This window comes from Sipha flava, unplaced genomic scaffold, assembly GCF_003268045.1.
Source record: "Sipha flava isolate LNK unplaced genomic scaffold, YSA_version1 86_pilon_pilon, whole genome shotgun sequence".
Lineage (NCBI taxonomy): Eukaryota > Metazoa > Arthropoda > Insecta > Hemiptera > Aphididae > Sipha > Sipha flava.
The window spans coordinates 214,005-286,093 of NW_020273628.1; the positions used below are offsets into that span (position 1 = coordinate 214,005).

A 72,089-nucleotide genomic window follows, 5' to 3' on the forward strand; every position below is an offset into this window, starting at 1 on the left:
AATATGTTTACACGACCATAGAGGTTAGTATTTACGTTCACAGTTAAATTTTCTTTTATAGACGCTCCATATTTGTTTACTATTTTTACTGTTAAGTTATTGGATGAGGTTAGCTTAATGTTAGTCATGGTTCCACTACCTTGATCTAATAATACTCCTTTAATTAAAAATTGAACTGATTAAAATACACAATTCTAACTCTTTAATTAATTTGATATTATATTTATTTTCAGTGACTTACCCATAGTTGAATGGTCATTTTTATTTTTTTGATAGTATTCAAAATTATGTTCATTATTAAAATTATTGCATTTAATAGTAAATGAAGTTTTCCACGCTAAACCTGACTTAGGTTCTATAGTACAGTTTCCAGGCTTTGGTTTTGAAATAGTTGTTATAGAAATATTATTTTTCAATTCAAATTCTGGATCTATAATTTTTATATCAATAAAAATGTATTAATTTTATACTTGAACGACATTTAAAAAAAAAAAACTAATTTGAGTGATTTAATCATTTGACATAGAAATTTTAGACTGTATGCTAGTCTTAAAATATATTAGCAAATAATAAAAGCAATAAGTAAAAACTAATAAGTTATAACTGATAACAATATATTAAAAACATTTATGAGTCAATAAGCCATATACGAGTATTACCACTGCTGTAAAATTTAACGAAATGTACAGGTTTCCTTGTGATAAATTAAAACTTACACATTATAATAAAATTATAAGTTGTTCCATAATTTAACATATTTTTTTTCACTATAAGCATATGAATTGGTACATCTGTCAATGTAATATTAACTACTGGATACATATTTGTATCGTCAAATGTTTGGTAATACCATTCAAATTTATTGCCTATTAAATTCATATTTGTCTCCAAATGTATGTCATTTGATGGATTTGATAACGGCTTACAGTTTTTAATGCATCTAAAATCAAGTTATTTTATTATTTTTATAGAAAATATGCTTAAAATCTATTTAGAAAAAAGTTTATGCTGATTTTACATACCTAAAATATTAATGAGTTACAGTATAGAAATATACTGACAAACAATACATTTTCTTTAAAATATAGTTTTCTAAATTTATGATTTTTATTTAAACATCTCATATTATTTAATAAAAATAATTAATTATTTTAATATAATTAATTTAAAAAAAATATATTTTTTTTCAAGAACACATTTTTGTATATTATGTAATAAGTATAGAACTATAATTTAAGAAGAAGACAGTAAGAAATTTTTTTTTTTTTTTTTTCATGCTAGATCAATGTTTATATATGTATTTTGATTTAAAAGAATTTGGTATTTAATGTACCTAGGTAACTAAATCATAAATGTATTTTTCTGAATTAATAAATTACAAGTATTATGATAGGATTTAGGGACGGCACATGTACTTTGAAAGTGGGTGGATGTTTTTAACATGCAAGAATACCCGAATGTTGATCAAGTCAAAATGAATACAAAATTGTCATCTATGAGTATTAAAATGGTATAGATTTACAAAACTTAGTATGTAACTACATTTTATGAATAAAGAGTAAATTAAAGTGAAAATCTATAAAATACGATGTTATGTAAATTTTAACTGTATAACCGTCAGATCAGGAGCGTATTTTAGGGGGGTAGGCGATCGCCCCCCCCCCCTCGAATCCGTATTTAAGGAATTGATCATATGTGAGATAAACATTTCAAATTTTTTTAATGTGAATAATTTTATAACAATACTTAGTGTCCATACCAGGGCACCAAAGCGTTTTTATAACGTTAAACTATTCAAAAAGCGATTGAAATCGATAATAGATAACGAAACAGAAACGAAAAACGATTAAAATTAATATTAAATAACATAACACAAAACGATTAACGATTGAAACATAAAAGAAATTGCCATCGAAAAATATTTCTATCAGTTAAATAGATTTGGAACATAGTTATTTTTGTAAAATTGACTTAAATTACTATGTAATCTAAAAAAAATATAAAAAAGGATGTTTAAAATAGCAATAAATTGATCAACTAATAATATATAAGCATTACCGATTATAATTTATTAATATGCTTTCTAAAAATACGAAAAATACCTCAGATATTGTCGGCGCGGAACCCATACGGCCTGCCTGATCAAAAATAATTTCGGTGAACACCGATGAAACAATAGTAATAATACACCATACATAAGTTATAAACTAACAATAAATATATATTTTACATGGTATATGCATTTTATTGTTGTTATACAACAAATATGATTGCTTTATTTATAAGTTATGAGTTATGAGAATTACAAAAAGAAAATATCGTTAAAGGCAGGGGTGTATTGTACGTATACGCGGGTATACGGCGTATACACATCAGCAGATTTTCAATTTTCGGCGTATACCTAATGTAAAATATTATCCTACGAGTATACGTTTCTAAAATAACTCGAAAACAAAAAAAAACTAATAATAATTTAATAGTTCATTGGAAAAAAAAATTGTTATGAACTATGAAAATGATTGAAATATTTAGCTGTTAAATATTACAGTGATCGCTGTGTTCAATGTATTTGTTAACTGTAGTGAATAACATTGAATAAAATAGTATGGGTTGTAAACATTCAGCCCATTGTTTTTAAATCTGCATCATGCGATTTATAACGCGCTGCAAATGTATATTTTGTGGTGTTATATTTAAGTCTCAATAAAAGTTATAAACATGTAATGACAAAAGATTAATTAAATTTTTGCAAACGTAGCGAGAGAAAACAATTGTCGAGCGAAGCAAGAAGATTTATTTTAGGATTAATATCCACATATTTTTAGTGCGTATACCCACAAATATATTTACCAATATACCACTGGTTAAAGGTAATATATATATAATATAATATTTAAAATATGTAATGTTATTTTACATAGTATTAATTGCTAAATACTATATTTGAAAACGTTTCAAATTTTACACTAATTTAAATAACGTAAAACGCTAAATTGTTCATTACGTTTTAATTGTCAATAACGGTAAATGGAAATTTTTTAAACGTTTAATCGCTTAAATTGAATAACGTTTAAATTATTTATAGCGTTAAACGTTCAATTGCTTATTACGTTTAAATGTCCCATAACGGTAAATAATATATATTATTTTGATTTAAGCCCTGGTCCATGCTTAGTGAAAAATCAGACAAAATACAAGCGAAACTTTCAAAACACAGATAGATGTTAAAAAATAAGACCACTCTAAGTGGATCCGGCATTAGATTAAAAAAAAAAGAAAACCACAAATATTAGGAATTCACCTGATTTAAATATTACCAACAATTTTAGTAGTAAATGTTGAACCTGAATTAAAGGAAAAAATTTGAGTCGCCCCCTCCTTAGGAGAAAGTCTAAATACGCCCCTGCGTCAGGATAATATAGATTATAGAATGACTGACAACGGAGACTGACGAACAGACGTGGACCAAAAGTTGAATCCAATCTAAAAAAGACTTTTATGTATGTATGTCATATTATATAGTTTTTTTTAAAGGTTTGAACTAATTTAATAAATTTTTTATAAACTATGATCATCGTCAATATCGTATCTGTAAATTATAATACATTATAGTGAATATTTTTAACGGTAATTTTGAACCAGATTTCAAATTTTACCCTAACATCTACCTATTATTGTAAAAACCTACAACAGAATCTCACATTTATTATATTTGTCATATTCGTATTTGTATACGTCAGTGATATTTTTATTTATGATTCATTCAAATATTACTTATTAAAATGTAATTTATAATAAGTATATTATTACTCGATACTTATTTCTTTCTCCACGTTCAGTTCTGTTGAATGTGTTGCTTGTGTTATAATAGGAGATGTTTGCGTTGGTTTTAATGATGTCTGTGTTGGTATTAGTGTAGATGTTAGAGTTGTTGATGTTGTCGTTGTAAATTTCGGCTCGACAACAACTTTCGCTATTCCTTCTTTCGGAATTCCAATTTTTGTAGAATAATCATTGTCAACACTTAGTGTTAATGTAAATATATACCAATCCGATTTCTTTGAATTGAAGTTCAATGTCGCATTTGATTCTGCAATTATTATAACACAATACGTAATGTAAGTAGTGGTGTTTGTTAAACGTTAAAATACAACGTAATTTACACTTTTATCAAATATAAGTACGAAAAAAATTTAACATTATTGCATTATAACATGTTTTAGTAGCCGCTTCACAGCATCACGCTGCAAAGTTTTTCTCAGCACTGGACGTCTTGTCACTGCCTAAATCGAGCTGGTACTTCCGAGGCTGGGTTACGGTTAAGAGATGCAAATCACAGGATAGTGCATCGTTTAATATGAAATCCATCAGCGCTCTCGGATTTCTCATTTAATTCAGATGTGTAATTGATCACGCCAAGATTATTATTTGTAACAACAATTCGAACACAACAATTTCTAATTGGTTTTTAGTGTTGTAATTAATTAAACCAATATTTTTACAATTTTAACAGTTAATTATTCAATTATATAGCGAAATATGTTTAGCCACACAACTTAAGTTTTGTCAGAAGAAGAAGTGTACCATAAAACAATATAGATCTTAGCAGCCATTATTTTAATTTTATTTATTTAAATTATTAATTTACATTTTCTAATAATATTTATGTTATTCAATTTATTGATTATTTATTTATAATTTTATAAAATATTAACAAGCATGTTAAAGTTACCTTTTGTTGAAAACTTTTTACAAATATCATCTGCCTCAATATCACATTCCCAGGTAAACACCAAATTTTTTTTGCTTTCACCTTCGTTTTCATTCGGATTGTACGATTCTGATGCAACCAATGTTAGAAAATGATTTTCTAAAACGATTCTCGGCGGTCCAGTGATTTTTGCCACTAGTGGAAGTAACTCGACCTCTACATAACGCTATTTACACTTAAATGTTTTGTATATAAGTATTTAAAAATAATTTTAAAGTACAACTGCAGATACTAACTAAATAAAAGTTCGATGACTTAGAGCCTGTGTTTAAGTCTTTTATCATTACTTGGTAGTACATTATATAAAAACCTTTTGGTAATTTAAATTTTAAATATTCAGGATTATCTTGGTGTACTTTTAAAAATCCTTCGTCATCTTGATAATAAAATAATCAGGTGATATTATTATTACACATTGATAGTGACTCATACTATTTTATTTTATGGGTTCAGAAGTAGCAAATACCACCTACGTCTCTATTTTGAAGCGATCTATGTGATAATTATTATACTAGTTGAAAGTAGTAATATTTAAATAGACAGTTCAAATTGGATATTAATTTTTGTGTCTACTCTATTTTTTAAAATGTACCTAAATGATTCTATGATATAAAACGTTTAGGTAACATTTAATATAAGATTACAGACTTTACACCCTGGTAATGAGGCGAGGGGTTACACTGCCATATTAAAAAAAACACCTATTCGGGGTAGGTAGTAGTAGTCACTAGTTTGAGTTTGCTAGCCCTATTCAAATTTCAGTAAGCATCACTCTACCTTGATAGATTTGAATAATTACTTATATAGTTTTGGACAATTTTGTTGTAGTCAAATATTTTCCACTCCGACTGTTCTTCGATATTATAATTAGGTTTAGTACATATATTTTCTTGTTTTATATCGATTTTAACAAACCATTTTTCACTATTTCTTTTTATTTGTTCTACAATATTATGATCATCTAAAATGGCATCACTACAATTTTATAAAATAATATATGATTACGATAGTTAAAATTTCTAATGATAGTAAATGTTGTTATTTTAGGTATTTTAGGGTAATAACTAGGGCTCAGAAGTTGATGACCTAAAAAATATTAAAAATGACCCAAAAAAATATGCCAATATGATATAAAAATATAAAAAAATGTTCTTAAAAAATAACCTAAAAAATTACAAATATTTATTTTAAATATTTTACTCTATTTTACTACAACATTTTATATACATTTATTAAGACTTACAAATGTCCTTAAAATATGAAATTCATAAATGACAAATATTTGTTTTATAAATTTATCAAAGCTTACAAATTACTCAAAAATCAAAATAATTGCATTATTCAATTATAGAGTATTTGATGTTATCAAAAATAAATGAATGACGATTATCTTTTTATAAATATTTACATTTGGAAAAATTTCTTTCCACGTCCACTGAAGTGACTGGGACACACAGACGAGCACTAACCGACATTTTAATTTTTGTCATTTCACAAATATTACAAAAAAAAAATAATAAAATTTAGATATAATAGGGTATTATTCACAATAACATGACAATGACACGATGACTGTAATCGATGAGATAAAATCGGATACTAATCGAATATTAGGAAATAATAATCAAATGTAGTTATAATAATATTCACTACAATACGACTACCATGAATATAATCGACGAAATAAAATGGGACAAGTCTTAAGCTATTGGCATAATGGTCGACAAGAAACGATAAGAAGTGAAATAATGTGAAATCAGGAAAAAATTATTAAAAGTGTCAAAAAATGACTTAAAAATAATAAACACCAAAAAATGCAAAATAAAAATTAGTTATTCAGATTCACATGCTAATTAAACACATTTGTGGCCAGGAGAGCATTATCTAAAAAGCAGTGACTGTAACCTTACCTAAAAGAACTGATTTTGGAAACGAACCGGAACTAGAATCTTACAACTCATCAAGGTTTCGGTCCCTGCTAAAAAGTTTCAAAAAAATAAATGCAAAGTGCATAAACTTCCGAGCCCTAGTAATAACTGATACGATTTAATAACTGTTAGTATTTTAAAACTTACCTTTAAATATAATATTTTTTATAGAATTAACTATTAAATAAACAAGTAATTTATTAAAATCTAATAAATATTTGTATTGATATTATTAGAAATATTTAATAATTAATTATTCATATATTTAATTAATAATACAATATTATTTTATTATTTTTAAGAGTATTGACCACAAAATAATTTAATTTTAATTTTAATTTATGAGAATTTACTTATATTAGCCTTTCGACATTGTAAACAGGCTGTTTAGAACGAAAAAATAATATTATCCAAAGAATTAGTATTTGAAGGAGCATCAGGATAGACCATGTTTAAAAATAATAATCTTCTCATTGCATTAGAATAAAGATCGTTTCCGTAATGTGTTATCAGTTTTTTATCTTTTTAATTTAATTTCAATATTCGTATTTCAATTAATTATGATATAATATCTTACCAAATAATAAATATTTAGATTTAGATTTTTAAGAAAGTCCCACGCATAGGTTCATAAGATGAATAAAATGAACGAATCACGATTTTTTTTTTTAGAATTGATCATTTAAGACTAGTGCAAATATTGTATTCTATATAGTAGATTTTCAATGATTCAAAACAAAATAAATTTTCCCAAAAGTTGCTATAATGTTTTATAAATGGTTTTCATCATACGACAACTTACTAATCACGCGAATGTTCAATAAACGGTAAGCATTTGTATAGTTCATCTTCAACTACGAATTGAACGAATGATATATGGTGAATCATGAAACTATGGGTTTGAGATATAATTTGTATTGATAGTACATATTTACTACCCATTTGTTTTGTAATCCCGTTATTTTTACGGTCGAAAAACTCCTCGCTTCTTCCAAGCAGAGATTTTGAAAGAAAATAAGGGCCAACTAGTGCAGTATCTACTTCATTATCATTACCTTCAAATTGTATTGGTAAAGGTTTTATAGGTATAGGTTCATGATATTTTGCATGCATTTAATTTTATTACCGTATGTTCTTGGGATAAAATTGCACATATTTTGACAATCATCATTATCGGGACCGTTGCAATTATTTGTTTTAAATGATTCTGAATCTAGTTTATTTAAACATAATTTAACAGCATCCGAAACTTTCATTCTATTTCTATGGTTATTCAATTTAAAGCGAAAGGTTGTTAATACTCCTTTTATATGCACATCATATGTATCGTTACCAAATGTATCAGAAACGATCAACATATATAATACTTGTCCTTGTTTGGATTTTATTCGATAGTATATTGACGGTCTAGTCATTACTTCGAACGGGTAATCTTAAAAAATAATTAATGTTATTATGTTAATGAACATTCATAAAAATATTTGGATATGGATACTATAGTAATATAACATAATATTTAAAAATTAAAATTAAGTTTTTCTTTTGTACGGCTACATGCAGTATATTATTAGGCAGTTACAATGAATAAAAGGGTTTATTTTTCAGAAAACATAGAGAAGCATTATTTTTATGACTTAATGACAAAGAAATAATAAATCATATTATTCAATAACGATAATTGCCTGTTTTTTATTAACATAGTAACAGTATTCTAACTAAACCAATACAAAAAAATATAGACATTTTGAAGTTGTAATTAATAGTATTAAATAATTGTTAAATGGTAATTAAAATAATATCTATGTGACTATTGGTAGAAATTGATTTCAGTGGAAACTATACGTCATTTCATGTGTTAGTTGATTCTAAGTATTTTAGAGCGACCATATTTTAACTAAAAAAATACAGCATCTTTTTTAATATGGTTTTTATAAATTCAAACAACAAAATAAATTTATAAATTTGTTTAATATTTTATATCAAAAACAACTTTATAATAATAATTATATCTATATTAATGCTAAAATGATCAAACAACTCAAAAATAATATTGTAAATTAGAGATGTTATAGTGTAATATGTTATGCAATAACAGTAATGAAAAATAGTGGTTAATAAGGGTTGAACTTGAAAAAACGGGACAAAATACGTTTCATCTAACTTTTGTTGGAACAACATGATTTAAAGTTGGAAGCACCCTTACCCTACACGCAACATGGTAATTTTATAAAATATCACCTAACCTTCACATATATATATATATATATATATATAAATAAAGTAAAAAAAATAATTAGAGTACATGAACTAGAGTAATTTATTGTTAACCATTCATTTTTGTGTTCTGAATTAAAATATTCTATATAATAATAGCTATTTTCTAATAACTTCAATTTTTATTTTTATTTTTTGAGATGTTTTAATTCATTTTAGATATTATTTACTGGATTTGATTTTGAAAGAATTCTGTAGCTAATCGCTGGTTTGCTTACTAATTTGTATATGTTAATTTTAATTTCCAAATTAATTTTTGGACTTACTTGGATTCATATCTATATGGCAATTAATACCAAAGTTGTTATTTCGACATGTGCAAATTTTATGACCAATGCCAGACTGACACGTTCCATTGAACCCACATGGTACTTCTCCTTTACATTGTTCATTATAAACACCGCAGTATTTTCCATGCATTATGTTATTAGTGAAACTGCATTCACAATTTTGACTAATGTTATTAGACTGAATGTAATTGCAGCCACCATCGTGACATATGTTTAATCCTGTGTCATCGGTTGCACAAAAACCAACTGACATTGGCATCAAATAGAATAAACCAAACAATATAGTAATGATAACCATTTAAATAATTTTACGTATAATTTGAAATCAGACATAGAATTAGATAATATTGGGTTAAAAATCTAAATTGTCTTAGTTTTACATCAGTAAATTGTATTAATGCTCTTGAATATTTTTCAATAAAATTTTCTATAAATTCTAAGAAACCTATTGTAAACATTATGTTACTAAGGAATATTATCAAAAGCAAGTTTGTTTTTATTATTATTAAAAAAAAACAACCAAAACTTTTGTAACATTTTCTTCTTTTAAATTTTTTTGTGATTTATTTATTTGTTTAAGTAAGTCTGGTTTTGAAATAGAGAGTTGATATGCTCTATGGTCCATATTACTAAAAGTCAATTTAAATTTAATTAATATATTTATTTGCATAAAATATTTGTATTACAGCAGAATACAACAACAAAAAAATATAAAATAGATTGAGTGATAATATCACAGATTATAAAATACACATTCAATTCAGGCCATGTAATTTTAATAAATATAAATAAACCTAAACCAACCCTCAGACCAAAGTTACAAACTTAACCAATAGTAAATAAAAAAGTATTTTTGAGAATTTCTATATTTTTGTATCTTTTTCCTATTTTTTTTTTTTTTTTTTTTATTTGGTCCACGAGGAGTATTGAGCAAAAATAACTTAAATTTTATCTAGATAAAGATAAAATAATAAATATGTATCTAGATAAAACAAAAAGATGAAAATTGTTTTAATTTATTTTTCATAATTAGCTATACATACATGTACATTGTACATCATAAACAAGTATATTTAAATGCAATTACTAACACTGAAGTTAACAATGCTTGGTTTTTAGAAGCTGATGATGATGAAAATAAAAATTATCACAATTAAGTAGGTACATTTAATAGTCATGTTTTTATCGATATAAGTTATATTTAATATAGAAATAAAATGTTATATCAATTAAACTAAAAGTATATTTAATTTAATTACTAGAAAAAATATTATAATAAATATCTAATGACTTATTTAATAATGTGTAAATCACAGTTTTATACACAAACAAATAAATAAATAATTCGCACTGACTAGGTGCCTTGTTAATTATCCGTGGATATTTAAAATTTAGTTTGAAATAAACGAATAAATTTTGTATTATTTATCATTATTCATCCAGGTTCAGGAGTTGCTTGTAAAACGTTTAGTTTGTAATTTGGTTTTTGACTTTTAATACGAGTTTAGCTGACTTTTCACGTAATATTTTTCCAAATATTGTTATTTTATCAGTAGAAAGTATGCATCATGTCCAAATTCCCTGGTATATTCGTCAAAATTAAAAGTGAAACTATTACCATTGATTTCATTTGTTGTTACTACAACAGTTAAGTTTTGCTTTCAGCGCTATAAAGTTGTTATTGCCGATTCATTGATTATTGCTATGGGTCTGAGACTCTTTCGTTTTCTGAATTTTCATAACTCACATTATAGTATTTAGCAATTTTCTAGAATTATTTAATAAGTCAGTTAAAATTTGACCAAATTACAGAGTAAGATCTATTTACACACAGCAGTGACGTGTCAGTGCTGTGACCGTTCCAAAATTTCCCTAACCGTAATTTCTATTCGCATTTGGCTAGTGTTTCATTCATAATTTATTAGGTCTACAGATTGTAGCCAAAATGACTGTGTTTTCAAAAAACGAATTATTAACGGTTAATCTGATTTTGGATGATGAAGAACAAAAATTAAAGAGTTAAAAAACGATTGTAGATTCATAAATTTTGAATAGGCCAATAGAAGGAAAATTTTCTAATTTGTATAATTATATTAAATATTTATTCGAGAACCTATTAATTTTCTTATTAACTTATTAATTTTATATTAATATTCAATACTTTAATATTATGTTGATTAAATTGAAAATTAAATAAAAAAGTTGAATATCTTATATAATATGTTATTAATATTATACTTATAGTTAAATATATTATATTATAAAAGTTATGCGTGTTTCTTTTTGGAAGTGATTTGGTGTGTGGGTGGTATTTTTCCATTTTATATGTTACCTCTATTTATCTTTGAGCGTGTGTCATTGAACGGTCACACATCGGACGAATGTATATACAATCAACTCGCGGTATAACGAATTTCGATACAACGAAAACCTCGATGAAACGTATAAAACTGTCGGACCCTTGAAAATCTCGTGATATAACCAAAAATTAAATGTATTTTGGTACCCTCGATATAGGGAAGATTTTTTGGCCTAAATTCACGCAATGTAACGAATTTTTACAATTTTGGAGATTGATACTCCATGTTTTACGAGTTTGTTTCGGCTATTATTATGCGATAAGATAATGTTCATGTATTGTTTATATGATACACGTCTGTTAAATGTAATTCGTATTAAATATAAATATAAATTTGTTGCTATCGACAAATATTTGGATATCTGTGGAGTTCTCAATGATGATGAGATTTTGAATAAAACTGATGACAAAGAACCTGCGTAAGTCTGAATGTAGCAAAATTAGGTCGCTGAGCCGTCTTAAATTTTTTACTAAGACATGATATTGACGACAGTGTATTTTGTAATATTCTAAATTTGGACAATACTATTAATTGCGTAAGCGCAAGTGGATTCACAAAAAAAAAAAAAAATAACCGATTTTTTTAAAAAAAAAAAAAAGAAGTATGTATGTAATAAACAAAAATGTATGAATGTATCAAATAAAACATTTAATAATTATCTAATATTGTAGGTAAGTATGTAATTATAAAAATCTAATAAACTCTAAATTTTCTTTTAAATATCGTTTAAACAAATTTTGTTGATTTATGCTTTTTATATAATGAATTTCGATGTAACAAACTTCCGATATAATGTACTATTTGCTCGATCCCTTGAAATTTGTCATATCGCGAGTTTACTGTATATATTTTCTTGTTTTCCTTCACCTTTCTCCCAACTATTTGGGATCGGCCACCTTAGTCCTAAGCCTCCACTCATCTTAATTTTCTACATTTCCTTCGCACACACCATCGACCCTGATTTCATTCTCGATCGTATCCAACCATTTCTTTACTTACTCTTCTCTTATTCTTCCTCTTCAACGTTCATTTTCATAACAACTCTTACACCATTTGTGTCCTCTCGTCTCATAACATGACTAAACTATCTCAGTCTACTTTTTCTTATATTGTCCACTATAGTCGTGGTTTTATTGATTTATGTATATACCTGACGATAAATTTTTATTTGAAACCAGTCGTAATTTTCAAATTTAGTACTAATCCTGGTTAAGCATTTATTTTTGCAAAAAAAACTATTTATTTATTTATATATTAATTTTTGTATGTCACTAATTTAATAATTTTTAATTTTTATTTAATGTTTTATTATTTAACAACCATATAGGCTCTGTATTAATTCATTCGGGAATCCCGAATCAGTTACTGATGTGTGTAAATAGACCTTTAAACGTAATTTATGTGTATGTTTATAACTGAAATATGGTGGAATTAAAACTTACATTATAATATATATATTTATATATATATTTGTAGGTTTTTACATAGTAAAAGAGTTGACATTTTAAAATACTAGACAAGTAGTATTCATCTTTTTGCTTTTATACCGTGCTTCAATCTGAGACTTAACATTGTAATTAAAATTGCAACAACTATCCAAGTTAATATCGATATAAATCCTTGCCAAACTACTGGATGAGATATTTCCCAATTTCTCGCATTTAACGATCTAATTGCTTCAATAGACTTGGTCAATGGTAAATACATAGTAACTTTTTTCAGATACGGATTCATGCCTTCTATTGGCCACATGATACCTTAATAAAATTAATAATTAAATATAAATTTTCATTATAATACAGAATTTTATGTATAAACACTTACCGCTTAAAAACACTTGTGATAAAACCATGCAAATTCCAAAGAAAGTAGTAGTTTTTTCGTCGTCAAAAATAATGCTTGTTGCAAGACCTATAACAGAGATAATGATAGTAGATATAATGTAGCATAAAATACTCTAATAATTTAATGATAAATTAGAAAGAAAAATAACGGGCATACGTAAACTTCGACAAAATGACCTTTTTTTTTTTAATACAGCGCCTTAATTTTTATTTGTTGAAAAGGTACAATGTAATTTGTCATCCTCAATTTTTTATTCATGTTAATTAGGTATAACTTAAGCTGTATTCCGTTTGTAAAATATATAAAACTTTAAACTTATTAAGACTTTACAAAATTGAATTAATAAATATAATAGAGGTTAAACTCCAATTTATGAATATGTATCAAAAATATGTTATTATATATCCTAAGTATTATATTTTTTAAAATTATATAAATTTTTTAATTTTTAATATTATTCAATTAACAATCATATTAAATGACTGTAACTAATTAATTATAAATTAAAAATTGTAATTTTATAATTTTGTTTAGTTTTGTAAAAATATAGTTATTTTTTAAATTTTACCTGGGTGCAGTTTACATGTAACCTTATTACACTAGATAAAAACTCGGGTGCAATTTGTTTGTCACCTTTTTTCATTTGATAATAACTCGGGCGTAGTTTTATATATACGATTTTGTCTTTACCTGTGCACTGGGCTCAGATTACAATTGCCGAAAATAACATATGTATTATTTAAATACTTTAATAATTTAATTCATCCTTCCATGATATAGTCAAAGAGAATTTACTAACCAATAAATGAACCGCACAGGCCTTGTAAGATTGCTAATGAAAATGGCCAAATCCAAAAACTTAAAAAAGAATGTTTAAATATGGCAAATTGAAATATAAATGTGGTAGTTGCTTGAACCACTAACATTATCATTTGTACTACCAACTGCGAAATTATAACTTCAAAAACAGTGAGTCCTATTTGAACATAAATTCAATTGATTACGTAATGAAAATATCATGAAAATATTTAATTGAATTGGTTTTAATATTTAATTACCTGATACAAGACTCCTTTCAATCAAACCGCTATTTTTTTCCATATTGATAGATAATGCTGTAAACATAAACGTCAGATACAATTCCACTCTAAAACATAAAATAGGAAACAGTTAATGTTGATATACTAAAAAGCTTATGCCATGTATACAAAACATGGAAATTCCATTGATTTAGAAAAATGATGGCAAATATGCTGTAATTCGTTATAATTCTTTCAAATCGTTATAATTTATTGGTTTATATACTATTTTTGTGGTTGTGAAATGTGTTATATATCCTTTAAAACTTTCTATTTTATAAATACCATTCGAAGGTTACATGTAATACATGGTTGCTGGTATAAAATGAAAAAAAGATGCAACAAGTGATTATGTTAGACCATTTTATTCGATATCTCAATACCATTAATACGTATTAGTAATAATAAGTCGAATACCTATATGGCTGAATAAATATTTTTAATCAATAAAGACAATAAAAAATATCAACAATATTAAGTATTAGGTATATTATATTATTATGTTATAATAGCTACTTGTCTATTTATATAATACCTATAAATATAATAAAATATATTTTTTAGATATGCTATATTTTACGAATTAAAAATAATATTGAATTTCTATATTTTATAGTTCATTAATTATTAATAAGATATTTAAATAAATTCAGTATCAAGAATAGATAATACTTTTATTTCCGTCTTCGATCAGTTAACCCAGTAATATATCAACTATATGTTCCCATGGTTAATGAATTATGAGTAATAAATAATAATATAAATGTACATACATTGATATTACTGCAGCAGCTCCATAATTAGCTACATTAACTTCAAATGTCCCGTGTACAGGTTCCATCATCTAAATAATATATATTTTTGATACAATTGTTTAATATTATAATACTAATAATATAGAACAATAAATACGATTGATTCTAAGTATTAAATTTTAAATATTTAGCTACACAAATTGTTAAACCTTTAAAGGAATTGAATTCACTGTTGTCACTGTAGTTGTATTACATCTTTTAAAAGCACTACTGAGATCTTTATAACTTTGAATTATTCTTCCTTGAATTAATTTGCTGACCACATAGTCTGAAACAAAAGACGCAGTTATTGTAAAAAAATATATTTCATTGATTTAATAAAAACTCAATAAATTACTCGACATGTCCAATGATGCTTTCACCACAGATTCATTCAAATCTTCTGAAGTCATAGCACTCGGATTCTCGTACCTTAGTTGGGTCATATCGGTGTAATTGTTTTCAAATTTTAGATAACCCCAAATAGAACCATCCATTGTATCTTCTTTTGCTATTTGTATTTCATCATAGTGTTTCTGTCAATATAAAATGTATTTAATATTTATTTAAATCTCGTAAAAATATTATCAGAGTAGGAATAATGTTGCAATTATTGTGCTATACACTTAGTGTTAGTAATTTATCAAAGAATAATTTATTATCAGTTTAGGTTGTTTGTATTTTAATATAATGTATTAATTACCAAAGATATATGTTTTTCCATCTCATTTATGTACTTGCAACTTAGAGGAATTTGATTATCACATAAATCAAATGATCGATGTGGACAATGTGTAGAGTTTTCTCTGTTGATTATTCCTAAATGAATAGGTTTTGGCATTTGCCCAATGGTTAAATTAAACGTTACAATGACTATAAGCGGCAAAAAATAAATGAACATGATTATTCTGAAAATAAACATGTACAATATGTTAGGAATTATTTGTTTATCAAGTAATTTAAACATCTGAATTATTTATATCTTGAAAATTTTTTTATTTTGGAACACTCAATTATATGTTGGGTAAAGGATCATGTCTCAAACATCGTTAATTAGTGGATGGTTATCCAATTGGTCATTTGAGTATTAGTTATCAGTAATGTAGCTTGAACAAAGCTCGCCGACTAACGATGGATTATCTACTTTGCTGCATAATATCTGTCACGGATCTCACTGATTATAATTCTAATATTGATTTGGTACTTCTTTCAAATTTATAATTTTATTTAAAAAAATTAAAGTTATTGGTTAAGTAAAATTGATAAGTTATATGGTAGAAGAAAATATTATTATTTTTTTTTTTTAAACTATTTTACTGTTTCAACATAATCTTTGTTTTGACAAGTGTTTTTTTTTATTATATATTATTCAATAAAATATATAATTAGGTAGGCATAATAGAGTAATAAAATAATTTATAATTTGTTTAAATTAGCAAAATGTGCTGAATTTATGAGTTGTTTCAATAGGTCAATGTTCTAATGATACCGATGCTGAAGATGTTGATGATTCTGGAGGTAACAAGGAAGTATAAATATGTTCAACTATAATTTAGTTAAAATTAAGTGACTTAAGTTAAAAAAAAAAATTACTATAAAAGTTATTATTGTTTAAAAAAAACATGTATCGTTTTACTCAGAATCAAAAAAAAAAAAATTATGGTTTTGCTACATTATAGGAAATTAATAGCTAACTGCAATATAATATTGATTTTCTTCGAGCATATTACTCATGTATTTACTTTATCAGTGTGGGAACTGAGATGATCAATTGAAAAGTGTTTATAATGAGTGTATATAATATTTATAATAATATAATAGGTACTTACGGCCAATTTCTGATACTCCAGTACCAATTTTTCAATAGCTGAGCTTTAAAACGTTTAAATGAAAAAAACGACGTATTTTTTAACGATGTTGTTCCTGGTTGTGTAGACATTGTTTTAATTTCTTCCTAAAGAATAATTTTAAAACATAAGTATATATTCGATGAGACGGAAATTAATGATCTATTACTAATTCCTTATTACCGTCTTTACTGCATTAGATTGCATTTGACTGAGTATTAAAAACGCACTTTCAAGTGTATCTGCATTACAAGATGCCATGATTTCTAGGGGGCTAGCTTCAGATAGTAAAATTCCTTTTCTCATTAAACCTATCTGAATTAAAATCGTAAATATTTTTTGAAATTTTCAATTGATCATTGATGTAAGAAAATTACAAAAGCATTTAAATATAAAATTACTTTATTTGAAAGTCTTGCTTCTTCAATATAATGCGTTGTAATAATTATTGTTTTTCCACAATTCGACAAATCTTTTAAATATTCCCATATACTGAAAATAATACAAATTCACTTATGAAGTGTAGAATATAAATTATTAATTTAAAGTTTATGATTAGATAATAGACAAAAAAAAATAAATATTTATTAATATTATAATATTTTAATAATTATTACATTCGCTTATAGAATATAAATAATATGTAAGTAGTAAATTATTAAAATATTCACACATTTTTCCACTTGTAAATTATTTTATTTATTTTAAATGTATTAATAATTCATACAGATTAGCCAAGTTTATATCTTACCTAGCACTAATAATGGGATCAAGTCCAACAGTTGGTTCATCTAATATTAATAAGTTGGGATCGTGCAGAAGAGCAGTACATAGCGAAAACCTTCTTTGTTGTCCACCACTGTAAGTTATTTTTCATTTCAAAATTAATGAAAAATTAAAAGTAAATAATTTTTTCTAATCTTAAATTTACCTCATCAAACCAAATTGAGTTTTAGCTGGGGGCAATTCCATTATACTAATAAGTTTCTCTCCTTTATTTTTGATATCTTCAAAAGACATCTCGTACAATGAGCCAAAATAGTGCAACGTTTCTAGTATGTTAAATTCGTTGTATAGTGCTAATTCCTAAATTAAAAAAAAAAGAATAATAGTTATATTATTATTTAATCAGAATAGTTTTTACTAGAGTTTTCTAAAACTAATACTATAGCTCAATAATTATTTAAGTATTCAGCAAATTAAAAAATTTGAATTTTTTTGCATTATTTTATTAAAAAAGATAATAATATTATGAGTTATATTTTACTTAATAAAATTGTTTTAAAACCTTTCCAAATCAAATTTTAAGACATATTATATAGAAAGGCATGAAATATTATACAATTATAATCAGTGTGGTATGGGAGAGTATACGGGGGTATACGGCGTATACCCAATACGCTATTTTTATCCATGGCGTATAGTTTATGAGAAATTGATGATACGCGGGTATACGTCCGTATTAGCGTATATCTTGTAATTAGACAAATAACTACATAATACCTTGACTAACATAACTTGCGGTCATATTTATGACGTGATTCGGTATCGAATATATTATTATTATTTTTTTCTTTTTTTTTTAATGAAAAATTCAAATTTATTATCATTTAATAACAAGTTTTTGTTATCAGTCATAATTAAGAATGTATAGTTCATGAGTGAGTTTTTTTGGTTCCTTTCATATGATAGTTACTACATGAAATAAGACGTATATCCATGATTTATTTTAGCAATACATCACTGAATAAAATCGAATTTTATTTGTTCATATATTGAATAATGTATATTTTTGAATTGTACCCGCTAAGCTAATTTTTAACTCTGTTATTTAATTTAACTTACACCTATACTAATAATAATACTCATAATAAGTTTATAAAATTATAGCGTTTTGATAAAATAAAAAAGTAAAAAACAATATAAAGTTAATCTGAGAACGAGTTGGTTTTTATATTTATGTTGGTTAAAAGAACAAGTTTTGGTTATAATTCGCCTGGATGACGTCAATCTGAATGATTTTAATTCTATACAATAGGTAGTGAGTTGTGACTTCGGCTTATAATGTGTACCAACTGCCCGTACATCATATGTAATCTGTTATCATACTCTATGTTTAGATGCGTTATTCGCATACTAATATTATTATGATTCTGATTAAGTGTTGCTATCAATTACCTGAGGCATGTAACCAATCTCTTTTTTATGTTTCACAGAGAGTTGAATGTGTCCGGCGTCTAATCTAGCTCGGCCAACAATACAAGATAGTAACGTAGTTTTGCCACATCCACTTGGTCCCAACAAGCCATAACTATTGTACACAAGGATAAAATTACATTTTCCACCACGATCAAAAATATAAAATAGTAAATAGTTTTACACGTAGGTAATAAAAAAAACGTAAATAAAAGCAAGTAGTAATTACATTGTCCCTTCCTCCACGTTCATATTGAACCCATTTAATATTACTGTGGTCGGATTGTATGCTTTAAAAGCATTAGTTATCTTAACTGATAAATTCACTTTATTTATGTTTGAATTTCCGTCGTCGAGATTAACGTCCTGCATCCTTAGTGAATTTCAGCTATCTGAAACAAATTTTAAATTTTAAATTTTTTATTAGGTTACCATAAATACTAGTTTTGTCTTGTGTGTTTATTTAATTATGTATACGACAACTAAGTAATCAGTACTATCGTGTAAACACGTAATTTTAGATAAGATTCAAGATTTAGATTTCATTATTTTATTAATGTGAAAACTTAAAGTATAAGTTCAACCTTGAATAAAATTATTTAATTTGAAAATGTATATTAAAAAAAAAAAAAAAAAAAACACCAAGGTACTATATTTAAAATAATTAACTTTATTATCAGTCATTACTGAAAAAATCTCTGAACACATTATGAAAATATATTTATATGATAAGTTAAAAAAATAAATACGATTTAGACATGAATATTTAAAATTTTTAATCATGAAAATTTAAATAATAAAATTATTATTTTGTTATAGATATATACTGTGTTAATCAAAAATAGTTTCTATAAGTCTCACATAAATGGGTATGTTAGACATTGTTTTCGTTATGATTCGCTTCTTACAAATAACAATTAACTATCCTTTATTTCAGTTTTAATTACTTATTATCACACTCAGTTCTGAAATAATCGTGTTATAAGTAATTATATCTATGCAACTGCATCTATTTGTTGTTACATATGTTTCTATAAATATGTCATTGGACTTGTCATGTTTTCGAATAGAAAATAAAATAAGATTAAATATTTTATTTTGGATTTTCGTTTTTCATCAGCCGAAAGCAAACCGCGATGATTAACGGTGACTAAAAAAAATATTGAGCTAACGAAAACATTGAGGAAGCCGAACGATAATAATCGTAAGGTACCGGTTAGGTTTTGTACGTACAATTTTTTTTTTTTTTTATATCACAGTAGATGAGCGTACGAGTAAAAAGTATTTCTTAACGGTTCCGCATGACTAAATTATTTAATCTCTCGTTCAGGACAGGTTTCGGCACCAGTAAAATATTGATATGCGTCATTGTAATTTTTTATGTTCAGTCGGACCATCATTAGACGGTAAACTGATGTAACGTGCACGCGGTGTAAAACCCGATTCCTACCGGTACGACTAAGCGTGGCACGACACGACACGAACAAATATCGTAACACGTATTCCTACGTCGATATTCGCACTGACACGACCGACACCGCACCAGCACCGCTGACCGACCGATCGTTTTCGAGCGGAATATTTTGTCGGTCCGACGGCGACTGCACCGGTTCAATGTGAATAGGACAAATGGGACAAACGTCCCATTGCCGTTTCTCGTTGGAATTCTGTTGAACCGTTTTGTTTGCTGAATCAAACATTTTTTCTATGCAACTAGAATATGAACTACGAGTAAAATATATATTCGGTAATATTACGCGGTGCCGGTACACTTCGTTTACGTTTAAACCGCAACGTTTATCCTTTATTTACTAATTTATTTTTTCATTCGCTTTACGTGTCTATGTTCGCGCATAACGCGGAATAATAAAGGAGACGATTCGGTGACATAAGTTTTCTTGGACATCGCAATCGTACTGTTCGCATTTTCGAATCGTTCGATTGTGCGTGTCCGTCGGTCGTATGTGAATTGCATACGTCCGACAGACGATTTTCGACGTCGCGTCGCGTCGCACCGGTGTGAAACGAGCCTTAACCCGTTCAAGGCAAAAACGGACGGGTACTCTACCGGGTACTAACCGGTATTCCGGTGCAGACGGTATCTCCGCACGACGAACCGGATACGCTGCCCGTGGTGGAGGAATAACGTTTCGCCAACTCTGGTCCGTTAACCCGACCGAGAGCAGCAGCAGCAGCAGCAGCAGCAGCAGCAGCGCACGATCACGTTTTTATTTCACGGATGTATTTTCGTGTTACCGCTGCAGCTGCTGCTGCTATTTATTGGTTCTACAATGATTCCCTGCTGTGCTTGTTCGCATTATATTTCGCGAGCACAATACGGAGGGCCGTACTTAACGGTATACCTATAAAATGACCTTTGCGCAAATCCACCGCGGTTCACGTCGGTTGCGTTTTCGTCGTGCGGTCCGCGTCCGTTAATCAAAATTTAATGTCCTTAACAACATCGTTGCCGTCTTGAAGCGCACCACCACCGCTATACCGACTAGTAAAATGAAAAATTAGCTTAATTAGCGACATTTCGGCACTGAGCAACATGGTTTACACTACAAGGCAAACCGACGTTCGAAGCATTCCATTTGTAACGGGATATTTAATTTTTGTTTATCGGTAAAAGTGATATTGACTAATAGAACTGTTTTAAAGGTAAGCGCCATATTTAGGGTGAATGCGACACTATCAAATATTGTGTTCGCCAAGCGACTAACACATAGCCCTAGATACCAATTTTTATCTTTTATCATAATTTATAATCATGCTAATTTAATATTAATTTTACGTCCGAAATAATTACCATTAGTATTATTTTCGTTAATATTTACTTGAGTTTTGGTTTATAATGAAATCTTATTTTTGTTATACATTTTAACCATAATTATTTTTACTTGAAAATATTTGAAATTAATCGAACTAACTAATATTAACGCAAATGAAACGTTGTATTGAGTTTTTTAGGAATATTTTTAAAAATTATTATTTTACTATATATAATGTTATATATTATATTATATTATATTTATGTTATATATTTTATATTTTTTTCACATATTTTAGTATTTTTATTTTATATTTAAGCGCTCATTTGAATATTTTTTAAATCATATTATAGCGCTTATAACAATTTTTTTTATAGTTTTCAGTTAATAGTTTAAGTTTATAGCCCTGGTTATAAAATTACAATTTATAGAATAAAAACCTTTGTTGAGAATATTACAAATAAAAGAATAAAAACCTTTGTTGAGAATATTACAAATAAAAAATACAAATTTAAGTTAAATGTATTTACCATTATTTCTTATTTTTCTACTTCCATAAATATTTCTGAAAACTTTTTAATACGAATCAAATTTTATCGTTGCGATGATTATAAATAATACTAAGACTACAAGTTTATTAATATTTTAAAATATGGTCTGTTTTATTTTAAATGTTTATCTGTTTCTTTTACACAGATATTATTATTATTATTATAAATTATATAATATTGCAACAACAGTTCTAAAATATAATTATTGATTTAAGGCTATTGATAGAAATATTTAATTTTAAATAATATGCACATATGCTAAAATTTAAACTGTAATTTTTATTATTATTAGATACTGATGTTATGAATTCGTAATACTGTACTGGTTATCTATTATTAATGGTTTAAGTGTTTGTCAGTATAATATTAAAACACTGTAATTGAAATATAATTGTGCATTTGCGAACTGGTTTTTTCAAATCGTGACTAAAGTTTTTCAAACTAACCAACAATATTTCCTCACTATATCAGACAGAAATGTAATAAAATTACCGTCATTATGCGTTCATTATAGCTCAACTATATTTTAGTGTAGCATTACTATTACTTCTTAATTATATATATATATATATATATAATCACGTTTTATGAATTTCTAAAGTAAGCTCATAGAATCATTTTTAATTTAAATGATCTCTTAACGATTTTCCAGTGCCTACCCATCTAAGCTAAGTAGATTCATAATGTTTTTGGTATAAATGTGACATTGGAGGATTTATAAAAACCAGCAAAAATGCTAAACATCTAACTTGTTTTACTAAAGAGTGTCTGTTGATAAAAAAAAAAAAAAAAAAACTGTGTTACAAAGACCAGGAAAATATTTATTATTAACTAATTATATTATACCAACCTATAGTCTTTCAGCAACAGATTTTTACGACGGAATGTAGTTTTAGATGACTGGATATCATTGAATGGTGTTCTTAAATGGTGATACTGGATTTTTAAAATAATGTTTAGTTTTGCGAAATCTTAACGATTATTTTTATTTAACAGTGGATGTCAGTTATGAAAAATACTCAGATTAGATACCAAATCCGACACGACATTTACGTTTATCACATTTATTTATTCTATGGCATTTTTACACAATCATATTTACATTGATATGTTATTTTTTTGTAATATATGCTAAAATGGTGCTCTCGGTTGCAAAAATATGTTAAAACGATTAACTTTGTTAAAACTAAAGTAACTGCTTTAGGTATTTGTTGATTACTTTTCCTATGATTATTTATTACTACTATATCTTTATAAAATTTTAAATAAAACTAATTTTCAATAAAATCATAAAATACATTGTGAATTATATAAATAAAGTTATGTAATTCTGTGCGTTAAAGTCTCTTATTAATGTGTTAATTAATAGTTAAAATTTAGGATAAATTATTTGGAGGATTTAAAATTTAAATTATTTGATGCGAAGCTAATTTTAAGTATAAAATCATTAAATTATATTTAAGATGTTTATATCATAATTATATGCAAATTCGAAGTTAGTTATAAAATAAATGTTTTGAATAAATATAAGAAAAAATACTTATAAATTTATAAGTTCTTCTTGCGATTTCAAATGTTTCCTACTGTCACCGCATATAAATTTCAAAGTAGTGAAAATCATGAAAATCAAAATCTATAAAAAGGACCTATTGATAATCTTTTTCGGTCTTTTGTGTAATAAAAGTGGTCATCAATATTACAGAAAATAGTTGTTTTAATAGACGCTGTTTCCAACGTAGTCACCCCTACGATAATTAAGAATTATAAATTTTTATTTTCATACTCAAATGAATTTCTTATAAGTACTTCAGTTTTGTACATATACCTAGAGCTATTTAAAAACTATGTTTGAAAAATTAAAAGAAATTAATAAGTTATTTTATTTTTATTATATAAAATAATGCTTATAATAAAAAATAATACAATATTATAACTTTTTTATATAGTACGTAAAATAGCAATTATAGTGAACGCCGCTTACAAGACTCACGGATACAAGGTTCAGTCGCTTAATAGACTCAAAGTCGTCTGGAACGGTCCAGGCATATCCAAATATATTATAAAAAATTCAGTTATAAGACTCACCACTTTGTGTATAAGATTCAAATTTTGTAAAAATAATAGTAGAAAATAAAAATTTTTATATTATATATTGTATTTAGCACTATATATAATAAAGTATTCTTATAAAATAAATTCCAGTCATCTCGATTTTTTGGCCAACTCCTCTATCACTTCATTAACAGTAATTTCAACTTCCCTGTGAATGTTTAACAGCCAATTCTGCAAATATGTAAGAATTTTAGTTTATTATTTATTTTTTGGAGAGGTTCTGGGGAGGGGGTCCAGTACCCCTGGATCTCCCGTAAATACGCCACTGTTTATACTATTAAATTATTTATATTTATATTTACAATTGTTTGAGAATAATATTTCTAGTTTGGCCTATTAAATTATTGAACTGAAATATTTTGAATGATTTGTATTGATTCTAACAATGCAATGTCTTACTATTTAAAACGAGTAATAGCCACAGGAAGACATTCAAAGTTTTATTTTAAAAAAGTAAAATTACCTTAATCTGTAGGACTTTAAATTTTTTTTGAGATTGAAAGTACTTCATATTTATTAAAACTTTCAATGAATTTGGGTAGGTACAGATTACAAATTTGTAGGTATCAGAATAATAATGATTATTATTGGATAGTAATTTATACTCATTAATACTACTCTATGTATATATTTTATATACTATATTATAGTCGTAATGCTTTCAAAAATGAGTGAATGATTCTCCACATGTAACTATGAAATATACACAAATTATGTACATTTCTATTGCAATCAAAATCATTTTAACAAAAACATTCTTCAATAACGTGTCAAGTTGACCGATAAAATTACGAGTATATATTTTACTAAAATATTGAAAAAAAGCATTACAACAAAACGTTCATGAAAATATGCTTTTATATGCAATATTTTCTAAATATTTGAGATCAGATTTCTTATTTAATTTATAAGTTGCGTAAAATAAATGTTGGTGGAACTCATTTTCTTATAAAAAGTAGCAAAAAAAACATGCAATTGCATTGCATTCATAACCTTGGTTAGTATTAATTTAATATTTATATTATTAAGTGAATTCGTTAAGTGATAACAAATTAATTAATAATTTATCCTCTTTTGTTGTATGTAAAAATAATTCTATTACATTGGTGCAATAATAAAATTTTTAACAATAGTTTTACTATTAAATGTGTAAATGTGATAAACAATAATTCACAAACGTTTATCGTGGGTCGCATTTCCTGTATAACCGGTTTGGAGATTTTAAAAACATAGTGAATATTTTGTATCTTAAATCTATTATGTGAGAATAATTTAAATATATTTTACGTATATGACTGTACATACCTTAGTACAAAATTGTTTTAGAATTGTTTAGTTTTTAAGTTATTTTCAAACGTATTAGGAAAAACTAATTGATTGGAAATAGGATTTTTATTTTTACAGTCGTTTGAACTGTCGAATATTTTTTTTAGTATAAATTTCCAAGGATTTCCTGAAGGACTATTTTAATATGTACCACCCGAATTATAATTTCTTTGTTAAGCCCCTAATTTGCGACTAAACTATTTAAAAAGATCAAACTAAGCAATTAAACTAATTAATTTAATTTACATTAGATTTCTCATCCTTGATATATATTTTCGCTCAGTATATACTGTAATATTATACTTCTCAAACTTGTATAATTATGAAGATGGTTAGACACTACGCGTTTTAGTATTTAGGGAACGCGATTTTATAAACACGTACGGTTCCACGATAATACGCGTAATCACTATAGAAGGGACACCTGCAAACCATACAGTTTTAATTTTCAGCGTTGTTAAAACGCGTACACTAGCACTTAAGACTCGTAGTGTATAATCAGCTTAACTTGGATGATTCAATTAAAATATAATAATACAGACGTAAAAGTTAATTAATATCTGTATATTATATTATATGGATGCATGATGAAAATTTGACAATTTGTTTTGTGTAGCTTCTCATGCTGATAAGATTGAAATAAACTTTGAAATGTACTTTATACTTTTCATAGAAATGCTACATTTTTTATTTACTAAGTTTATATTTTATGCTAGTGCAAAAAAACTTCAAAATCTACTTCATTAGTTAAAAAAGGTTGCCGTATTAATATTTTTCGATAAAATAAGTATTGGAAGTATTTTAAGGCTTGAAAGTGTAACACTTTATTATGATATAACAAATGTCACCTTTGATAAAAAAATATAATCAGTTATTTTAATTATAAACGTTTTGATTAAAATTGTGATATAAATGGTTGCTAAGACAATTTTTGAAAATACATTTTTATCTTAAAAGTATAGTTAAATCCAATTCAAATTCTAATTCAATGATGATCTACATTATCATAACATCACAATTTTTAATTTAAAATTATTTTGTTTATGTTTTTTTTTTCTTATAAGATACTATTTAATTTAATATTTAAGACTGATTAAACAAAAAATGTTTCATTTTGAGTAAGAATTATAAAATAAAATATGAGATAATTATATAAATATATCATATAATTATATCAGTCCGACCTTCAAGTTCGCTTAAAATTCATTTTCGAATGCAATGACTAATATTGTTCATAATTTCAAACAAATACTCGTATGTATATACAAAATAACCACTTAAGGTGTTATTATAAAGTTAAAATTATGGGATTTTCCTAGAAAACTGGAAATCACTGTAAATCAGATCAGAGTCATACTATTTATTGTATTTATTTTTATTTGAATACAAAAACATATTTATTTAGCTAAAATTATTATAATTATGCTTTTATTTTATAGACATGTTCAGATTTGTTAAGTTTCTGTTGGTATATTTACACTTTAAATTTTAGTTAAAAATTATTTTTATCTTATAGAACAAGTCATTTTTATAAAAAAAAAAAAAAAAGAAATGATATAATAAAATTAAAATAAGAGTAAGTATACTTAACAGATAATAATATTGTTATTCTTAATTTAATTTGAGAAAAAATACACTTTGTAAAATGTATATGACAAGCATTTAAGATTAAGTACAAAAAAAAAAAACCACTAATATATTGAGAAATATCTCATAGATAAAGTTAAAAGCAAACACAAATAATATTTTTGAAAAGAAATACTTACGTTTTCATAGTTGGAATTTTTTCTGGATATCAATGCATTTATATTTATTTTGTTAACATTTGGTTATAATTAAAATACACTTTTATATTTAAGCTATTCATAATCAGATCTAGAGAAATTTAGATCTTATAATAAAATAATTAATATTTGAATTGTTACCCCTTTTATATTGTTTGTTTTGTTTTATATAGCTTTATTTTTGCAGACTATTTTCTAAGTTTATAAAAATATTGTATAAATTTAAATTAATTATTAATGTTTCACATTTTTAGTATGAAATAATTTATTAAAAAATTATAAATATACAAAATTAATTTTAAAGATTTATAGTTAATAATACGAATACAATTTTCATATGCATATTTATAACGATCTCATTACTCACAATATCCTTCACAATTTTATGCATTACTGTTATCAAAGTATTTATACAATCAATTTATCATGCATTTTTTAAAAACAGATAAACTTCAATGAAATTTAAATGTTTTGTATAATTAATTTAAAAAATAAAAACTTCAGTTATACCTTAATAATGTACAAAATCTAAAATACTCGAAGTCTATTGGATCAATTTAAAAAGAATTTAAATAAAAATATTTGTTTTTAAATTACAAACATAACTATTATTAAAGTTTCAAAAAAAATAAACTCAAGCATTGCTTAAATAAATCGCATTTATTTTGAGAAAATAAATAGTAACAAAATAAATGCGTAAAAAAAAAAAACGATTCGTTTTTTTAAACTTTTAGTTCATTAGCAAATTGGTTAAAAAAAAAAAAAAAAAAAATTAATAATTTATGTAATGTTTTCTATTTTTAAATGAATTTTAATATTAAATTAAATATCTTAAAATATTTTTATTAACTATAGCTGTAATCGAATTTATAAATATATGCATAGGTTTATTTTTTGCAAAACCTACGACGTATAATAAAATAAAATAAATTTCCTTACCTTATATTAATAATGAAGATAATGGAATGAATTTACCATTCGGTATCAGTGTTAATTCAAAGTAGATTGAACTTATGTTTCGCCTTTCAACGTTAACCACTTACTAATAATATTCGGCACGCGGTGGTGGTTATCGGTATACTGATCTCGGAGCTCTGTTGTTTCGCGGTTTAGTTCAAGGATCAAATTATTACTGATACGATTTGTTTAATAATTTTTAACAAAGGAATACTTAAGGATAGCGCGTTTGGTTTTGTGAAGTCTAGCTATTATGAAGCCAATCTAATTTTTATTTGATAAAATTTTGTTATTTGTATAGAGTACTAATCTAATTATAATTAAAATCTTATTAAATCAAATTTTATGTACATGGAAAATTTCATTTTAGAAAATATAACTTTAATTTTAATTCTTCTTATCAAATTATTCTGATTTGATAAATTCAAATTTATTTTATGAATTAATATGTATTGAAGCTATAGTATATAAATAAATTATCTAGATAGAGAATTGGCAATAGTCTTAAAATATGACTTTATAATCAACTCCTAAATACAGTTTTGTAAAAACTAAAAACAAATTTAAATTTAACCTAAACGTTTTTGGATCATAAGATTTTAAAATAACTAGAGGGATTTTGCCTTACTCTCTAAAACTCTAAAATGACCATGTTGTAGAGATAGAAGTTGAGTAAGAATGAGATTGATGCTTTGATATGAATTTTAATTAAATTTTTTTGTTTATGAGTGGAGTGACGAGGAATTTATTGTTTTACTATAGTTGATTAGTTGATAATTTATGTAGCACATATAATTAATTTAGAAATTGGTAGATATGTATTTCATATAATATGATATACCTTTATGATTATTAAATATTATTGTATTGAAATCTATTAAAATTTAATTCCATTATATTCTATAAAATGTTATAATAATGGAGTAAAACAGACTAGTAAGTCATGTGTTATTTGTTTTTGTAACATCACTATTATAAATTTATACAAAATTAAATTTTTTATAAGAAATTGTTTTTTATTAACAATTTCAAAAACTAAAAATTAACTATTTAGTCTACAAATGAGTTTAATTAGCACTACTTTTCTCAGAGTAAGATTGTATTTTTATTATTATTTATTATTTAAAATTTTATTAACAATAATTATGATATTTTAAAATTAATTTTGGGTAGAAATTAAAAAAATACAACTTTAATTTTATCAATTATTTAATTTTTTTAATAATTATCTCGAATGATTGGAATTTTGATGATCCTTAAATAGTTTCAAGTAGAAATCTATCAAGTTCTCTACATGATTCCCTTTTCTTCCTAAAATATTGAAAATAAAATTAAATGTCCTCTTCTCTACTAATCACCATAATATACATATATATACACATACATCATCATTGGTAAAGATTTAAAATGCAATGAAAGCGATTAACGAATTTTAAAATTCTAAGCTTGGTTAAATTTATTTAAACAGATAATTGAATAGTAAATATATGTGTATTTGTGTGTGTGTGTGTGTTATGTTCTTCGTATATTTAGCAAAATCAGAGATCAATTATTATATATATATATTAATGTCTGTGGTAAAACGTTAAAAATTCTTACCTTAAAAACGTAATGTACTATAAGGTCTATTGCAAAAGGAAATCGATGCTTGAAAATGTTTATTTAAATTTATTTAAATTTATTCTTCGTTATTTTCACGTTGTTTAAATTTTAAGATTTTCAATAGTATGCTCATCATAACTCGAGGACACTGGCGAAGTGATGATACTGATGAGTAGTGCGAGAGGTCTGTGCGTAATAGCGGTTGGCTCGAAAACATGTGTATGATATTACGCTATTACCAATGATGAACCAGTTTGCGTAGATATATTTTCATTGTAATTTTATCGAACCAATTTATAGTTATTTTTTTTTTTTTGTACAGTTATTTCTGGTGATACGTGCTCCTAATCTTGTACGCCAGCGTGTTATTTATTTTCGGTATTGAGTATGACTCAGGTACGTTTATAATATGTAACGTCGTATAATATACGTGTACAGCGCATATGCCCCTTTATTTATAAAATCTATACGACCGACACTCCCATTGTCCAGCCACAAGGACTTGATATTAAGGATAACGTGTTTTCCTTTGTTAAAAATCGTTAGCTAAATTATTTTCACCAAAGAAAAATTCGTTTTATCGTCCTGTAGTTTGATCAATATGGGGTTAAAATTGTAAAAAAAAAAAGTTTACTATTTTTATTGGAACATAACATATTATTCGTAGTGCATAATTTTGTTATACGTTATATTATATTTTTGTATTTTACTATACATTTTTAAAAAAATTACAAACATTTCTGTAAGCTGTCTTACAGTTATAATTATTAATAAGAAATTATATGTATATATATATATACATTTTCTATAGTTTAAATTATGCCGTATAAAAAATAGGCAATCGTTACAAATTAAACTGCTTTTTCATGAATGAATTATATTAAATATTCATATAAGAAATATATACGATGCATCTTGTTCATTCATTTATTATACAATATCTAATACACAATACTTAAATAATTGTAGGGCTAATAATTGTAATACTTTAATAGTTTACATCACATGGAACAATTAATAATTAATTTTTGTATTGTTTTACACATATTTTTAACTGTTTTCGGGTAGTTATTTCAAACTTTTAAGCTAAAACATAAACTAAAACTTTTACCTTAAAGTTATAACTATATGTTAAAGAACAAAACTATTGTACACAAAACATTTAATTCTATCTACAAGTTCATCTAAGTAATAATTTATTGAATAATTTAATAATGATAAATAATTTATTTTAAAAGATCCTATAAATACATTTTATTAAAAATATATATTCTGTATAAATGTAATACTTCGTTGATTTTATATTTCAATTTTTTATTCTGTTTAATTAGTATAATATTTATTTTTATAGTATTGTAATAAAGTAGTATTATACAAAAATAATGTACGTAACTTATTCAACTGTTTCAATAAAATAAAATAAGACTAAATATAATACTTAAAAATTAGTTGTAAAAATGACTGTATCTAATCATTTTATCTATTAAATGTTATTAAACATTCGATGTAAAGTCGAAGAATTGAAGCTGTATCGTTTTATGTGCATGTGCGTTGAAACTTGTTCTTTTCTTCCTTATAATAATATACGTATGAACGTATACTTTGTGTACATTATACTATAAGATATCATTAAAAATTTGTTAAACCTTTGTGTCGATTGATATATATCACGTTTATATAAACCAACATTTTAAAAACGTCTATACCACACCAGCACCCACGAATAACCATTGGTCATCGTCTGTTATGGCAAGGTAAAAACAAGGTCATACAATATCGACGGTTTTTTTCTTCTCATAACCCACCTGTAGGAATGTTAGACTGTACTCTGTTGTGCACTGTACTCTTAGCCTTGCTTTTGTTTTTGTTTTTTAATCTTAACCACAAAACGATCTATTCTTCGATCATATTTCCTTTAATCCATAACTTGATGGTAAGCGGATAGATGTTATAAGCTGATTTTGGCAAATCAGAACAACAACAAGTGTTATATATTAACATGATACCATTTCATAAAAAATGAATCAAATATTTTGGTGATCTCAACTATAATACTGTCATAAAAATACTGATTACCATTTATAACTGAGGTGTTTGTAATTAAAACAGATCCGCACGGAAGTTGAGCTGAGTTTTACAAATATTTGATTAAAACATAATTGGTATAAGTATTCCACAACTATTTTGACTATAAATTCTGTAGTAATATTAAAAAAAAAAAAGTTATCCAGTAAATATTGTATGATTGTAGGATCTTTTTAGGATGTATCTATGACTGAATGAAGTGATGTCATATGCACAATAGCATCGAATAAATTATGTATCAAAAATCTAATGAAGATTATATTTTATTGGATATCGTGTTTTAAGAAATCACTACTCAGGATTTGGTTATATTTGATATTTATATTTAATAATATTCTATTTAGTTATAAGATATATTTTGTTTTCATTTTACATAAATAGCCAATCAGCTCGGATTAAAAAATATTAAAAAATGCATTGCTCATGGAATCGATAATATTTTTTGAATATTTTTTTTATTTTTATAGATTGTGAACAAAATACAAAAATCCCGTTTGCAAATATTAAAATTTGATTTTTATAATGAGAATGTTGATTGGACCACCATTCTCGGAAATATTCTAATTATTCTATGGATGTTCAGAATGAATTAAATATGTAACAATTAGTGTTCTGTACCATAATATATGTGACCGAAGCGCAGCGGCGCACGTCCAACCGTCACGTTTCCGTCAATGAGAAGGCCACTATGGATACACACGAGAGGTCACTAAAAAAAAATGCTTTTTTCAACAAATTACGCAGACAAACAAGACAAGGCAACGAAGGCAACAGTGACGAGCCGTGATAACAGGCGGCAACCGCATTCTACCAGGAGCACAGCAGTCAACGGAAAGCAATCGCCGGCCGAACACCTTCCGATTCCTTTGGGACATAACAAAACGGTCTTCTTCAAGACCGTCAAGCGACTCGTCCGCGTAGGTCAGTCATCTCGGGACCATCGTTGTCGGCTTGTTGCTAATGTGCGAGTGGACGGACGACCGGCAATCTGTCGATCTATTACGAAGCACTCCGCTTGCGTACGGTACCGGTCACCGATGTGGTAATCACCGGTCGGGACTGACTCACTGGTACAAAATATTTTGTAAATATAGTTTAAGGGAATACAGATTTCAGTGCGTTGCAAATTAATGTATTGTTCGTTTATATTTCACAGCACGAGACGGCGCTCGGTAGTGTTCGCGCACTGTTTCGTTTAGTAAAACAAATGGGAAATAAACCGTACTTGCATATTTACAGAGGTCTCAATTTTCAACCCTAAAAACTTCGGTCGAATAAGTGTTTCGTTTTTAGTAATTAGTTGTGGACGAATAAAAGCAAGTTTAACTATAAATATACATATATATTCAGCGTTGTGTAATAGTAAAATTGATCTAGTTAAATTTATCTAGATGCTTCATATAGATAATAATTTCATATATTTATCTTAACTTGATAAAAACAAAAAATTATGGCTATCTAGATACGTTTATCTAGATCAGCGGTTCTCAACCTTTTTTCATTCACGCACCCCTTGACCACTCACTACTACTTTACGGACCCCTAAATGCCAATTTGTCATATATTTTTACATAAGATAGATATGAATTTACGAAATAAGTTTAATAATGAAAAATTTGATTTATTTTGATCAACATGCGTGATACATTGTATATATAAAAATAAATAATAAAAAATAATATTGAGTTAAAAATGTAATTTTAATGTGATCCTTGAGCTTGTTTGCTAGCACTTAACTTTTTGAAATCTGGCTCCACGGATGATAAATAAACTTGTAAGTCTGAACTCACCGAGAGTCTATTGCGGTACTTATTTTTAATAAATGTGTATGACGAAAAGGCTCTTTCCACTAATACAGAGCTCGTAAACGGTAGCAAAACATTGAATGCTTTGTAAGAAAGCTCAGGATATTCGTCTTTCACATTAGCCCAAAAGGTGATCAGTGATTTTTTTTCAAGAAATGCTGCTTGGAGTGAAGAGTCCGTTTTCAGTTCAATCAATTTTTCTTTTTCGCGGGCTGATAAAACTGCAGATTTGAAATAAATTTCACTGAAAGGGAACATAATCCAGTGGTCTTCTTTTCCACATTTAGGGAAGTATTTTGCAAAAGCTGTTTTAAGCTCATTCAAATGTTGAACAATTTGGTGTTTGATGCCTTGTGATAAGTTCATATCAGTTTCACTGAGAAAATCATGCAGTGCTTCAAAAATTTCTGGTTGGTTATTCTCAATACACATTTTCCAGTATTATACTCTTATTATACACTTATACTAAATCGTATAAGTTACGAAAAACCTATTTACAACATTTACAATATTTCACTACTAGTTTCACAAGTAATTTCAATTAATTACAACAAATTTCAATTTTTCCGCCATTATGCTTTTTTTTCCGGGGACCCCCTAATACCTACTCGCGGACCCCTGGTTGAGAACCGCTGATCTAGATTATTCACAAAGAGCGTTGTCTGCACTCGATCTCGATGTATCCGATTATAATTTACAGCTTAAGATAGAATAATTTAATTTAATTTAATGAATTTACAAATATTGAATAGAATTAAAAAAAAATAAATAGTTTGAATTATTAAACCATAACCTGTTATCAAAAAAATATTTTTAAAGTACAATACAACTTTTCCTTCATGAGCACCCGTAGAAAGGTTGTTTAGTGATGCTGTCAAGTTTTAACATTATTGCTAAATCGTCTGGGTGATTTAACTTTTGAAAATATTTTGTGTTGTTGGTGTAAGACTTAAAAGTACTTATTATTTGTTTATTTCCTTTTATGTTTAAGATTACATTCATTGTATTTAATTTTTTTTTTTGTTAATAACTAATTCATATTTTTTAAATTCTATTTAAAATATATATTTTTTTTTTTTTTTGTAATAAATATGGTTTGAGAAACTTATGTTAAATTGTGTTAATTATTATGTTTGTACTATGTATTTATTAATGTCTTCATGGTCTCATTTCAGCAGTAGAAAAATATCGCACATGATTAATAATTTATAAATGTTTTTCTAAATAAGAAATAAATAAATATTACAATCCATTACAAATAATTTATTCAGTGTTTTAAACCATTCAACTTCAAAACTTGATCAATTTTAGAGTTTTGTAAATATTGTATGTAATATCAGTGAAACCATTCCTTCCAAAAAATATTGTATTTCCTTCAGACTTAAAAATATTAATATTATTTATAATACGAGTTGGTTACCAGTGGTATAGTGATGGGGGGGGGGGCCGCCCCTGGCGGCAAAATTTCATAGTAAATAATAAAATATATTTCGTAAATATTTGAACGATTTCATATTTTTAACGCAACTATAAATTCGAACAGCGTGAAAAGAGTACGGAATTTTTCATTACTTATTCTGTGGCGAATTCGGGAATTCCCTTTCTTTGAATAATATTTTGTGCTTGGAATGTTTATGACTTATAATCAGCGAGAATGACTACTATTACATATATATTAAGTTCAATATTGTTTATTACGTCCCTTTAAGAAAGTACGTGATGCTTTGATAATTCAAAGAAAGTTTTATTCATGGATTTTCAGTTGTTTAGTTCATATTGTTTCGTAACTATGATTTTTGTGCAAATAAGTACGTGTAGTGGTTATGAAATTATTGGATAACTTTGTGAAAATTTTAATTTTTCGCTAAGTTTACCTACATTCAACTGTGTGAGTATTAAATATTTTATATATGTAATTGTATGTTGGACTGTCTGTTATGTTGTTCAAGCTTTAATTTATTAAAATCCGGTCATGTACAAGTTTTACACTCGCATACCCAGGGTTCCGAACAAATATTTACGGTTTTCGAATTTTTGCCTACAGATAGTGTAAAATATGCCTAGTTTTTGAAATGTTCGATAGTTTCTTTTGTGACTCTAACTTTTATCATTACAATTTAAACTTATAGATTAACATTATATTCAAATTCTTATTTTTTTTTCAATTTGTAAATTGGTTGAATGATGAAATATTTCTCTATTCTTCTCTATTCATTGCGACTATCTTTAGTTCTATATGATTATCTTCTTATATCCAGCATAATTTATTTTATATAACATATGACTGCCTAAATCTTCTTCTTCCTGGCTTCCCTTCGGGTTTTCCCTCAATTATTGTTATCCATGTATTGTTCCTTATGAAAAGACTTATCCACTTCTTTCTTCTCTTTACGATTTTGGTTCATACTGATCTATTTTCATTTATTTTCTTATACATTTCTTCATTAGTCACTTGTTCTATCTAGGGGATTTTTAAGACCCTTCGCCAGCACCATGTTTCGAAAGCCTCTATTTTTCTTCGATCCGCTTTTAATATTATTCACGATTTAACTCCATATAACGCCACACTCCATACAAGTGTTTTTATTAATGTTTTTCTAATTTTTACATTTATTGAATTTTTAGTTAGGAGTTTCTTCTTTTTGAAAAAAGCTTGTTAAGCCTTTGCTATTCTACATCTTATTTCTGTGGTACTTTTCCCGTCGCTTTTGACTCTGCTTCCGAGGTATGTATAATTATTTACGTTTTCCAACTTACCATCCATGGTTATGTTGGTGTCTTCTTGTTGTCTGCTGCCAACTATTATCTTTGTCTTCGTCTTATTAATATTTATATTGTATTTTTGTTTAAGTGTGATATTCATTTTTTGAAGCATTCTTTCTAGATTTTGTTCACTGTCTGCCATCATAGCAATATCATCTGCGAATCGAACCAGATTCTTATATGAAACAGAAAACAATGTTAAAACCATCGATGTCGTGAAACGTACTAAAAAAAAATCATCAAAATAACGTGTCTTAGCGTTTACTCATTTTGATTAATCGAGTACATTGATTAATATTTTAATCGGTTTGTGGTCAAACCAACCATTAATTACCTTCATAATTTGATATTTTTGATATTTCATTCATTGAGTCATAGGATTTTTTAAATTTAGGATTTTAAAATTTTTTTGTCTTCATAACATATTATTAACGAAGCTATAATTTTATAGATACTTTGAATTGTGGTTAGATTAAATTTAAATGATTGGTTGTCATAGAATATATGGCAAGTAGAATATAGATTAAAGTAACAAACTAAAATAATGTAAAATAATATTGAAATAACAATGATAAGCCCCAATATAATTTGATATTTACAAATAACAAGGTTAATTAATCACATGTAAGGTATAGTATGGTGTATCTGAGTTCAAGAGAAGGTTGTATTAGATATATTAACAACAAAACTATTTGATTATGTAAACCATTCAAGGTAACATATAATGTTACTACAATAAAATAATAAATGAACAACGGGAAATGACAATATAGGAAATAATAAATACCATATTATAAATTATTGTACAATTATGTATTTGATTTGTATTTATAGTGATCAATAAAATAAAGACAGATTAACGTATACATCAAAAGTGTAGTATATACTACTACTATAAAGTTATTTATTTAAAAACATAAAGAAAAAGCTGACTAAAATAATATTATAGCAGAAAACTATAATGCTTTCGTAGTATTACGAGGCTAAGAATTCAATTTCTGTCAAACACATTATAACAGAATGCAGAGACACACAAAAGGCTCGACAAAAATTGGTCATACCTGAGCACCATACCTTTACAACACACTGGGTCCCGATGAAGATACCACCAAAACATTTTTATTGTTTATAAAATATATTAGTTTGTATACAGTTTATTTTGTTTGATAATGTAAAACAAGCCAATTACCAATTGATGTTGCGCCAAATTGTACAGTACAAATTATTGATATTTCTCCAAGAATTCTGAAGTTCCGCATTAGATCAAAAACCAATAAAATAAATAATGTGTTACCTGATATTTTTTTAATGTAAGTGAAATCATTAAGATGTCTTAATGTTTACATTCCCTTAATTTATGCCAAATATTTTTTTAACATTCACATATTACTAATGGTAGAAATATTATAAACTCTTTCTTATATTATATTCTTTACAATTTTTTGAGTAAATTCTTACTAAGGTTTTTTTGACAGAATTTCAAGGTTCAATAAAATGGTAAAATGATAGATTTCGTATTTCTTACCAGAGATAAAAAAATAATTGCATGGATATCTTAAGCTTCAGACTGGTTTAAAAAAATTTTCATCAAATTTTAATTCATACAAACTCAATAACTATATATCTAAGAGTGATAATAACATTTTTAAAGTGTTTTTTTTTCTTTTTGTTGAGAGGAAAACTCATAATTTAACCATAAAATATGTTTTATACAGTACAAATTTATTCAGTATAAATTTATAATGTGGGTCCAGTTTTTGTATTTTTATTTTCGAGTAGTATAACTAAATTCACAGATTTACATTTTCAAAATTTTAAGTTCTTTTTTTAGTTATGAAAATTTATTTTGGAGATAAGCTACCCAAAATATGAAAACGCTAAATCATAGATAATGTTACCTTCTAATAAAAGGGATCCTCTACTACGAATTTACTCTGAACAGTTTTGTCTCACACATTACATTTATTCTGTCCAAAAGTTGTAAAGAAATGATCACTCCATTTATAGTTGGTCTGCAAATATGATCACAATCACGCTGTGATAAAATTAAAATATTCACGATTGTGAATATTTAAAAAAAATTTTCTGGGGGCGACAAAAAAAATTTCCATGCATATAATCAAAATCGATAAAATCAACATCAACAAACTATTAAAAACCTATAAGAAAAATAATGTCAGTGTTAGAAAGTTTATTATACCTTACAAACTCTAATAACACTATCCAAACTCGTAATGGTATATGTAATACAATATAATACATGTAGTATGGTTTTTATCGTTTTCCATTTGTAGATATTCTGATAATCAGTATAATTAATGTTTCAACTTCAAATCGTCAGACGATATGATAAACAAATAACAAAACCAAGCATAATAAATGACTACAACATAAAATTATAAAATAACTAATAATATCTTCATTTTTGCCAAACCATCGTTATCGCCCAGTGATTAAAGATATTATCTTCTAGGTAAAAATGATGTCGCCCAGTAAATTAGTTAACTGCGCTTCCCATAATACAAATCACTCGCATGTATGCGGCCGTAATATAGCGTTGTAGGTTTATGGAACGTTACCCTGCGGTACATTTTTGAGCATCGCATCCTCTTAAGAATATAGGTATGCCTACTTGGTAATTTTATTAATATTTTGTGTACGGGTTTAGTAGAAAATATTTTCATAGATGGAACTAGTTGATCGTTGTTTGTGTGAACTATTCGCAATTGTCTTTTCTATTCCAGAATTGTTATAACCGAAATACATAAAGTATTTTCTAAAGAAAAAAAAGCATACGGCATTACTTCGAGTTAGGAAAAACCGATCTTTAAATGAACGTTATATTATTAAATGTATAAAGTGTTCATTGACACAAACAGGTTTCGTTATGTAATATAAAAACATGTATCTTCGAAGAGTGTAATGACCGTTTTATGTATACTTTAATAAAATGTTTGAAATCATTTTTCATGGTGTCCCGTACTAAAAATGCAGGAATATCCATTTATTAAACAAGAATAATCTCGCGATAGTACATAATTATGATTTACGTTGGCTATTATTTTTTATGTTATCATATCAGTGGCAAAAGTTGAATTATGGAGTGCTAATAATATTTATACATTTGTATCGAATTGGTGATATCCGTGTCCTTGTACACCACAGATGATAAAATGGTTGAGGTACAGAATATATTCGTAAATAAAAAGTCCTTCTAAAAAATCAAAGTTAATATTGTTGAAAATGAATATGCCAATTATAGTTGCTGTTATTCTGTAAATTTAGGATATAAAATCATTTAAGAAGCAACTTAAAACAGTGACCTTAAGTTTAAAAATTTTTTTATAATATTTATTGTATTATTATATACTATTTTATATAATTATATAGTGGTTAAGGCCATTAAACTCTTTAACCACCTTCAAAAGTGGCCAGTCTTTTTTTTTAGAAAAAATGTATTTAAAAGGGAACTGTTTGTTTTTGTCTGACTACTGTTTATGCAAAAACAAACATTGATCAACTATATATTTGAGGTATATATATATATATATATATATTATTTTTATATTATAAGAAACTTATAAGGTACATTATACCTTATATTTTAAGAAATTATATTTTTTTATCAATCTTAGTTTATAAGTACCTCTATAAATTAATAACTCTCTATCTCCAACACAAGCTTTGCTTAAAGGAGATAGATAATCGAAAATGTCATCTTTATTTTAATTTATGTATATTCTTTATTTTCGATCAATAAAAAAAAAAAAGTAGCAAAAAATTACTTCCAGATGATAAGTTTATTTACTATTAATAACTAATAGAACACACACCTTTAGAACATGTTTTATAATTGTGGTATTGTATTTGTTACTCAGATTTTTACCAGTCTAATATATAGAAATTTATAAGTTGTATAATTCTATTTCTCCGCAAAGAAAATTTAATTTGTTTAGTTTACGAAAATAATAACATATTTAAGAGTACGACGCACATTGATTAGAAAATTAAAATAGTTGACCAAAATGATTTTTTTTCTAATTTTCTACAGAACTTAAGGTATAATGTATTTATATTCATGGAAAAAAATATAATTTAAATAGATAAATGTATTATTTTAACAAATACTGCGATTTTTAGTTCGTAATTATTTCTTACCTAATTAAATTGTCCCCACCAAATAAAATAAAAGTCAACTAAAATGTTTTCGTTTGATATATATAGTATATGAATTACTCATATTATTTAATGACCCAATTATCGTACAAGGATTATAATCGACTCGAAATAGTAGTGGAAATGTATACGTTTCTAAATATTATAAAGATAAATTCATACGTTTTTAAAGTCTATACAATTAATAATGTTTTTTACCGAGCTTCACAGATATATTGGTATCATCTACTAACCATTATCTATTGAACAAAAAGGTGTAATATTTAGCTGCGTATTTTTGCGCAACTCGTTGTAGTAAGCCGTTGAATTTTGGTGAGTCAATTATTTTATAGTGAACAAATTTTATTTATAAAATAAAAAAATTAAAAAATATGGCTTTAATTCCTAAAATTATACGAATGATAGTAATGATGAATATTCAGAATAATATAATTTACATAAATTAACAGTTTTTTAATATATTGTAATAACAAATATTTAAAAAGGTATAATATCATGTTATTTTATGATTATCATTAAAAATATTGGCTACCGAAGGATTGAGAACGTTATACCTTTTTTGCCGAACGATTGAGAAAACTTAAAATCAATAAAATCAACAAAGAACTTACCACTGAAAAACTCAAAAAACTATACGATTGTGAACGAATTTATGTGCAACGTTGCCATATCATGTATTTGGCTTTTGAAAAATTCAGTATACATAAAATAAATATTCTTGAAAAAAAGTCATAAATTAATAATTATAATCGTATACAAATAAGCGCCTAATAATATGTAATATATAATATGAATAAAAAATTAAAAATATGTAGGACTTAGAAAAATATCTAATACCTGTATAGTGTATATATGTATAAAAAAAATTGTAAAATATGTAGAACTTATAAAAATATCTAATACAAATAGACGAATAGTTTGTGCGACGACTTCAAAGCCTGTCATTCTCTCGTATCTGGTATCTTAGTTACTATTCAAAGCTAATCCGATAAAAGTCCGATAAATATCATTAGATTATTGTGCTCATATTATCGATTGTTTACATTTGGCAACGTCGGAAGAAAGTACTCCAGCGTTCTGAATCGTGTTGCCAAAAATAACGTTCTAAATCGTATTTTACCGAAAATATTTTAATATACATATAATAATAAGTATAGTTTATATAATAAATATAAATTTTTTACTATCTATAACCGTCTAAAGTGTAGATTATTAATATTGTATTTAAATAGTATATAAACCATGAAGTCACTACAATTTATAACATAATTTATTGGCTTAATACAAATTTCTATTTTCTTCCTATTTTATATAAATCTGTATTATTTATTACTAATCAACATAGAACGATAGTAAGTAGAGAAAAACTAAATGTTCTAAGTATCATTGAATACTAATATAATTGTTTATTGATCGTTGAAATTATGTATTAAAATGTTACAATGATTCAAAAATGTATACCTGGTAAAATAATTATATCAATTAAAAAAGAAGCTAGAGTAGTCATGGATATGCTTCGTTTCTGATTTAACGAGGTCTCCAATGTAATTATAAGATTTTAACAGACGATAATACGATAAGTGCTTCGGTCTGAGTGATTAATTATGTTTACGAACAACAATTGATTGCAAATAAATTTAAAGCCTATTTCATAGAAATACATTTTTTAATTCTTATTCAATAAATAAGTAAAAAGAAAAAAAAATAATAATAATAATTTAAATTAGCCACAGGAGATGCATTGAGATGAAAAAAATATATAATAATAATTCGATTAAAAAATATTACAACAACTTCTGTCGGTTTATATTTTATAATAACATACATTTCTTCAAAGTATACTATAGAAGTATTAAAAAATTGATTGTTGTTATATGTAAATATTTATTAACTCTGTATTTAAAATTCTATAATAACTGTATTTTTGAACATAATAACTGAAAAATTAACAAATAAACCAAAAATACGAAAAGAGAGACACAATTTTTAGAATAATTATTCTTAAATATTGAAACTCTTAGACTTCTAGTAGATCCTGATAATATGGTATAATTTAATATTTTTATGTTCTATAAAGGTATGGGATGAGTGAGGTTCAATAAAGGCTTACAATTCGTCGTAGGTATGAGTAATCCTGAGCAAGTTAATGATATTTTTTGACTTAGTTAAGTTAATTTAGTTCACTTTCAATTAAGTTAAAAATTAAGTTAAAAAATTTTGTTAACTTAACTTCAATTAATAAGTTAAGTTAATTAAAAAAAAAAAAATTACATTAAGCGTTGATATAAACGATATATATATATATATATAAATTGACAGCAGCTCTTAATTATAATTATTAAATTAAAAATAATAAAAAAGGCATAAAAAAATCTCATTTTAGAATATTTTTTATTCAACCCTAATCACTCTAGAAAAATATACATTTCTTCGTTGGAATCAGAGGCTGACTGAGAGTACTTTGGACTGAGTGGAGAAGATTTGAGCGGCCCACATTTTTTTTTTGTATGATCAAAAAATTTGCAGCTCGCTGTGCTCGCTTATCATAGGCTAAAATTTCCTAAAAGGGTGTTTAGCACTGCCAATATATTCTAAAAATAAATAATACTTATCATTAGGGTTCGGATTTCAATTCAAAGTGCATATTTTTTTTGGTTGATTGTACACAATGCTCTCTAAGAACAAAATTCGTTTCATGTAACGAGGGTTACAAAACTACACACTTTATTTTGCATTTTTTGCATATTTCGATATTTTTTTATTTTTAGAGCATTTTTAGTATTATTTGGTAATTTTGTTGGTTTTTAATGCATGTTTATTCGACATACTAAACAAATTTAGTCTATTCAAAATAAAATCAAGAGAAAAATTATTTTCTTGATATTTAAGTAGGTTTATCGGGTTTTCCATACACATTGTCAATCTTTATTTTTCGATTTAGTTTTTATCTTATATTAATATATTATAGACTATGGAGCGTCACCAGTATTCGGTCAAATCACAAATAATCAGTCAGTTCTTATTACATCGAAGACGTTGTTCGTATTACGTGTTTGTGATTTTAATGTATTAAATAGTGTGTTAAATAATGCATATAATAAAAAAATGTATGTCATTTTAAAATCATTTTTTCGTTTTTAAGGTCATTTTCGTGATACAATGCATTTTTTAAGGACATTTTTGTTATTTTTTAGAGCATATTTGTATGGCTTTAAGTGCATGTAAATTTGTGCCTTACTTATCATCATTCATAATATTATATTATATCGCTTACTTAAAATCTTTTATGTCTATATTTAGATATTACTGAGACAACAATTTATTAGGTAGGTAATTATTTTTCAGATAACTAACTAAGCGTTTGGGTTAAAGATCAAAAATGAGAAGATTATAATTAAAAAATCATTTTTAACATTAAATTATAATGTATAGTGTTGTAATTAGTAATTACGAAATTTAATTTTTCTATAATAATATGGATGTAATTTTTTTACTTCATTTATTTATTGGAATACTACACAACATACATTTATGTAGTATAATTTGCCGATAAAAACAATCGAAATTTTATGTTACTTCATTACAGTGTTATTTTTTTAATAATTAATTATTAGGGACCGGATTTATATGCAAATACATATATGTATTAGAATAAGCTTTTTGAAACCTGACGAGCACTGTCCGCGATTTAGATCTTTCTTATTAAAATAACACTAATTTTATTTTGCATATTTTGCATATTTCAACTTTTTTACCTATTAAATGCATATTCAATGTATATTTGAAGTTTTATAGTCCATATTATTATTATTATTATAAATATATCGACTTGACGAAAAAAATATTTAACAAAACTTCTTTATACTTTTTTTAATACCGTATTAATTAATACTTATTTTTACATTTATAATACATTTCACCCGTTTGTACATAATTTTAAACAACATTTTAAGTGAATATTTAAGTACATATTTAAAAATAAATACATATTTTATAACATATTACAGCTTTTTTAGAAGCATATTTTGAGGATTTTTTGTGCATATAAATCCGGTCCCTATTAATTATTAATGAAGATTAACAGTAAATTACTATATCCATATATATTTACCATATATATTTAATCAATATTGTACATTAAACCTCAATTTTAATGTTTTATTCATAACTTTACCAATAATCAGTTTTATACTTCTACGTTTTAATTATGTTTTGTCTGAAAAATCTTAAATTATTAGCACATCGATTTATTTATTTAGTCATAATCTATAACCTATAATATGAACAATAATAATTATCATAAATATTATAATCATAATCTCAAATTATTATAACAATTCACAGTAATTATCGGTCAATAGTTGTCAATGCCATCAATTATAAAAATAGGTCTCACATGGGTTAAGTTATGTAATCATAGTGGAGATTATTAATTTATCCATTACTGTACGACGGGCGGTACGTATCATGCGATCTAGTGGACGCTCTGTATTACAATTTTCTTCACAATATTTTCTCCTCATGTTAAAATACTAAATTTTAAACCATTATAATTGGCAATTGCTACATAGGTAGTAGGTACACAGTTATTTGTTTTCATTTAGTTAGTGCATCACTTAGCCAAATCCGTAGTTGATTGGTTCAAGCGTGGATACCTAGCGAGAATTTTAATGATATTTATTGTAATTAAGCTACGTCTGGATAAAGAACTATTGAAATGTTTCACTTTAATCGAAACTGTTTTATTATGAATTGATAAGTAACCTTTTTATCAATTTATTTAATATTCATATCATCAAAATTGTAAAATTAATTAAATTTAGATAAAAAATTGCGCAGTCATAAAGCAATTTCTAAAAATCTGATTCGACATTCGTCTATTATTTTATTTAAATGTTTAATATAAAATAAACCGTTTACTGTTATTTTAGTTATTGTTTTACTGCAGATGCTTAAACGTGTAAATGTTACGTAGAGCTTAATAGATTTTTCCACCATTATTATCATGTTATGAGCTAGGTACGCTCTATAACCATAAATACATAAGACCATTGATTATAAATAGTATTTATATAATCAATGCTATAACGTTTCAATAGCATTCGATGATTGCAAAAAAAGTTATTTTATAAACACTGACTTCCGCTGTAACTAGAATAATTTGTTATGTTGCTTTTGATATAGTTTCCCGGTAGGCGAACGAACGAAATCGTGGTTGCCGGTGTTGATATCGTCCGCCGTCAATGATCACGAACATGTCGAGAGTAGTAAGTGTTTTTTATGAATTGTATTGTACGCCACTGCGGTGCGTTACGGGTGTTTTGTGGTATACTTACGCGAAACAGGACGTGGTGCTGTTCAGGGTTTGGCGTTCGCTCAATGCGTTCTCTCACGATGATTATCACTTGTCAACCGTGTCCGAGGGAACCCGGGTCACTAGATTGCATCCGCAGTCGGCAGCTAACGGGAAATCGTCTTTACCGGATGATCGCCTTTGAACGGAACAAATTGTTAAGTGGTCAGTGGTCACGGACAATACAGGGTCACCGTAAGTACTGGACGTGTTATGAAATCGTCGTAACTCCACGCTTGGTGATATTTGGTGAGAACAGTTAGTTGTATAACTGGCTCGACCGAGTCGTCTTGTCGCAAGAACTTGAAATGTCACATAATATACATTAGGCAAAGCAAGTGATTTTTCCACTAGTCGTTTCGATTGCGATTTGCACCAGTCGGGAGGAGTCGTCGGTGACTAGCGATGTACACGAAGTGTAGGGCGGTTGTTGGGGTTTCGAGTCCTATCCAAAATGTGTGTACGAATTGTAAACATATATTTTTGACGCTTTTATTTCCATGAGAATATCTATTTATTATGATACCTCCATTGAATAAATGTTTGATACTGAATATATTACTGATGAATGATCAACTCACCGATTGCTGTAGTGATATAATTGGTACGAGACATAGAAGTGATTTGACCGATTATTAAACCATGGTTAATGACTAAAATTTATAACTGAAAGGTGTTGGTATATGTGATGTAGGAATGTGAGGAATGGGTCGAATATATATTTAATAGAAAAACGATAAATCGTTTTTTTTTTTCATGTTTACGACGACGATGTTTTCTTCGAAAATTAATCGACACCAGTTTTAAAATTTCTAAAATCATTATTATTTAATTATATTTATTTATTTACTACCAATATGATGAAGCCCAATTACAACAAAACACGTGCAGTCTAAGTTAACAGTAGTTCAAAAAACAGTACACAAAATTGTATTTTTAAGGTAGGTATGCGTTCAAGTTAAACGTACTCATAATTGAGATACCAAAAACCATATGAATACTATGATACATCAACATTATTTTATATTATAATTTCAAGTTTTAAAATATATTACTTATTTATACATTGCTTTTGGGGGTTATCTTATTATTCAAAACTTTCTTGTCACCTATAGTTATAACTATACTAATCATATGAACCTAATCAAATAATTCAAACAAGCATTGGTGGTATGTATTATATATACGTTGGAATTGTATAACTGTCTAGCCTAGCGATCAAAAGCTTGAAAATATTTTGTCTTAAACATAACTATGTCCACCTTTGTAGTTCGCCCTACTCATCATGCCAAGGATAATCGCTTTTTAAACTATAAACAAAATAAAACTCGATTAATATTATATCCCTTAAAATTATTAATACACTGATTTTGTTCGTATACCACAGTCCATGTCAGTAAAACCAGTTTAATAAGCGACTTAATTATGAATTATGATGTATATTTGTATTTTGTACAATCAAACGACTCGTCTCTTTCATCGTTATCGAAGATCAACCACATGTCTGTACGTTTTGATAAATAATTGTTTTTTTATTTTTAGACTGCCCGCAATCATGACATGTGTATTATGTATTGAATTAAATTGAAATATAATAAATTATATTTTAAAACTACAAGAAAACCACTAGATAACAATATAAGTTAAATACATTTTACAAATAATATAAATAAGTATGTAAAATCAATAATTTCTAATCGAAAATAAATCGAAGAAAGAATGAAAGAAATTATTTTATCATTTTAATATTAGTGTGTAGCTTTCTTAATCAAAATCATTTATTTTTTGACCATCAACTATTACTACACATTAAATTATTTAATGAGTACCTATGAAATATGTGATACATAATTTGAAAAGTTAGTGTTAGTCAGTCGATAATGGAACGATTTTTTTATTGACGTTATGACTTTTTAGGGTATATATACAAAAAATGTTATATTTAAATCTATTATAATTGATTAATGCAATACTGCTTAAAGATTTTTAGATTCTTAATAAAAATTTTAATATACACGCTATTTATATTTAGACGTAGATGATTTTATTTTAAAAATGTTAGGTTTTGTATTAAATTTTCGATTTATTTTTAATTGTGTAAATGGTTTTGTCAACGAAAATATAATAGTTTCAAATGGTATTTTCTTTAAATTTACATTTGATGCATAGTTGTGTATGGCATATATTTTTTCATATACTTAAAAATTTAAAATGAAACAATTATACGCATGCTAATTAATTGTATTATTATTACAATGAACTTAATATTTTTAATGGGGTTGTTTAGTAGGTACTTAAATATTTATTCCACCATGGATTTATTTTCATATGATATTTTGTAATGTAAATTTATAGAACATAATGAATATTTTTTAAATGTGAATGAAACGACCCAAAAACGATAAAGATAATTCTGCCCATATAAGTTTTGAAAATATAGCGTTTTGTGAAATGTATGTACCTAATAAATAGTCATTATACTTAAGACTGTATTACTTTTAGACATAATGGGTATAAAATCTTCAAAAAATTATAAAAAACTTCTTGTGAAGTCAAAATTTTAAGCTCAGATGTATTTCTAATCCAAAAACCAATTTCAGAATTTGTATCTTTGTAATTTTGAATCAAACCAAGACTCTGAATTTTTTAAAACCACTCTTATGTAAGGGAAAATCTCCAACACACTGTAAATGTATTTGGCTACATTATAGAAACAAATTTATGAATAGCTTGCTGGAAGTCGATTACAATTGTTTTTGGATTTAGTGTACATTTAATTCAATATTAATTGATAATACGTTTGAATATTATGTAACTAATAATGATAATAGTTTAATAATAATAATAATTTATGTATCAGTAGATTTATTGACTAGAAGATAGAACACAACTGGTATATAATGTCCATTATTAAAAATCTGTATTGTAAACATTTGAGTAAAATATTTGGATCTGTAAGTAAATGTTCCATGTTTCCAATGCAATAAATATTTCAGAGTTACCTAAACATTTTGGATTTTCATAAGAAGGAAACAGATTTTTACCATTGTCATTAATTTTAAAAAAATTTTCTAGGAATAATTTTTATGTCCATATTATTGATTTCTGAATGTATCTCTTCAATATTTTTCGTCATATTCGGTAACAAACAATGATATACTGCATAAATGTTTTTTTTAGAATTTAATTAATATCGGTAATATCAATATTTGAACATTTGGCAGAATTTTGTCAAGTTCTTTAAGTATAATTTTTTTAGTTGTAAGAATAAATCATCATTATTTTTCACTTACATGTACTGTTCATTATTTGTAAAATTTTTTTTTTTTTTTTGGATAGCAAATTATTTTAAACATATTTGTGAAATTCATTAGAAATTCTTTGTGTATATTACTGCTTGACAAATAGTTAAACACCATCGTCAACGTTATGATCCAGAATCTGATTTCAGTTAAATATAGGCTAAAAAATAAATCTAATTTTTTTTTTAAGAAAATTATCCTATTCAAATAAAATGCTAAAAATAAATGATTTCAATCAGAAAGTAAACATTGTTATTTTTATCATGAGATATTACACATTTTTCATCTTTTTTTTTTCTTGGTAAAATAATTTTTAAATGTTTTCATAGCAACGCCTTGGGATTGAGAAGAAATAAAAAGATCTGTACACGTGTATATTAAATTGCAGCTACTTTTCAAACTAGGCCCCACACTTCTATTTCTATTATCTAATGATCGTCGATGTTTTTTAAGTGCGGCTGCGGTCGCATAGGTTTATCCTGGACAAGCGCGCGCAGTCTTCCGCGCGGAGTCAGTCAACAGGTGTTCATCCTGCAGTGCGGTTGTGCGTCGGCTATCTGTCACGGGTTTTTTTTTTTTTTTATATATAATATTGTGTTTAATAGTTTAATTTTATTATTACATTGCGACAAGTTGTTTTTAATATTCAGTGAACGACCATAGAATAATTTCGAGTTGGTGTACACGACTATAAATCTAAAATTGTATAGCGTGAGTTTAAAAATTTGTTTATTGATAACTTGATACACATAATTATAGTATTGTGAAGTGTTATTATTTAATACATACCTTTTAAATTTCTAATTTAGACAAAGGTGAAATAGTTTCCATTGAATAGTACACATTCCTGACGCATATATTTTGTTATGTTGTAAAATGTTGTTGGTATACTAACATAACATTATGCAAGCATCTGGAATATGCATCAGGTTCAAGTTTATGTCTTTGTAATGTTTAGTGATTATTAAATATATATATTTATGTACAAAAAAAAAAAAAATGGGATGCACCAGATTTTGTAGAGAGATTTTGGGATGCACCAGATTTTGTAATTTATAAATCGGTACTATAGGAGTTGTATGTCAATTTTGTTTATTTTAAACGATTTTAACATTTGGAGCAGACTACGCGTACAGTGTCATCCATCCGTGTAGTATCACTTTCATCAGTATTATCGTGGTTTTTTAACTTCCCATATCTATTGTAGATGATGGATTTCTTTTTTTTTTGTTTCGTTTTTTATTTGATTTTTTTTTTTTTTTTTGAGTTAAATTATTGTTCCGCTAACCTAATTTCCCTAAAACACGAAAGCAAAGTGTCCCAATAAATGAATATATTTTTAATAATTATATATAAAATTACAATATTTAATTATTTGTTAAAAAATTTATATTTTTTTTTTTATCATCATTATTATTTAAAAGCTTTTTAACATGATATTTAATTCTGTCTGATAAACATTTCAAATATTATTCTACTTTATATATTGTAAAAATATAATATACATAATATATAAAATATAAAATTTATATTGAAAAATATAATTTAATATTTAATATTAAGTTATAATTTTCAATAGTTAAAATAAATTAAAAACGAAAACTTTTTAATTATTATTTTTATATTGACATTAGTTGTTAAGCTATCTAGAAAAAATACTAAGTAAATATAATATTATTATTTTTAAATTGTTTAACATTCTGAATATACACTCTCTTATCTATAAATATATTATTTATTTATTTTTTATGTATTATGCAATAAATATAGAGCTCAATCAAGGGGTGACTAGAGAGGAATAGCAAGTTTAATGGGGCCACAATGTGTTTTATAAAAGTTGACTTACAAATATAGAGTAATGTTTAATTAATTAATTGCGACTATACTACAATATGCTAATTTTTATTCTTATTTATTAAAAATTACTAAATCTGAATAGAAAAATGAAATTTTTTGGATGAAAGGGCCTCATTAAAAATAATATCCCCCCATATATTATGACCATAATACGGTCCTGATTAAATTCGATTATACTGTAACCATGACTCATAAATCATAATTGAAAATATTTATCTCAGATTAAGTCTATTCGGATTCAGAAATTAATATAATTATTGATGATTGTAATACATTTGTGAATTAATTTTTAATGCAAAATTTGATTATATCTATTAAAGCATTACTTATATTGATATATTGTAAAAAGTAACACATGCATTATTTTATCATTAATTTTCTTAAAAGTTTGGGTGTACTTAATATTACATTTCCTTTTTAGATTACTAAAAATTGAAGTATTACTCATGTATTATAGATAATTTAAAAATTAAATTCAAGATTGAAAATTATTATTACACAAAAGTGACTTTTTCTAAATCTATTATTCTAAAAATGTTCTAGAAAATTATAAGACATAATTTAAGGCGAAATTTGAATTATACTTACCCGTACAATTTATTAAATATAGAAGTGAAAAGCGTATCTAAGAATTGTATGATTTTATTGAATATGAATATACTTATTTTAGTGTTTTATTAATCATAAAAACATAGACATCATGAATGTCTTCGATAATTTATACATCAAAAATTTAATTTAACTAATAGACATATGTATACAAGATGATTTTTTTAAATGTACATATTTAAAAATGTTAATCATGTAGTATCCTATTATTTTACAATCATTTTAATAAACTGTCTCTGAATGTATTTTCGGTTTTCAAGTAGTCACCCATAATTTTATTTTTAAATTCTATTTTTTCTAATTCTTTTTGTATACCAAACAAACAGTTAATTAGTTAAATTTGTTTTAACGTTTAGACTGGGAGAATAGGGAGGAGCTTATATTCCTATTTATTTTTAAATTATCCTTTAAATTTCTTTTCTATTCCATCGATTTAAATTTAAATAGTTACAAACTGTGAAGAGCATAATTGGTCATAAATTAATGAATATTAATTGAATATCATCATTATATTCTGAAACAATACACTCATTAAGAATTTAATATTCAAATTTAGACTCTCGTTTGATTATTAAATGATATTCAGATAAATGTTAGTAAATAAATAACGATAAAAATATTATAATTTACCATGGATTTTATGAAAAATATAAAAACACTTTGTCAAAAGATTAATAATGTTATCCATGTCAAAATAAAAGATGACTAATAGTTTCTGAGATATGAATTTAGTCAACCTGAAAAACGGTGTTTTCTTGTACAAGATGACGCGTTTCTTACCGTGAATATTTTTAGTAATATTTTACAAGCTTATTATAATTTCATTGATTTGTGTTCAAACTTCAATAATTTTTTAACGATTTGGTTTCGTTGCGAACTCGTTGGTAATCGGCATTATGTGTACACGATTTAAATACCATTGTTTTTAAGCTTCGTTAACAGCATAATGTTCCCGTTGAATACGGGCTGGTCAGAGAAGTCCAAATTATTCGTGAGTCCTGGTATTCATCGCGTGTATTTGACCCTAACACTAGTGCTAGTACATTGTATTCGCCATATTTCACGGACGCGCACAAACGCGAATCGACTGCTAACAAACTGCAGGTGACATCACACCAACACCTATACTCAACGGTGTGTGTACTGCCGGTGAGCGTGGGACGTTGAACCTATGCATTTCTGTTGTAGTTTTCGTATTACGTTATTATTATTTTTGCTATCATACGGACCGCGAAATTTCTCATAAACGCGCGTAATGCAAATGTCATGTGACATACGGTGGTATAAACCGACTATTATATTTTACTGTACTGCAATTGAACTATGTCTGTCTTACGGTTACGTACACAATCGATATATCTATAAATTGTCTAAATTGATAGTCTAAACTGATTTAGACTTAATACCAGATCGAAGTTCCTAGCTCTTTGTTTCTAATATTCGCCGAATGTATACGGCTAAAATAAGCAATGCAACACGTTCGAAATATATGTGTACAACGATTAACACGCACGTGTGGCAATTATTGTATGTACATTGAAAAGCTATTACTCTTTTCCTCTTGTTTCTGACTTATAGATATCGTAGCCGTGTACAATTCTAAACAAGTATATACCCAACAGTTATCAGATTTTTCAAGACACGATTTATAAGGAGGACATTCTTAATGCATCGTTTGTCCCAAATTCTGTACGAAATATTTCATTCGCAGTGTTCGCCATCACACGACGTCGATCTAAATTGTCTCGTTATCGTTTGTGTACATCATTATTTCTTTGAAAAAATTCACAAAAGTACATTTCAACGTGTACCTGGACACATTAACATTCGCTCGCAACAAATCTCACGAATGTTTGCGTGTTAATAAATTTACCCTGTGACTATAAGATCTTCACATTTTATTTTTACTGTATAAAACCGTTTATATTTGTTTATATCAGAGATATTTCGTGTTTATCTCAACATAGAAATATACAATTTTTATAGATACCTAAATTCATTTTGAATGATTATATCAATTGTGAACTTAAAATGACGAGATTAACATTTTCTTACGCCCCTTCTACATTTTTAAAATGTGAAACGTCTAACACTTGGTTATTTCTTAATTGAATTAATAATAATGCCACGTAAAAGATAATGGTTAGAAAATTATAATCATATATAATTATTAAGTTGTATACATGATCTGTACATGACAAATCACGTAATTTATAAATAACATTTATTATTATAAAAGTTATAATGTATACACGGAAGAAAAAAAATATATGCGTATAATTACAGTGTACCATTTCTATTTTTTGTATAAGTTTGGGTGCCAAATAGTTGTTAAAAAATTATGCAGTACCCGAGAAAAAAATTACCGTAAACGATGACCATGTTTTATGGTCTCTCGGGTCGTGGGAGGAGGACGATACGTTGACCTGAGACTCTGGTCGATGATGTCAAGCCAGAACTACGTACCAGTTTGCTGAGAAACCGAATTAAAAAAAAAAAAAAAAAAACAACAACAACGACTACGACAGACCATATATGCGTCATCGTACCAGTCTGTACAGAAAAAATAAAGCTGATCAATTAACTACTTTCCCTGCAAAAATTGACTTTTACTTGAGATGCCTTCCAGGGGAGGCTGGCCGAGGATCAAATAATATATTGAAACAGTCCAATGAACCGCATTCCTTAAACGTACGTGGATATTAGCTATGGGCCTTAAATCCGGAAATGCAGGATGTGACCTGATTTTGTGCACTAATATTTGATCAATACAATTGTTGGAAGGATTAATAAATTGGAGTTTAATTTTGGTTTTAATTTCAGTTATGTGTAATATCTGAACACAAAATAGCATAACACAATAACTTATTTATCTGAACTCGGTACACTACAACATGATTATGAATTTCTACTCCAGTCACCAGTGTGTTAATAAAATCCAAAATTTCAATAATATAATATAAAAATAATTCAAAAACATTCCTTTCTTTTTTTAAATATATATACGAATATTATATTTTATTATCACTTATGTTAATTTATTAAATGTTTATTTTTTGATTTGTATAAGTTAATATTCTTAATTTACATAATAATGTGGTTTTAGATCCCATTACATAGTACATCAATGAAACATGTTTGGTCGGTCGAAGTAGTATTATAAAACTATAAAATGTACAATTAATCTATTAGACTACAAGCACGATTCAACATTTTTCAAAATAAACGCTTTGTTATAAGATAGTTTATTATAAATAAAAATCAATAAAATATGCGACTGTTTTTGATAAAATGTCAATTACTTGAAAATTCTTTTTTTTATTTTTCAATCTGATCTATATAATAAATACGTTATTTATGAATTCAAAATAAACTCGTTATTTAGTATGTGTTGAAAAATAGCGATTAAATTTAATACTACATAAATATTTTATATTATTGTTACATAAAATAGTGCTTTTAATTATTTTTTCAGATATATTTGTACGATGGCTGACTACGACAGAATCCACAGGATGTGTCAAAAACGTGGGGAATTATGGGAGGACCCCGATTTTCCGGCCACCCAGTCTTCAGTGTTTTATCATCAAAAGCCTCCATTCCAGTTTGTGTGGAAAAGACCAAAGGTCAGTGTTCAATATTATTTAGCCGATTATTATCCGAGGCTGCCGAATCAAACTTGTTTATATTATATTGGTATTAAGAGTTAAGTCTATTATTCTTGATCGACGTGGTACGGACTACAGGTGATGGTGGTGGGCGATCAAATTGTTAGTAGGAAGATCAGACACCTACTCGGTCCGAGTGTTTAAAACGGCGATGCAACGACCTTTAAAAAAAAAAAAAAAAATGAATAAAAAATTACGTCAAATCTGATTAATAAGGTATTGGAATAGACGTCTGGACATTGTTTCGCCATGTGTAAATCGTGCAAATGATTCCTGTAGCTGCGTGGTACGTCTACCGGTGTACCCGTCAATACCTGATTATTCAGAATAATTAATAGACAAAGAAGCTAACGAAAGAGCAAGTTACTCACACGATTGAAACGGTGTATGCATGTTCTATTTTCTAAAATAATTATATGCGTGTACGCTGTAATAACATAATACCGATCGCGTGCTACGTTCTAACAACAAAAACAAAAATAATAATAATATACATTTAGCATTATTAATATATTAACCGTTCGTTAATCCTAAATTAGAATCTGGGAATCAATAATACTTAAAGGAAAAGTATAATCGTTCGATCTGTGTTTTTTACCGTCCCGATGAGACGGTGGGATGTAAATTGATTTCGCATTCATTATTGTCCACACAGTGATAACATTGTGCTGAAATAAGTCTTGGCTAAGCATAAAAAAAAAAAAATGTATTAAAAGCACTCGCCCATAATATTACATTAATATGCTGTTAGCGTAGTCTATTTCGTGTATAGCATTTCATGTCATCGACTGGTCGGACGTGCTGTTTCATAGTATATGATGTCGCCAATGTCGATATAATGCCACGTCTGACGTTTGCACCCAAAGAAACTGCAAGATTACTGTATTACTATGGCCGATCTCCGATCGCGAGAGGTCTTCAACACCATTATAGGCTGAAACCGCATTGTTCGACGAGAGCAGTTGATAATCGTATTATTGTTTTGTTCACCGAATAGTATTCGATATTTATTATTGTTGGGTACTGTTCTACGTGTAAGCCTTATCGTTGTTAATAATTATAATAAAGCGCATCAGCGGATGGCAACGGATGCACGATGTGCGTAGCAATTAAAACTTGTGGGCACGTCTTAGACATGAACTGCATCATCGTTCGCCACGTATTTATCTACGAATTAAATACGGCTAATTTATTAACTATACACTACACCCGTGCACAATGAAAAATATTCCAATCTATGTGACCAATATAATCCATGTGACCAATATAATCCTTTTAAGTCTTGTAAAATTGACCCGACTTGGTAGTATTCTATAAGAACATTCTTAAATCCTACTTAATTCTATTGTCAAATAAATACCAACACTATTTTGGCACTTTGAATAATATTTTTTATTAAATCCACTGCACGGCACGTCATTCTTCACTGCAAGTTTGTTTTCATATATTATACGACTTTGAAACTTTTTTTTAAATATTACGGATTGCATTTGTTTTTGAAAAAAATATAACTGCAGTGATATTTTTTTATTGTATCATACCATACATAAGCAGATTAATCCATACATTTTGATTGTTTCTCTTGAATAATCTATAACCAGTTATGCAGACTGCAGATGAAATTTATTCTCGATATATAATTTGGACTGTGTAAATGATGTTATTTCTCACTCGATTGGCTAGACGAAAGAACTTCAATTTTTATATTCATTTTATAGTAGCAGTTTATAGTAGTTATTTATATCAGTTTTATTTTTATAACACACCTACATTATAGTTCAATAGACCGATAGAGTTAATTTTAAGTGGGTAGACGAATTTGGACAGAACACAAAAAAAAAAAAAAATGATTATGAACTCCGGTCAATATTATTGCAATAAAGTGTCGATGTTTTTAAGTTATATTATACAAAAAAATAATCTCACGCTTAGACAAACAAATTATTTCTGTATTACTATTTCGTCGAGTTCCGGCTCCTTGATTATATGCATCATCATCACACAGTTAACAAATGTAACTGAAACAAATAAATACGAATGGCCAATTACCATATTCTTTTCTTTAAGTATATATTTTTTTTCGGAAATAATGATTTATTTATTTTTTTCATTGTTACGGATCGTTAAGCCTTTAAACGCGACGTAGACACATATTATAGCGACCAAGACACATATTCCATGATATATATATATGATATACATATGACCATTTTTTTGGTTGGATCACGATGACCGAGTATTATGTATAATACACATCTAGGAACATTCACTTAATTTTATTCGTTTTGGTCGCCTCTGATAAGCATTTAAAATTGAAATATAAAAAATGAACTACTATTTGAGTTTAAGAAAAAAAATATTTGGTAGATTCCTACCAAATTACATGTTCGCATGTCATGTGTGTACGGTAGGTGTATGTATGTGTGTGTATAATTTATTTTGTTAGACGTACGCTTGCGATGAAAAATTGACTAACCATTGGAAGTAGGTTATATTGTATGTGTTTGTGTGTTCGTTGCAGCGCGTATAGTGAAACTGACCGGCTGTGAATATTTTAAACGGGAGATGATGTCCCTCGGCCGAAATCGTCTATTGAACGGCAAAAATTTTTTCGTATTATTATTTCTTACTGGTTTTTTTCCCTCCAAATTCTATTCATATGTGTATACATGTACGCAACATGAATGTATATATGTGCGTACATACATTTTATACCGTTGTGCGCTCGATGATCGAACAATGCAAAATTGCTACTGAATAGCTACGATTGTCCATTATGAGCTATTAGAAACTATTCCAATGATTTGCGAAGAACTGGTCGGGTTTTGATATGATGGAACAAATAGATATACATCAGATGAAAATTGGAGTGAAAAACATATAGTTTAAAATATTAAGTGATACAGTTATAAATATCACGTTTGAGTTTAAATAACAACATATGGCTTTGAAAAATAGAGAATTTAAGGTAGGTTAATATTTTCATATTAAGGTAGAAACGTAATTTTATTATTAAGAAAGTTTTAATGTGAATTTTGCTTGCACATAGTTTTGGTAAGGAATGTCGCCTGACTCAACATTTACACAAAAATCATACTTTAATATGATTTTTCCAATTTTGACCAATAAATATATAATTGCATATTTACCATCAAGATTGTGTTTCCAAATTATAAAAAATATACAGATGATATTTAATTCAAATGTAATCAATTGAAATTAACGTGTATTTGGAATGTGAAATAAAATATTGTCTTCTTTTGTAATTGACGGTTATCAGATAATTTATCTTGTTCAACATAGAATACGTTATATTACTTTATCTTTGTTACATAGTAAATTAGATAGTTAACAAAGATATATTATTATTAAATGTCAATTTTTTTGGGTTGAACTGAAAATATCAATATTGTATAATATTCAAAAAAAAAAAAAAAAATAAAAAAATAGAATCAAAGAGCTTGAACATTTTCAGATTTTGCTAAAAATGATTATAATAATAATAATTTATAAATATACCTTTAAGTTTAATTGTGTAACTTTTTGTTTTAGGAAATATGTAATAGACCAGTTTTTGTTAGCGATTCAACATCTCATTTCGATATCAGTCCCGGAAAAATGGGTAAGTGTAATTTCTTAACGAATGATTTGTCATAAAACTGTATTATCACTTTGGCTTTGTTAAGAATTGGGTTGGAAAACAGGATAAACATTTTTTCTATCGATTCTAATTAAAATTAAGTATTATTATTATTTTTTTCCTAAACTCAAGTCATATATTTCATTCAACTATATATTAAGTTAATAATTTTTAAAAACTCATGTATTTCATTTTTATTTTCATTGTTTTTCGGCGAATGTGTGTGAATGAAAACAAAATAAAATCAATTTGCAGAAAAAGTATCCGTGCCTAATTTTGGACGGAACGAGTAAAAATATTCGATATATTTGTTTTTCCTGATATTTAAACTAATATGACAAATTAATTTGTACATCTTATTACTTTCCATTTAAAACTGTATTTATTTTAGCATTAACAATTAAACGTTTAAAGAGACATTATTTTAAACATTAACAAATAGTAATTTTACTTCATGTATTATAAATGGTTTCAATAAATATATAAATGGTAAATGTGTGCGACACAAATTCAATCGCATATCAATATCAAAAATACAAAAGGTTTTAAAAGTTACGAGTTATTACCACAACTATGTTTAATTAAACTTTAAGTATATACTTGAGATACGCTTAAGTTTTTGCAAATAAATAAGCCAATTGCAATGCTCATTTTCAAAGATAAAATTATGATATAAGTTATTAAGATATAATTAATAAATAAAATGTAGAGGTATACATAATATTATTATTACATGTTTATCTTGTTAACGCAATAGTTATAAAAAACTAATTAAGAATTCGTTTAATTTTTATTATACATATATAATAGGGAACAAATCTACAATAATGATCATTAAAAATAAGTTAGTATGTTTATGTTTAAATTGTAATTCTATAGCAGTTGATTGTACTTACGCAAAAAATAATATGACAAATTACTATTTTATTTATAATAAATGCATTTTTAATTTAATAAGATAATTTATGTTCAAGTTGTTTTAACACTATTAAAAAAAAAAAAAAAAGAAAAAATAGTACTATAATAATTATAAATATATAATCAACAATATTTCATTATGCAAGACAATTTGTAATGATAAGGACATATCTGATAAATTAACTGGATTGCTAATTGAATAAATATTTTTTTTATAATATTTACAATTTCATATAAATACAAAATAATAATCTAAATGTATGCTAATTGAAACAAAAATCTTGTATTCTCAATTAAATCCATAATATCCCACAATAAATAAAATAATAAATCAATTGATGATTATATTTTTATTAGTCTTGTCAGTTGATGAAACTTGTCAACTCTAAGTACTTATTTTTACTAAACTTTATGGAACACCTTAAAACTGAATATTTATACTAACCCAAGTGCATTTCACTCTTTTATTAGTTGTGTACGAATATTTTATATACATAATTTTTCTATTTAAAAACACAGCATTTCCATGAACCATTTTATCAATTTTCTTTTATAGTACAATGTACATAGGTAAATAATAAACATATGGGACTGAAAAAAACGTCGTGACGGTCACAGCCTTGTGCGCGATGCGATAATTCCGTTTTATTTTGTATCATAATGCTTGAAAAAGTAATGAAACATATTCACAAATATAAACATATATATATATTTGTACAAAGTATTAGTGTTATATGATATATTTAAATCGTTAACAATGTTTTGTATAGATATAAATACATTTTTTCTTTGGAAAAAGTCTTGAATCCCAGTTAAAATACCATAAAAAATACTTAATAAGCTGTATATATACTCACAAGGTTATTCGTTATGTTGATTGTACACGACCAAGTTATGTAAAAAAATATCACCACCGAAATAGTTTCTGCATCCGCAGATCGAATGGAAGACATGAAGTACGTCATTGTATTTACATGTAAGAGTCATTATATTGTATGTACATTTATAGTAGAAATTCAGACGTCCGTTGATTCGTAGTTTTGAAAAGTACATAAGTAAAAGGCTTATCCGAATCTGTACGAGTACATTAGTTGTTCATATATTATGTAAATAAATAACGCGTTTTAGGTGTCCCGACACTTGTAAAGTATATCTTTTTTGTATAAAATATTTATGTGATTTGTACACAAAGAATGTTTACGATAATTATATATATATATTCTACATAAGTAATTTATCTTAACCGTTTCGTTATAAATTATAATTTTGCTATACAATTTTTTTTCAATCCCATATAACTTCATTTATTTTATTGAATATTATAACGAGTTACTTCATAGCAATATAACATATCAACAAGAATTAATTATGTACGATACATACGCAATATATAATGGTGTGTTCAATATATCGTGTTAATTAGCACCAGTGAATATGTTTACTTTGAGTTTCGTATATTTTTCTCAGGCAGCTTCAATTATTTGCGATTTTTATATTTATAGTCAACCGTAACCGTTGTTTTATCATAACAAGTTTTTTGCCCGAAAATATAGATTTAGTTTTACCGTTTCTATTACGAAACGTAATCTATTTTTTACCAAACATATTTTAGAGTAAATTAAATATTCGATTCGAACGACATCAGTTAAAATACGGGTCACTTGCTCTTAGAGTCCTCGTTTGCAGCAATTTGGGGGGAGGGGCAGGGACGGGATTAATCACTAACCAAGAGAGGAGCTAATGGAGGTTTAAGAATTTAGTTAGTTGGTTTTTTAAATCTATATAAAATTTTAAATTACAGAATATGTTTTTGAGTCCCTCATAAGTAAGTCATTTTTTTTTCACAATAATGACAAAGTTTAAATAGTTACATTATTGGTATCAATTTTAATCTGAAACCATTTTAAAATATAGGTAAATACATATAATTAAAAACAAAAGTGAGCATTTATTTATAAAAAAATTTTAAAATAGGTACCATATTCATCAATTGACGATATTTTATTATAATTATTAATATATAATAATACTTTGCTTTGTAAAATATATAGCTTAGTCTCAAGGGGGGGGGCTAATACCCCCTTAGCCACCCCTTTAAGCCCGCCCGTGGGGAGGGGAGGTTGCCCGAGCATACCCGGCATCGTACGTGGGTAAGCCTCCGAAAAAAAAGATAGTTATAACGTTACACAAACGGTGCTCACCGCGCGTTCGAGTACGATTCCTTCAGCATACCGTAATTGCATACGATAAACGCACGACTATCATCAGTTTTTCGACCGACCATCCGAGGGAGAACGACGCGCGCCCGTACCGGTTGGTTGGTACGACCGGACGGGACAGAAATCGAACAACGACCGTTGATCGACGTTTTCATTTTAATGGGCAGTACGACCCAAATTTGGGCATTTGGTAAAAATCCTTAGAATAAGCCCTGGTGGGAACAATGTGATTTCACGCGCTCGGACGAGTGACTGCGACTTCCACACGACGATCATGCACCATTATCAACGGTAACGAAACGTTGGCGGGGTAGAAGTTTCGCATACAAATAACCTCGTGGAGTGCTGCTTAGGGGATTGGAAATGAACAACAATAAATGTAAAACCGATATATTACCGTGTGACCCAGAAGTCTCTGAGATTTTTCATCCGAGGGCTGCGTAAACCATCAAATGCTCTTAGCGAGCCAAAGTCGTGGTGCAGTGCGCAATATCGATAATATATCGTTCACCGTTCTTTTGGGCTGGATGGGTCACTATGATATACCTACCACGATCGTCCTGCGGCGGAATCACTCGGTGGGGGGGGGGGGAGACCAACTGATTTATCCACGACAGAGATTCCCGTTACGAGGTGACCGATTTCCTTCCCGTGAACGAAATGCGACGCTAACCCTCCTTAAGCCGGACGGGGTGCGCTTGACGGTCGGTATACGGTGCCGTCCGATCAGTCGGGGCTGCGCGGCGCGCGTTTTGGACAAGTTCAGCCGTTTTCGCGGGTGAAGTTTCCGGTTTCGAGACCACGTATCTGCTGTGCTACGAAAAAAAAAAAAAAATTGAACGGAAATCACGAAATCATTTCCTGACCGGGACAAGCTCCGTGGACCATAAACTGCGACACTCGATCGCACTCGCTGCTCTGCAGCAATACACACGTGCACCGGGCGCGAAACAACACGCTATTGTCCGTGCACGGTCTGCGTGATAAAACCATTCGGGTCGTGGATACATTGGCGTCGCGATGCTGTCGGAAAACCGTAATCGACGGTAATGATTGTGTTACACTCGTTTGCCGTTTGTCGAATCGATACGATCGTACAACGTAACACAATGTAAAAAATATGATTCTCTTTCTATTTCTCGCACCGCAATAAATACGTTTAAGATTACCGTTCAAATCGCATCATTATTATTATTCTATTTATTACCGTCTTGTAAAACGCTGAACAATTTTAGACGTTATATTTTATTGTGCTGTACGTCTTGCGACGGGCGCTACAAACGTATTCGTTTGGAAAATTTGTCCGTGCTTCATAGTGAATTATTTATATTATGGTGGTTTGCGTGGAACGGATCTGGTACCTAGTAACAACAATACAGTTCAAAAATATATGTATATATATATATATATATATATATATATAAATATAAGGTTTTGATATAATTCATCAATGGCTGTAGTATTTCTGAGAGTTATTAAGTGTACAGAGTTGATCACTTGTAGCTGATGTATTCGTCAGAAGATTAAATGTGTTCAGTTACACCTAGCTGAAAGGTGTTATGAAGATTGGTATTGATTGAATCTTTTAAGGAATCAATTTTTCATCACACGTTTGTAATATTTTTTGATTCATAGTCTAATATTCAAACAATATTAGATACAAGAGTACAGTATCAATACATATTATAAATTAAAATATAGAAGTAGATTTCTGCATTAAATTGTTTATTGTATTAACAATGCCTTTTGTCTTTATCATATAAAATAATTTTAATGAACTATTTTAAAATACTTGCTCTGCACACATATCTTAGATTTTATAAAATTTTTGATTACGTTACATTATCATTGATACTAGAGTACGTTAAATCCGACAAAAGACTAAAAAAAAAAAATCTCGTTAAATTTCTCTTTTGTATAAGCAATTAATTTATTTTTAATCTAAAAAACACCGGAACTAGAATTTCGTGTATTTCCTATTTTATGTAACCCACAGTATATATTGTTCTGTACTGCAGTGACGACACAAATTTTTAATGGCCCGCCGAAGATAATTTTTGTGTACCGTGCAACAAAATTAATTAAATACATTATTTCTAGACGAATAAATATATAATTTATAGTATGAGAGAGCCAGTTTATACGGTTCGGATGCAAATACTTAATGAGTTTTTTCTGTGTACACATGCAACTCAAGGTTTTTTATGTATCATTTAGAGTTTAGACGCACGCGTTTTTAATGAGGAATACTTAAGTATGCACTTTGTACCGTTTATAATTAAAAACCAGATAACCATAAACAGGATTTATTTTTATGCACAGGTGATAAGTGGCTGGTGTCATGTCTGGGCGTATTGTACCTTTGTAAAGGTCTGTTCTACCGTGTAGTGCCGGCAGATCAGTCGCTCTCCAGCGAAAAAGAATACAGCGGCGTTTTCCGGTTTCGTTTGTGGTGGTGTGGCGAATGGATGGAAGTGTTGGTCGACGATCGACTTCCGACCGTGAACAATCGGCTTGCGTTTTTGCAATCTACACATACCGATCAGTTTTGGCCGGGATTATTGGAAAAAGCGTATGCCAAGTAAGCATGTGCAATTAAAAAAATAATCGTTTTATTATAAAAATAAATATATTTTTAAACGTAAGGTAATAAAAAAAAACTTTCCGTGTGATCCCGTGTCGTTGGTCAACTGTGTACTCAAATCCTAATGGGAAACGATTAATAAATTGCCTATAATTTTAGTGTTTTTGAACTCATAATAGGTATTATGCACCGTGCTATGTTATTGAATTATTTATCTTCCCATGTCTTGCGAACATTTTTAATACTGTATAAATGTAGACCGGGTACTTAAACAAAATGTACCTTAAATACTGAGTCCGAACAAATAAATCAAAATTTTATGCGATCCTGCAATACTTCGGTATATTTTATAATAAACTCTAATGATAGAACTGTAAGAATTGTGCCAACTATATATAATCATATAGATATTTCTTATAGAGATTTCATATCTACGTGACCTCTAAATGCAATTGAGAAATAATGAACTATTCATATATTTATAGCAAGAAAAATGTAATTAACTACTGTATGTACAAATTATAAATAATACTTTTGAAATTATTACTAGAAATTTCAAAATCATATTATTTGTTCATTGGTGTCACAATTAATGTGGTAGAAAAATAATTGGAGTCATGATTATGTATTATATTAATTTTATTTAAACAGTTAAAAAAAATCGACAAATTGTGGATAAATATTTAAAACAACGCACTGCAGTTTATCTAGGCCATCTAAGGCACATTTCATATGATCATATTTTTTAATACGATGAATAAAAGAAAGCGGGTGTTCTGAGCATAGTATAATGTTGTTCATTAAAATATTAAATAAAGAAAAAAATGAAAAATACAACATATTTAAGTAGAAACCATTAATATAAACAAAAGTTTATAATTAATTCAATTTTTTTTTTAATATTTTTTACTTTTATGTATTTAGTAATATTATTATACTCGAATAATTCATCTTCCAAAACGATCAATAACAAACTTATCTTGTGTATATTAAATCTTTATAATATCATGTGATATGGGTTCAGGTAATGATTGATTCATTATCGACAATCTTCAACTCGCTAACAATAGGAAATTTTACTTACAACACACAAGCACATGCATGTACAATATTTTTTTCAGCCTCGTTGAACTTCCTACGCATCAGATAGTTTATCATTTCTATGGTGTATAAGAGCGTTTCTATAAAGACGATCGCGAACGGTTATATAATTTTTTTAACGGTCAAATAGTATTATAATAACGCTGGAAATATCGACTTAAGGCCGGAAATGTATCCATCGTCTCAGGTATTTGCAATGAAAAACAGTGGCTGGCGCGTTTTGGCGCGTTTTCGTCAGAGAATTATTAGTACGAGAGAAATTTTTATTTTTTAAAAATCACATGCTAACCAGACGAATAGGTGTTTGTGAAAGCAGTTATCGTCGTTACGCATAAATATGTGTTTGTTTTTATCATTATTTTGGATAACATAACATACTTCTACTTCTCTAGTTGAATGTTCTTCGGAAGATTTTTCGCCCTCGGATACATGATTACGTTTTCACAAAAAGGATTTAATAACAATGAACAACCTTCGTGCGTTATAGGATATCAAAGGTTTCGATACGAATGTTATAATGATACACGTTCCGCTCAAGATGTCTTGCTGTCTCAAAAAAAAAAAAAAAATAACCATATCAAACTAGTCTTCTTGAAATTAAACCACGCACATTCGTCCCCCTTCGTCGAATATCTGGCGGTTCTCGACACACTGATTGATATGAGTTCACGAGAACTCCTGCGGTCATTTTATAAAACCTGTTGGTCGATATGCAGCCCCGACACTGGACCAAGCGAGCGGTTGAACCGAGAGGTCGGTGAAAACCGTCGAGTGTCATATATGAATAACGTGCCAGCAATAATGGCGTGCTTCAAATGTAGCGAAATACGCTATTGTTGTTGATAACATCGTACATACGTCGTCACTGTTATCTTAAAACGATGAAGTAAACATCAACAACAAACGTTGATAATTTCGAAATCTGTAGTTCCGAATCCGCGGTCGGTCACCGACGCTAGTGCAAAGCTAGACAGTCTTGAATGTTTCCTCAGGCTCGTGTTAAAATCCAGTGTCCCAATGGATCGAATGATAATAACAACATATGTGGTGTTCGTCGGTTACGTATACGTGAAAGGGAGCTCCGTGAAGTCAATAAAACCCTTAAAATTTTTCCGTACCTACCCATAAATCGTAATCGTATTTAATTAAAACGTAAAAAAAAAAAAATACTCTCGATTTGAGAGTAAATTAAAAATGAAACATTTTTTTTTTTTTTTTTTTGTTATCTTAAATGTATTAAAATTATATTAAAAATCATATATTACTGCATAAGGTTCTAATTTCGGATGGAGGTAACGTTATATTTTCTGGACGTTCTATTCTGTGGTTCACGTATGCGCGCTGTCATTAGTGAAAATTATAGAAAACCAGACAAAAACGCGGACGACATTACTCGCGGGTCACGGAGAATATTTAAACGATAATTGAGTGTGCGTAGAAGAAAAACATAAAAATATTGCCTTAAAATTACGACGGTGATCTGGAAGCGCGTTTGAAGAATGAGATTTTCATTAGCGCGGATAATAATTCGTGTTACGGTATGCGCCTAGAGCGTCTGAATCGGGACGCGTACATTGCTGCACCGTCATAGCAATAATAATAACGGTCGTCTCACGCAGTCTTAAGTAAATTCCGATTACAGTATACCTATATATGCACGTGTATGTATATTGTACACGTATAATCGATTTTAAAACTATAGAATTTTCGTTGCTGTTTTTCTGAGGTCATCGTACCCAAAAGTTTTGTGCGATCCGAGTTATATTTCCCAAGGCCGGTTGTTGTTCGTAGAGGCTTTCGCGGTCCATAACCGTGCGAGACGATCCGACGACCGCGTGACGGGCGGCGACGACAGTGTTCGACTAGCACAGCATAATATACAACGAATTTTCGAAAAACTATAAAAAAAACCGGAAGGCATTTTGGAGCAGAAATCTACTCACGGCTGTATACTTGTGTACAGTAATTATCCTATTCCGCGCGGTGATCGCGACGAATTAAGACCTCCGGGAATTAAATAAACCACTATAAATTACTCCGTGAAAAGTAGATTATACGCGCACTCTGCGGTTACACGCGTGTACACTACGTGTTATTTACGTACAATATTCATGCGCACTGCACAGCTTACAGCTACCGGAGGTGTATCGAATTATTTTAGTTTCCACCTACGTCCAATATCCAATATATATATATATATATATATATAAAATTCACGTCAATGATTTATAATTATGGTGTATTTGTTTAATTTAAACGCATTTTTCAAAAATAATAATGTGTAGTCGAAGTGGCTTAAACGATGTGGGTTGTTATTGTATACTATACCTACATCTTACCCCGTAACTGCAATTAAATGCTGCTGCGTTTGAAGTATCGTTTTAGGAAATAAAATAAACGTGGGTCGATAATATGGGTAACGTACGTAAAGTAATGCAAATAATATATAGTTAAACGAATAGATGATTCCGACGGGTAGTAAAACCGTTCTAGCATTACGGTGCAATAATGGCGTTTTAAGCGATATGGCTAACAGTGTTTCTCGATGCGGAATTGTTTAGAAAGTCTGAGAAATTATCAAACGTTGTCCATAATAATATATAACATATATTATTACACACGAGTTCAATATCGTTTTCATTTTCATTTTTTCCTCGTGTGCAGTATTATTTATTGGTATGTGTACGTAAATATTTACCCCGTCCCGTGTATGAATAATGAAATGTATCGACCGACCATTAAATTTTCGTTAAATTACCGTGTGACATGATATTAAAAATAATTAGTATCTCGTTTAAAACCCACCCGTTTTCATAAAACAGCATACCGCTCGATACATAACATGTCATAATCAATAATTATTCAATGTGATATATATAACGTACGATCGTTTCTATCGTGTTTCTTTAGCTAACAGCTTCTTATTGCCAATCATAAATACAGACGGGAACGATTATTTAAATATTTTTCACCATTATGCACATGAATAACGGTTAGAATTTTTTTTTTTACACAATCAATTTTGCTTAACTTGTAATAAAGTTCACTTATGTTCACTTCGTTGAAGTTGAAGTGTAATTACCGCACTCGCGTTGCGTTGTTTTACGTTTTCTACTTACGCTTTACAATAATTATTATTACCGGTCATCACAAAGCGGTATTTTAATATAATATAGGTACCGTCCGGGACGGGAAAGCGATACAAACGTTTTCAGGCGCGCACAGCGTGTGTACGGTTTAACACGAATGGGCACGCCAATATTATGCCTTAGCTTCTACAAACGATCGTGTTCTGCATATCTTTAACCGATCACTTTCGAATCGTATACATTCAAATTGGAAAACGAACGACAACGATTCGCGTTTTGCCAATGAACTTGAATATGCGTCGCCGTTAACCGTTGACCGTCAACATCACGCGAGTACTTTATCGTCTTATATTTTAGGCAAGCAACTTGCTTTCGGCGTTATTTGATATTGACCCGTTTGCAGTGTTGTGAAAGTACGCGCAGACCACTGTCAGTAGTTTAGGTTGAAGTTCAACGTATGCTTGGAACATAATCGTCGCGATATAATAGTTAATCATCATCATTCGATGAATATTTATTTATTCATTTATCAAACGAATGCATGTCCTGCAGTTAAAGTGTACATATTTGCAACGGTTTAAAATACCATATGAAAATATTCGTTAGTATAATTCTCGATTACGCGAACAAAAACAATTATAAGATATTATAAGGTAAAAAATAAAGAAAAGAATAAATACATTTTTTTAGAATATTTAAATACAATTTATATTTTAGGAAATATATTTAAAAACGGGCATTTCATCGTTTACAATAGGATTTGTTTAGAAATCGTTTGAACATTTTTTCTATGGTCTATGATTGATTGTGAATTACAAAAATATAAAAATTTTATGTAAGGATCACTAAAAATGTAAGAAGTAAATTTTCTTTTAACTGGTGTAATTTTCCAATTCCATTCGAAGAGAAATTATTGTCAAACAATTATTAGAATACACACTGTTTACCGCTGCAGAGAAAAGTGAAATTGAACACGAGTAATATTTTAAAAGGATTATTTTTAGTTGTTTCCAGACAATTTCGATACCCTTCAACTATACCGAAAACTACACAGACTGTATAAAATCAATAACCGGAATTTATATGTTACACTAGCTCAGCGTTTCGAATCGCTTCTTATGAATGTAATAATGATAGCCATGTTTACTTTCAAATTAAAAGACTTCTGACTCAGTGGCCTGTTCAATTCTTGTATCGCACCCAAAACTAGTATTCGACTGGATTTTTAATTTTGTTCTATGCGTGATTTATAAAATCCATCCATGTCGATAAATCGAATTTCACTCGTCTTGAACTATTGATAGGTTTATATCGATATATAGGTTTTTGTACTTTTTTCTCTAATAATTATGTATTCGTTACCTACGCACGAAAATATTATTTGTAAATATAGTATAGAAAATAAAAACTCTGGAAAATAATATTTAGCGCGTAACAGATATTCTCATTAGTGTCAAATAATTATTGGTATAGATTTATGTTTTGATTTTTATATACAATTTATGTTATTTAATATCAAAATACGCGCACTGAACAATGCAATCTTTAATAAACATATTTTGGTTTTTTTTCTTATTGTTTAAAGGTTACACGGTTCGTACGAAGCACTCAAGTATGGCACTCTTTTGGACGGACTCGCAGATTTGACTGGTGGAATTACGGAAAGCATAAATATTCGACAAGACCAGACCACGTGCGGTAGAATGATTGCGAAAATGTTAGACATGACGTCTATTGTCACGTGTACAGTACAACCAGCGTCACCTCAGGTACTTGGTTGTAAATTAATTTCAACTCGAATTAATCCCTACTGATAAATAAAACACGAATGTGTACTGCAAGAGATAATATAATTATTATTTCAAGTTTGCGAATAAATTGCTAGATTAAAGCATGACATAATTGCGTTCCAAGAGACGAAAGAATGTTACTGATGGGCGAATCTAAGATGATAACAGCTTATATGTAGCATAATCATATTATAAATCATTTTTATGTCAAGGTCTTCGAACAATATTTCTTTATATTATACATTATTATACATTATACATATATAATTATACATTCGTATAATGTAAAAATATATAGAGTAGACGCTTTCAGTTTGATATTCATATTCGAGCCAATGTGTTTCGTTTTATTCTACACATAACTACATTTGAAATTCTATATTTTCACTTCTTGTTATAGTTTTAATTATTTACGTATAAATTTAAAATTAGCTTGGTATAACTATCAAGCGTAGAAAAAATTAATTGACAGTCCATTGAAAGTCCTTTATAGTTTTCAAAGTACAAAATATTCTTTTTAAATTGTAACAATAAACGCTATTTTTTACAAATGCGTGATAATAATAATAATATGATGATGATGATGATGATGATGATGATGATAGTAAATGTTATTATAATAACAATAGTAATAATAGGC

General features: G+C 27.5%; 3 protein-coding genes and 1 long non-coding RNA gene across 7 annotated transcripts in view; 2 read left to right on the top strand and 2 right to left on the bottom strand.

Moving 5' to 3' along the window:
- Window positions 1-10,546: 10,546 nt before the first annotated feature.
- Window positions 10,547-30,660, bottom strand: LOC112693413 (ABC transporter G family member 23-like). 3 transcript variants are annotated; one of them, XM_025568469.1, is made up of 16 exons: window positions 19,614-19,756; window positions 19,367-19,499; window positions 18,120-18,274; window positions 17,940-18,047; window positions 17,590-17,680; window positions 17,372-17,503; window positions 17,171-17,295; window positions 16,045-16,249; window positions 15,700-15,877; window positions 15,512-15,630; window positions 15,321-15,391; window positions 14,527-14,615; window positions 14,268-14,444; window positions 13,448-13,534; window positions 13,066-13,380; window positions 10,547-11,031 (listed from the first exon to the last, which is right to left on the bottom strand). In XM_025568469.1, the coding sequence occupies exons 1-15, from the start codon at window positions 19,754-19,756 to the stop codon at window positions 13,151-13,153; spliced, it is 2,043 nt and encodes a 680-aa protein (XP_025424254.1). In that variant the 3' UTR covers window positions 10,547-11,031; window positions 13,066-13,150. The 3 variants fall into 3 exon arrangements, with proteins under 3 accessions (XP_025424254.1, XP_025424255.1, XP_025424253.1); XM_025568470.1 differs by lacking the exon at window positions 10,547-11,031 and adding an exon at window positions 30,488-30,660 and having other exon boundaries at window positions 13,151-13,380; window positions 19,614-19,776; XM_025568468.1 differs by lacking the exon at window positions 10,547-11,031 and adding an exon at window positions 28,871-29,078 and having other exon boundaries at window positions 13,151-13,380; window positions 19,614-19,776.
- Window positions 30,661-34,275: 3,615 nt separating this feature from the next.
- LOC112693415 (zinc finger BED domain-containing protein 5-like) lies at window positions 34,276-34,812 on the bottom strand. Its single transcript, XM_025568472.1, has one exon. It carries the CDS (start codon window positions 34,810-34,812, stop codon window positions 34,276-34,278), a length of 537 nt encoding a protein of 178 aa, XP_025424257.1.
- Window positions 34,813-41,473: 6,661 nt separating this feature from the next.
- Window positions 41,474-46,861, top strand: LOC112693430. The gene is made up of 3 exons (XR_003149474.1): window positions 41,474-41,631; window positions 46,504-46,586; window positions 46,665-46,861. It is a non-coding gene; the product is annotated as an uncharacterized LOC112693430 (long non-coding RNA).
- A 3,645-nt stretch (window positions 46,862-50,506) lies between these two features.
- LOC112693428 (calpain-C) overlaps window positions 50,507-72,089 on the top strand; it is a 26,748-nt gene continuing 5,165 nt past the window's right edge. The window contains exons 1-5 of one of the 2 annotated variants that reach the window (XM_025568491.1): window positions 50,507-50,685; window positions 55,916-56,066; window positions 59,661-59,730; window positions 65,208-65,466; window positions 71,245-71,428. In XM_025568491.1, coding sequence (XP_025424276.1) covers window positions 55,929-56,066; window positions 59,661-59,730; window positions 65,208-65,466; window positions 71,245-71,428 — 651 coding nt within the window. In that variant the 5' untranslated portion in view covers window positions 50,507-50,685; window positions 55,916-55,928. Of the gene's footprint in view, window positions 50,686-55,915; window positions 56,067-59,660; window positions 59,731-65,207; window positions 65,467-71,244; window positions 71,429-72,089 lie in introns of those variants that run through there. The other variant, XM_025568492.1, reaches the window with a different exon arrangement.

Excerpts from the sequence above, each read along its gene's own strand:
- LOC112693415 (XM_025568472.1), bottom strand. The coding sequence starts at position 34,812 with ATGTGTATTGAGAATAACCAACCAGAAATTTTTGAAGCACTGCATGAT.
- LOC112693413 (XM_025568469.1), bottom strand. The coding sequence starts at position 19,756 with ATGCAGGACGTTAATCTCGACGACGGAAATTCAAACATAAATAAAGTG. Across the intron at positions 16,250-17,170 it reads TGGAGTATCAGAAATTGGCC|AATAATCATGTTCATTTATT; the intron begins GTAAGTACCTAT and ends GTTTATTTTCAG. Across the intron at positions 13,381-13,447 it reads ATCACAAGTGTTTTTAAGCG|GTATCATGTGGCCAATAGAA; the intron begins GTAAGTGTTTAT and ends AATTTTATTAAG.